This window comes from Pelmatolapia mariae, linkage group LG23 (assembly GCF_036321145.2).
Source record: "Pelmatolapia mariae isolate MD_Pm_ZW linkage group LG23, Pm_UMD_F_2, whole genome shotgun sequence".
In the NCBI taxonomy this organism is placed as follows: domain Eukaryota; kingdom Metazoa; phylum Chordata; class Actinopteri; order Cichliformes; family Cichlidae; genus Pelmatolapia; species Pelmatolapia mariae.
Genome location: NC_086246.1, coordinates 10640127 through 10701074, shown reverse-complemented (window position 1 = coordinate 10701074; position 60948 = coordinate 10640127). Strand labels below are relative to the sequence as shown.

The window sequence follows — 60948 nt, the reverse complement described above, 5'->3', positions numbered from 1 at the left end:
AACTATCTGTTCATCTAAAGCTCTAAGTTATACAACAACTGAATCGGTCTTCTTAACAGAGTCCCCGTTGTCGTGTGAACTAAGCAAGATCTAACAAGACCGTCTCCACCAGGAAACATTTCTTCAGTTCTTCCAAGTTTCCACACTTGTCTGGGGAGGTTGTCATGCCCAATGAGCACGACATCCCCTAGTTTTAGGGGTGTAGGCTTTGAAGCGTCACAGCAATGAGCTGACTTCAGCTCCAACAGATAGTCCCTTCTCCAGGTGTTCCAGAAGTTGGTCATGAGTTTCTGCCGATATCTCCATCTCCGAGTAATGTCCTCTTTGTTAGGTGTTGGATGGTGTGTGTCCTTCGGGATTGACTTGGGTGGTAGAGATGTCAGTCGTTTGCCCACCAGAAAGTGGGCTGGAGTAAGTGGTTGCGGTTCATTTACCTCGTTGTGCACAAAGGTGAGAGGCCTAGAGTTCAGAGTAGCTTCGACTTCCGCCAACACAGTGCACATTTCTTCAAAGTGGAGTGAAGCTCTACCTAACACCTTCTTGAGGCAGATTTTCACTGATCTGACAAGACGTTCCAAGAATCCACCCCACCAGGCTGCTCTTTCTGCAATAAACTTCCAAGTAATTCCTCTTTCCGAGAAAAACTCCAGCAAATGTGGGTCTTTAATCGTCTTCCACAGCTCCTTCAAATCTTGGTCTGCTCTCTTAAATGTTCTGGCATTGTCAGAATAGATAACTCTGCATAGCCCTCTCCTGGCAATGAATCTCTTCAATGCTAGCAAAAATGTCTCAGTTGACTGATCTGACACAAGCTCTAAATGGACCGCTCGTGTCACAGCACAGGTAAATAGGGCAATGTAGGATCTTTTCACAGAATCCTCTGTTTTCACATAGAGCGGCCCAGCAAAATCCACACCTGTAACTTCGAATGGTGGTGACTCGGATATTCGGTCCCTAGGCAAAGGTGCAGTTAGCTGATGCCCAGCCTTTGCCTTAAACCTCTTACACACAGTGCATCTGGTCACAATGCTCTTAACCAGCTGCCGAGCACAGATGATCCAATATCTCTCTCTTATTTATACAAGAGTGTCCCTCACTCCTGAATGCATCACCCTTTTGTGACAGTCCTGTATCAGCAGTTCTGAAAATCTGTGTTTGTTTGGCAGAATCCAAGGATGCTGCTCTCTGAATGTGAAGTCCGACTGCTGCAGCCTGCCTCCAACACTAAGCAGCTCATCTTCATCAAGGAATGGTTTCAGTTCCTGAAATCTTACTGTCATTCATCATAGGTTTTCCTGCCTTCAGTCTCTGGACCTCCTGGTGAAAACTCTGATGTTGCGCAACCTTAATCCAGTACTTCTCAGCATCAAGAACCTCATTTGCTGTCAGCTCACCTTGCATCTTTGGTCGCATCGTTGTTTTTGCATTAGTTATGAATCTCCTAATCCATGCTGTCACTCTGAGCAATCTCTTCAGTTTGCTGTAACTCTCAAGCTTCAGTATTGGTTCACAGATGTCAGTGTCATTAGCAGCAAACTGCATGGCTATTTGATGACTGGATTTAAGTTCTACATTCATTTCGTCTGAAATGTTTTTATCTCCAGACTCATGTATCCGATCTTCTGATACAAGAAAACTGGGGCCATCCCACCATAGCTGGTTTTGTAGTAGGGCCTCCACTGATTGTCCTCTTGTGGGCAGGTCAGCGGGATTAGCCTTCCCTGGGATGTGTGACCATGAAGATGGACTCGTAAGCGTCTGGATCTAAGTTACTCGGTTTGCAACAAACGGTTTCCACCTTTGTGCTGAATTACGAATCCATTACAAAGTGATCATGGAGTCAGTCCACATTTTTATTTGGGCTTGCTCCATCTTCAACGAGATGATCAAGTTGTTCGCCAATCTGGCCCCAATCACGGCTCCCATGAGTTCCAGACGTGGCAACGTCATTTTCTATAGGGGAGCCACCCTGGCTTTAGATGCGACCAAGCTCATTGTCGTTTCTCCTTCTCGTGTTTTGCCTTGCAGATAGGCCACGGCACTGTATGCCATTTCGCTGGCATCACAAAACACATGTGATTCCAAGCCATCTTTGCTTTCTTGTTGCATATTGATTTGATACCACCTTGGTATGGCGAGCTGGTGTAACTGAGTGAATTCTGAACACCATTGTTGCCATTCTTGTGCCAGATCTGGTGGCAATTCTTCATCCCAGGAGAGCCCCCTCTCCCACATTGCTTGGAACATGCACTTGACCCTAATGGTGAAGGGGTTCAGAAACCCAAGCGGGTCATAAATTCGTGCTGAGGACTGCAGTACGCTTCGTTTGGTTCCTTTCTTCTCTGTTAGAAGCCTCACTAGTGAACTAAGATCAAAGGTGAAATCATCAGGCTTTGGCCTCCACACTAATCCAAGCACCTTTAATGCTACTCCATTCGTCTCAGGTGCCATCATGTAGTTTGTGGAGCTCTTCTCCCATTTCTGCCTCAGTTCAGCTGAGTTTGTGATCCATTTGCAGAGCTCCATACCAGCAGCCGCCAGTATTTCTTTGGCATTCGTCGTTATGTGATACGCCTCTTCCACTGAGCGTGTACTTGAAATGAAGTCATCTACGTAAAGCAACTCCCTTATTGTATTCACCACTTGTGGTTGGCTTGTTTCATATTGTTTTAGATGTCTTTGAATTGTCGCTGCAAGCAGAAACGGGCTTGGCGTAACTCCAAACACCACTCTCATCATCCTCAGAATCCACAGGTGATCATTCACTTCTCCTTTTGGTGCACCTGAGAACCACAAGAACCTGACTGCATCTCTGTCCCTTTCTGCAAGACGTATTTGCAGGAATGCTTGTTTTATGTCTGCCAGAAAGGCTCAGTGTTCTCTAAGGAGAACAGTGTTCTCTAAGGAGAACACTGAGCAGATCTGGATTCAAATTTGGCCCCGTAAATAAGCAGTCATTCAGCGACAGACAGCCTTCTTCATGGGATGATGCCTCAAAGACCACTCTTAATTTTGTAGTTGCTTTGTCCTCTCTCAGCACTGCATGGTGAGGCATATAATGCATTACAGAGTCTGTGCCGCTGTTTGGTGTCACTTCCTCGGCAATGTTCTGGTCCAAGTAGTCCTCCACCACTTGATTATACCTGCTGAAGAGTGTGACATCCTTCTTAAATCTTTTATTCAGACCTTCCAGCCGTTTTTTGGCAACTCTGTAGTTGTCTGAAAGCTCTACCTTTTCTGGCTTCCATGGCAACTCCACCTAGTATCGTCCATCTTTAAACATAGTCGTTCTCTCAAACATCTGCAGAGCCTCATCATCTTCTGGGTTCTTCGCTTTCTCGTTTGTAATACCCAGAGACTATTTCCCAGAATGCTTTCAGTTGCTTGGAGAGGAGTTGCTCTTCCTCACACGGAATGAACATGCAGGTTGCCTCTGTAACAGTTGATGCAGAGACTGGCCCCTGAACAGACCATCCAAAGGTGCACTCCAGTGCCACCAATGTTTCTGTCAGTCTCTCCACCCTTCCTGTCACGATCTGCAAATAGTAGTCAGCTCCTATGAGGACAGCAAGCTCTGGTTCATCATTGGATCCTGGGAAGTCAGCCAGTTGTAGTCCTCTTTTCTTAAGCTCATGCTGGATCTGTTCACCAGGAACCTTCATTATTGCCGAGCACACTTGTGGGGTCTCCACAGCTTCTATTACAATACTCTGGCTAGGATCCCAGATATTTTGTAGCATGACCTTCACTATGCCACGCTGTGATCTTGTGGGAAAAGAGGACCCAAATGTGTGTAGGGTCTCTTGCCTTATTACTGGTAAATTTAGGCTCTTCACCAATGTTTCATGTATGAAGCTTCTTTGGCCGCCTCCATCTAAGCAACGAGCTACCCTTCTGCCTGACGGGCCTTCAATCCACACCTTTGCAGTCTGTAGCAACACAGTGTTCTGTTCACCTAGTTTCACTCTTACTGAATGAGGGAGCACGGAGGAGACCACTGCTTCTTCTGGTTGGGATAGGACCTGTACATCCACCTTTTAACCACCGCACACAGCAACGTGATGTCTCCGTCCACATTTCTCACAGGACACATTCTTGATCTTACAGAATCTTGCAATGTGTTTCTGTCCCAGACACACAAAACATCTCCCCATTCTCTTTAACTTGTCCTTTCTTTGAAGAGTGTCATTATTTGGGCAGTCTTCCGATTTGTGATCGTCACACTCACAGAATATACAGGTGTTTTGTTTCTGGCTGGCTGTGTACAGGGCAGCAGTAGATTGTATGCTTGACCTTTTAAACCTCACATCACTGAACGGTGGCTTGTACGGTTTATTTTCAGTTTTCTGTGGGTTGTACGACTTTGTCATTTGCAGCGCTCTTTCCCTGCTCTGAACCTCCTTCTGTAGGAATGTGACCATTTCCGACACTTTCCACTCTTCATCTCCATTTCTCTGACGGCTGTATTCAAGAGCTATATCATCTGGAATCATCTTTAGCAGTATTGGGCATAACAAGCTTCCGTAGCTTTCTGACACTACACCCAATGACTCTAAACTTCTGATCTGAATTTCACATTCATCATACAGCTGCCTCAAAGCATGCACATCAGAGGATTTTTTAACAGGGGTGAGGTTCAACAGTTTTGACATGTGCGCACTGATTACTACATCCTTTCTTCCAAATCGGTTTTGCAGTAACTCAATTGCGTTGTCATAATTTTCATCTGTCAACATCAGTCCTGCAACTGCCTTTGCTGCTTGGCCAGTGAGATAGGTTTTCAAATATGTAAACTTCTCTCTTTTGCATAGTGCATCATTGTGGTGAATAAAAGCTTCATATTGACTCCAAAACTCCTGCCACAAATTGGCATCTCCATCATATTTGTAAATTATCAGCTTAAGAAGCTTTACCGATGCTCTCTGTGCCAATGAATGAGCAGAGCTAGCGTCACTCACCCTTTGATGCGCGGCTCGTTCGCGGCAATCCTCATTTCTCTTAATTATGCGCCGTGCACGGCTCTTGGACAGAATGATGCGCTCCTTATATTCCTCTGCGCTTTCGATCTCAATTTCCAGGTCATCCAGAGCTGTTTTACATTCTATTTCACTATCTAAAGCATACAAACTGAGCTCCTTTGCCGACAGCATTTCCAGTAATGTGCTCAGATGGTCAGTGTCCGGATCTGGTTTAGCCATTTCGGAGTCAATATGATGTACAAGTCGTGTGGTAGCACCTCTTATCGTCCCACGTTTTCGTTATGTTCTTTCCATTTCTCTCTGATGCTCGTCAGCCGCCACTCCCGCAGCTTCGGCGGCGGCTCCGCGTGAATCCTGTGCGCTCATTTCTCCCGGGTTTTGGCACCAAAAAATATTGTGGCGAATCCACAAAAAAAATGGATCGGACATCAATTGTAGAAATGATAGTCTTTATATAAGGCTTCAAAAAGGGGAATGTACAACAAATAAACTGCTCGACATCAGAGCAACATATAATGGCTTCCCGAAACTTTCCTTGCTAGCTAAAACCAGAGTAACTTTCATCTACCACAAAGGATTCTGGGAAACGCAGTTTTCTAATGAAATACCTGTTAAATGCTCCCCTTTAGCAGAAAATTAAATCTATAATTAACAGCTCTCACTAAACATGTGGCTAGCAATTAAATCACTTACAAAATAACCAAAATGCTGTTATCAAACAATAAACTGCAATAAAGTTACAACACATATAGTTAGGGCTGGATCAGGTGACCCTGAATCCTCCCTTAGTTATGCTGCAATGGGTGTAAACTGCTGGGGGATTCCCATGATGCATTGAGTATTTCTTCTTCAGTCACATTTCTCACTCACTATCTGTTAAGAGACCTCTCTGCACCGAATCACACTTGTTATTAATCTCTGTCTCTCTTCCACAGCATGTCTTTATTCTGTCTTCCTTCTCTCACCCCAACCGGTCGCAGCAGATGGCCCCGCCCCTCCCTGAGCCTGGTTCTGCCGGAGGTTTCTTCCTGTTAAAAGGAAGTTTTTCCTTCCCACTGTTGCCGAAATGCTTGCTCATAGGGGGTCATATGATAGTTGGGTTTTTCTCTGTATGTATAATTGTAGGGTCTACCATATAATATAAAGCACCTTGAGGCGACTGTTGTTGTGATTTGGCGCTGTATAAATAAATTGAATTGAAGTATCACTTCTTTTGCAGCAGCAGATGGTCAACCACATGATTTATAGCAGCACCTCTGGAATCTGTTTATCCAGACCTGACCTATGGGACACACGACTGGCTAATGTTTGCCTCCAAAGGTCGTTGTGGAAAAATTCGGCATCACGCAACCCAGACATCAGTGAAAATAAAGCAGGATGTGCAGTGTTCACAGAACATCTCAGTGTTTGTCTCATTATCATATCACAATTCATCTCAGGCTGCTGAGCTTGTAGCATTAAAACAAGTAAGTGACATTATTTAAGATCAGTCACGAATTATAGTAATTTTGGATAAACACATGGGATGATCCATGATTTGGGACATATTATGGATACAATAGTGTTGATTTAGGGAAATCCATTGCACATGACAACCTTGTGACTGTAGTGCTGGATGCCTTATTACTCCTCTGACCTACATCTGTTTATAAATGTGAAGTTTATATTAACTCACAGATTCTGTTTCTGAGGCAACTGTAGTGTGGACGAAGATGGAGGAGCCAGGATTTAAACAGACTTAACCCACATTAAGTCTGTTTAACTTAAGAAACCCACCTTGACTTTACCTCCTAACACAGGTTTACAGGCCTGTAGAGAAGCTACTCCAGAGGAGAAGCCCTGATATTGCCTAAGATATGGTGTATCTAACTTTTCTTTATTCTCTTGGTGATGGTAAATTGAGGCATGGGAGGGACAAGACTTGTGTCAAAAGGAGGGATTCCAGGTTTACTCTAAAACTGTTTTGCGATTAAAAAAAACCCCACTGTTCTATTGATTTGTGTCACTAACAATTCATATACAGGTGGTACATCCATGCTGAGATAAGCCTTTTGATAACCTATAAGTTAAGTTCACTGAGTGAGGTAAGGGGTGAAAAGAGCGCACTCCTCCAACTCAGTGACTGCAGGGAATTCACCAAGTTGGACTCTGTGTCACCTACGAAGGATCAGCGATGGAACACAGATAGCACCTGATTAAAGAGCCGGGCTAGTTTTGCCTGAAAAGGTTCAGTATGTTTTAAGTTATGGTAGTCACTGGTGTGATGTTTCTAATTATTTTACAAATGATAAACATTGACATGACTCTCCAAACATCACAAACACAGTGAAGGTGGATGTAAGTTTCAAACTCTTCCCGACTCCTGATCCTGATTAAAAGTGACTGAGTAATTATAGCATGCAAATTTCAAAGCTACTTGACTTGTGTACATTTTGTAGGGTAGCTAGACTGCTTTTCTAGCATGCCAGTTCCTGACACGTAAGTGCATTCGATCCTCATTATCCTAGTAAACATAGCAACAACAGTTGTAAGTTCCTTTGGCATATTTATTGAATTCTGACACATTATTTGATCCCCTAAAAGTAGGATTTTGGGGTCACCACACGTTGAAGGATTTTACTAAACCTCAAACATGCTTGGAGCACCTAGAAAATTAGGGCCGATTACCCTGCAACAGTAAAGGTTACAGTACACTGCATACATAGAAAACAGAGCTCTATTACTCTATTGGACAATGTAGATTGTATTGTGGCTGTGTGGAGACACGTGGCTACTTCTGGTTTTATCCCAGTCTTTGAGTCTAATCCCTAACAATACTGGGGCTAAGGGTTCTTTTAAGGAAAAATTATTGAATTGAAAGCATTGGCTGAAAGATTTAATGATAAGGGCTGACTCACACCGAATGGTTTCCATATCTTAACAACAGTTTCTCATAGATGTGTACTTAGTTGAAGCTCTCTTTAGCAGGTGAACAACAAATGCTATTTCATATTTCCATGTGTAATCTGATATTTATGAAAGTTTTTTTGTGCCATACGTTATTCTACACATAGTGAGGCATTGTAAGTTAGAGTGACACATGCAGGCGCCTGGGGGAGGACAAGGCCTCTCTCGTCGGAGAACTGGGAATAGGAATATCACGAGTGACAGTTAAATATAGGATAAGTTGTGACTTTGTCTCTGGAGAAAGGGGGCTGGAGGTATAGACACTGTTTTTTAGTTTTTGTGTGTTCATGATTTGTTTTGAGAAATTATTTATGTTATGCTCTTTAGTCTTCTGATAATCGTTTGATGTTTTGTTCCTTTATGCTTTTGTGTTTTGGTATTTCATGCCTAGGAATAGATCTGTTAGTTCTTTTTTGTGCTCCCTCTCTGTTTCCCCATGTCTGTCTGGTTCTCTGTGGTTGTCTGGTCTCCCTGTTCCTCCTCTTCAGCTTAGGATGTTCAGGATCTCTGCTGAGGTGGCAACTGGTCCCAACTAGAGGTGCTACAATTGAATTGATAATCATGATTGGATGTTATCAGTAGGTGCACACATAACCATCTGTTCCACCTGCTTCCCTTTCTTTGACAGATATATAGGATAAGGATCCACTCTGGGATTGCCCAGCAACAGCAGCTATGGAAAAGCATCACTGAGGGGATTTCATTACGGCACTTGAAGCGCTTTCCCCCTGTGGTTTACTGATTGTGAAACACCTGGGTTTAGTCTTCTTGGAATGCTTGCTGTTGGAACACATGCTCATTTTATGATGCCCAGAAGCTGTACCAAAGTCACGTGAGAACAGCACAACAAAGGTGTCTTTCGAGTAACAATATGCCCAGAAACAATGCCAGACTTTTGCATGCACAGATTAGATCTAATCTTTGCTTGGAAATCCTCTGTAATTAAACAGGCCCAAATATATATATATATATATGTGTGTGTGTATGTATGTATATATATATATATATATATATATATATATATATATATGTGTGTGTGTATATATATACACACACATATATATATATGTGTGTGTATATATATATATGCACATACACACATACATATGTGTGTATATATATATACACATACACACACATACATATGTGTGTATATATATACATATATATATATATATATATATAATTTTTTTCATTCCCCCAAAAAATACAAGATTAGGAATATAATTAATATCACCTGGTGTTGTACATAGAATTGATGGTTTAACATGTTATATCCATGCATGCAAATTTTTAACATTCATTTTACTCAGACTCACTCTTTTGATACCCTTTGCCCTTCATCACACTTCTCACTTGGGCCCATCTTCAGCTTATTGTTTATAGTTCAGTGCTGTGGACACTTAGACTCTAATTAGCAAGTTTCTCGACTATATGTCATTGTATCCTACATGAATCAAGTGGATCTTGATTATATTGTGGCAGGGGTGTGATCTGCATTTCTGCACTTCTTCTGCAGAAGAGGGGTGTAGGTTTGGGGCCAGTACCAGGGAGCCTGGGAGGGCAGCTGGGACTGGTTTTCTAATCATGCTCTCCCTGCTTTAGTAGCCCACTGAGAATGGATGAGGGAAAGAACTGAGCTGGAGGCATGGCAACTGAAAAGTCAGAAAGGACAAGAGTGTAAATTGTTGTTGGACTAAAGGAACACTTACACTGACCACAATGGTGAATGTGTGTGCATCAGGTACTTGTTACAGTGGTGTCGAAACCCGGACAGCCCCAGCCCAGCTGCTGATTGAGCTGGGGATGCACCAAGAACACTTGGTGGTGCATTGTGCACAGTTAAAAAAGCTGCAGCATCAGACCAAGCACCAGACACAGGTGCTAGAGTAGCTGGTTGCTTGCTCTGGAACCTCTTTGGCACTGCCGCTACTTTCCTCGGCACTGACGGTGATGCTGTATCAGATCGAAGTGGATGATCCCAGGCATTCCTGGAAATACCCAAGGCCACAGTGGAGGCTGAAATTAAATATAGACATAGACTCAAGGCTGCAGTTAGCTTCCGCCTGATGCATCCCCCAATTCTGGGAAGTGATTGGCTGGGGTTGGGTGATGAAAATCAGTGGTTGAATAGTGTGCCCTGGCGTAGAGGCAACATTGATGTGACCTTCTATACTATACCCTTCCATTCTATAATATACTATTCCATTCTGTATGACATTCCATTCTAAACTATGCTATTCCATTTTACACGATGCCATTCCATTCTAAAATCGTTATATTCTGTACTATGCCATTCTATTCTATACTTTGACTTTCCATTCTATAATATGACTTGTATGACATTCAATTTCATACATTAACATTCCATTCTACGGCATTCCATTCTATACTATGACACTCCATTTTATACTATGGCATTCCATTCTTTAGAATGACATTCCATTGCCTATTATACACTTCTATTCTAAAATATGACATTCCACCTTTTCCATTTTGTGTGTACTGAAAAGAATAATACCAAACAAGGCAAGGTGAATAGTTTTTAAAATGAAATATAAAGGTAAAATCAAAAGTAGGCAAAATTGGCAATCATACCACGCACCCCAGAGGGTTGAACTGCAGGAATGTCTTAAAGACGTAACCTCTAATTTTCTGCGTCTAAATAAATCTTTATTTCTTACTATGCCATACCATTCCATTCGACACTATGGCATTCCATTTAATATGTGTGGGTGTGTCCTGCCATCTCTACTGCCTTAGCTGCCACGCTTTTTGTACAGCTGACTCTACTCAGCGATTAATTAATACCTCTTTGTTTCGAGCTGTAACGCCTGAGAACATGTGAGGGAACTGTGGAGAAGTGAGTGTGTGTACAGATGTTTTGGACATATGAGTCTCCTGTAGAAAGACTGCCTGTAAGTAATTTAACCGATTAGTAATTTAAAATGTGGAAACAACTCCCCATACATTCCATGTGGCAAACCTCAGTGTGCTCATGTTTACTAAAGGTGTATGTGTATCTGTCTATCTTTCACGGTTGTGTATGTGACTGTGCTTTATATTGGTGTGTGTGTGTATTTGGTATGGCTGTGTATGTGACTGTTCTGTATGTTTATGTGGTAAATTGCAACACTGAATGCAGAGCATACATGATGCTGAGTGCAGAAGGAGATGAGAAAAGATGTGAAAGGTGAATATGGGACTACCATTCCATTTTATACTAATACATTCTATTTGATACTGTACCAGTTCATACTATGAACATTCCATTCTACATTATATCATTCCATTTTATAGTATGACATTCCACACTATGTTATACCATTCCATTCTACTATGACATTTCATTCTTTATAATTATATTTCAATTTATACTATACAGTTCCATTGTAAACTGTTACATTCCATTTGATACAATACAATTCAATTTTATATATATATATATATATATATATATATATATATATATTAGGGGTGCAACGATACACAAAATTGACGGTTCGTTCGATACTTTGGTGTCACGGTTCGATATTTTTTCGATACAAAAAAATGTTCATGCCTTTTTAATTTGTCATTTATTAAAATTATAAATATATATTTTAACTCAAAAGTACAGTTTTTAAATTTAATGTTGCTGAAACAACAAAGTAATAAAAAAAATTAATCTATCTCTTCGAGAAATCCCTCATCTTTGGAAAAGAGAGTTTATTACAGAGAAATGGCTCTTTCCAAAATAAAAGCTATACTATACGCTTCTTCTGGGGTATATTCTCAGCAGCATATTAAACATATCAGGTCCCCATAAGGAGAATCATGTGCTAACGGCTGTCTAAATGACTCGGGTAAAGTTTGTAGCATGCGTGCTTGTTGTTTTTGTCTGCTTCCACTTGTCTTTGCACTAGGATGATGTCGGAGTAAATGTGCAGTCATATTCATTGTGTTCCCACTAGTGCTGTCAGCGTTAATCTGAAATGACGTTAATGCCACAACACGGCAAATCTCCGTTAACGAGCTACCGCGGATCGCCCCGTGCGTGGGGCTGGACGGCGTCAACACGTTAACGAGCAAACTGCGCTAACGCACTAGTTCCCACCCATGTAATTGAGCATTGCGTGGCACATCCGACATACTGTTTTACTTTTGTCCATGACGCGCTTACCTTCAGGGTCATACTTCACATGAAGACCAAAATAGTTCCAGATCTGAATGAGGGTGGGGGAGGTTCAGTTTGCCATGTTGCAACGAGCTTAACTTCTGTCTCGCTAGCTTGCGCTGCGCTCAGTGGATCTGCGCTCGACAGTGCAGCCTAGGCGGATAAGTCCACTGAGCTCTCAACACAGACAGCATCGTCTGATTGATAAAATAAATTAAACATTTTGTATTGTTTGATACATATGCATACCGAACCGAAAGCACTGTATGAACGGTTCAATATCGATACGAGTATTGTTGCACCCCTAATATATAGGTACTGACACCCACAGTGCCCTAGGCAATTTTTCTGCAAAGTTTAAAATAGCTTAAAAAAGGGATTGGGAAACTCATTGAGAAAAAGATTGCAAACATATAAATATACATAGAAATTATACAATCACCATAGTTTTGATGTTCACAACCCGATACAAAAATGACTCAATGAATGATTATTATAATTATAAAAAAAAATAAAGAAATTATTGTTTATTTTCCTATCAACATAATTTCACTTCATGTCATCCTCTGTTTGACCATAGCCTTTGTTTAAGCCATTGTTACTTTGTAAATCAAAGTTGCATAGTTTAAGACTAATATGTTACCAGCAAAACATTGAGAGTTTTATTGACAGTTAAATATAAGGGAACATTTAAGTTGTGACAAACATACCCTGCTGTACTTTTCATACATCCATATTTCATTTCACATCATAGACAGTGCAGAGCGAGACCAAGGAAGCATTTCGCTTCAGTTTGAACTATTCTGTTCTGTCCTTACATTTGTCATTGGTATGAAGGTTTAACTGATATCAATAAATGTAATAGGTGTATCATTGCTGGGCAGGAAAAAAAATACAGAGCGAAAACCACCACAGTTTAAACAGACAGCACTAGGGCTCAGTGCCTATTTGTACTGCTGTTCTGTTGTCATCATCAGTGACATTCACACAGATAAAAGAGTCATAATTTGATTAGTTGTCCTGATTAAATAACAAATATTTATCCCAAAAATTACACTAGATTATCAAAACTTTGACCAGAACTTTGAAATACTTGTTAGCATTTCTTAACATTTCCTAAACTTCCTCAGCATAGGTTTTATTCTGCTGTTATAACACTTGAGCCCACAGCAGCCTGTCATTGTCACATGGCAATGGCAATGAGGTAGAGAGAGTGTGCATGTGCATGAGAGAGAGAGAGACCCAGGGTTACTACTATGAATATCAACCCTACAATCTAATATTTTCTGTCAAAGTAGGAACTGTGTTTGTTCTTTCTGCCACTTGATGGTGCTCTAATGCTGCTAAACAGGGATGTCAATCACAGCCCAGGGGGCTATAACCAACATTTCAATGTATCTAATTCTGCCCACTGGGTGGTTTTGAAAATTGTAACTTCCGAAAAAACAGGGCATACATTTAAGACTTTTAACTGTATTTTAATCAATTTTACACTCATTTTACTGACAAAGATATCAACCATGTCCAATCATATTACTATAAAGTAAGTCACTAAAAATAACCTATTGCATGACAGAAAAGGTGTTTCTCATTGTTTGCATTACATTAAGTAATAGAATTCTTAAAAGTTAGAGTTTTTAAACTGTTTTCTGCTTATTTGCAGCATTTCAACAGATTTTTTCCCCTGCCAGTATTTTCTCTGTAATTTTTTGACTTTATTTCTTAAACTCTAAGTCCAAAGAGCTGTGCCAATGGGTTTCTTTGATGTTCTACACCCTTATTTGTTCATGTTGTTGAAAAACTGAGGCATACTGTTGAAGCCACACATCATCATCATCCCTTCTATCTGTGTTCCTCATCTTGCCTTTTCAGATCCTTCCAATTAAAGACTTCCTTCTCCTGGAGATCCTCATGCAACCTCTCTTCATACCGTGTGGAGTGATGACTTGTGTGTCAGTCCCAGCCCCCATACCCTATAAAACTACAGAATGTGGATCGGAGAATGGTGTGTCTTTGAGTGATGCTTGGACAGAGGCTGAGCAGGAGAAGCAGAAACAAAATTCTGCAGAACTGCCAGCACTGACGCACCTGTTCTAGACTGACACTCCCACTTTTTGAGAGACAGAACTCGTACCTGTCCCAATCCAGACCTTTAAGTCAGAGGGAAAATGGGCAACATGGCAACAGAGATCACTGCTTTTCTCCTGAACATCTCTGGGTGGATCTTGGTGTCATCTACTCTACCGACAGACTACTGGAAGGTATCTTCTGTGGACGGTACGGTCATTACCACAGCTACCTTCTGGTCCAACTTGTGGAAAACATGTGTGACAGATTCCACTGGTGTGTCCAACTGCAAGGACTTTCCTTCAATGCTGGCTTTGGATGGTGAGTTCATAGTAATTGTTGTGTTGCAGTCACAGGGGACGAAATTTCTTACATCAGTAAACAGACATAGTTAAATAAATAACCACAAATCTGTGAGCACACATCTGACAGATGTACTTCTTAGATAAATGACCTCATTTGTGAAAAAAGAATGTATTTGGAACTTGATATTTCCTTTTCTACTTCAGCCTTGAGGCCACAAATGGCCACTACATTTAAAGCTACTAGAGAAGCTGAGCTAAACTTATTAAGCCCTCCTTATATGTCCAATCAACGCAATCTGCGAAAGCCATACAGTCACACAGAGGTCACTTGTTACTTTATATTAGCTGTTATTCAAAGTTAAGAAAGCAATACTTCTGGCAGTCTTAGTGTCCTTTAGACTTTTGTTTTAAAGCAGCAGTTCTTTCCTGGGGGTTGGAGAGATCTTTTACCATCTATACATTTAAAAAGCCCAAAGTAACTAAAACACTTTACAGCTTAAACGTACAAAAATATGTTTTTTTTTTCTACAAGAACAAGATGTCAGCACAACACTAAATGATAACATTTAAAGTGCAGTCAACTTGTAAGTGAGAAGTCGATATTTACACATCAATCAAACATCATGATTGCATTTTTCTCTACCTGATGAAACATTAAGCCAGCTATAATTAGTTTTATTTACATTTTATTTTTGATCATTTTCTTTGTTTTTGCCACAATCTGAGACACTTTTCACATACGAGTCATTTGCAACACTCATGCAACATTTATGCCCATTATTAGCATTATTATTTCTACATGTGCTCCAACCTTGATACAAGTCTTAAGTATAGACGTAAACTATTTAAACTAATTAAACCTTTAAACTAATCTATAAGCACAAACAGTCTTCGTTAACAAACTAACCATTCACTCACAGTCCACTCAGGAAAAAGTAAGCAAATGAACCGAGCTGGAAAGCATTTCAAAAGACCTTCCTTTTTATCCGTTAACAACAGGTCAAACTATCTTCAAATAGAGGACATTCAAGACTTATTAATAGTGGACAACTTGCAAACCATGTGTAACCCTGGAAGAGATCTTTTTTAAAAAGGCAAAACAGATGTAATGAAGATTTTTTTTTACATTGTATAAGATGACAAAAGAAAAGATTACACAGGCATTCATAATTTTGGTTCTCGCATTGCAAAGTTATGACATCACATTAATGTGATTGGTCAGTTGCAGTGTTAATCCTAGACCAACTTTATTATGAAAATCAGTGCAGAAATCCAATTTATTCCAAGTGATTTATTTGCAACTATATCTCAAAATACATCAAACTGTTCAATATGAACAAAACAATTCTTTTTTTTTCACATTTGTAAGTCTGTTTATTGTTACGATTCATGGGCATCAAAAAAGTAGGGAACCAACTAATGTATAGCTCTCTTCTCTGTTTCATTTTTTAAGCGTACATCCAGGTGTGTCGGGGTTTGATGATCGCTGCTGTGTGTCTGGGTTTCTTTGGTGCCATTCTTGCCTTGGTAGGAATGAAGTGCACAAAAATAGGAGGCTCAAAGACCACTAAAGCTCGGTTGACTGTCCTGTCAGGCTTCCACTTTATTCTTAGCGGTAAAAACCATCCCATTCTCTATAGTATGTCTGGATTTAATGGAGAATAATGTGTGGAATGAATTCTTCTTGAGCTAAGAACATTACCTTAGTAATGTAACCTTTTAATTTGAAGTAGTAATCTGCTTATTTCTTTCCACAGGCCTCTGCTGCATGACGTCATGCTCCATATATGCTCGCAGGATCACAGCTGACTTCTTTGACCCCCTATTTGTTGCCCAGAAGTAAAAGGATTCCTTTCACATGGATAAAAGACATAATCAGATGAAAGGAAGTCCAGTCAGAAATATCTTGGTTTTTCTTTTTCTTTTCTTTTTTCCCTGCAGGTTTGAGCTGGGAGCAGCTCTCTTCATTGGCTGGGCTGGATCTGTGTTGTGCATCTTAGGAGGACTTATCTTCTGCCTCAGCCTGTCTGAAGGCTTCAGTATCAGGCAAGTGGCTTGGTTTTGTAGATATACAGAATGCTAACAATGTGATTCCACATGAACAGCAAGGTCTTAGTGGATCTGATATGGATGCACTCTAAACTGCATGATTGATTTACTAACTCAATTGGGCAATTTAAGTAATTACTTTAACTGCAATAGACAGACAAATCCAGTCAAAAACATCCAGTAATCTCTCAGCAACTTGCCGCATAATTGCTGAACCTACAAAGTAAGTTGTATGATTGTACGTTATGTTGATTAGCTACTCCAGCTGAATGTTTCCTTTGTTACAGTTGCATAAGAAGGACCTTTTAGAAGTTAAAGTCACCTTGACTGAGGGGAGCTATTGAGAAGTGTTGCATGAGATGGGCAAAGAAAAACAGACTTTTTTCTTTCGTTCCTTTTACTTTTAAACATCCTAGTTCTTTTTTCCCCCTTTTTGGTAACAATCAGGCTGATTAGAATGTTCTCACTGTATGAGTACGGTGAATAGCAGCAATGGCACCTAGTATTGATTGGCAGTCAGTTTGTAATCGTAGTGATTATAAACCAAAAAAATGTGCTACTGGTACCACGTGAAAATTTATCTGCGCATGTTTTAATCAGACAACCTACAGGCCTCTAAGAATGGCAATCTTGGTTTCAAAGATTGGTTTAAAATTTTCCAAATTTCCATTAAATTCATGGTTCCCAGTGGAAGAATCCTACTGACTTCTCTGATCAACCAATTTTTAAAATAATTTATTCCATAATGGAGCTGAATTCGTAGCTTTGAGAAAAAAATATCTTAACCAGTTTGATGAAATCCTATAGATTTTCCCCTGGGCAACACAATTCAATTCAATTCAGTTTTATTTATACAGCGCCAAATCACAACAACAGTCACCTCAAGGGGTTTTATATTGTAAGGTAGACCCTATAATAATACATACAGAGAAAAAACCCAACTATCATATCCTCCTATGAGCAAGCACTTTGGCAACAGTGGGAAGGAAAAACTCCCTTTTAACAGGAAGAAACATCCAGCAGAACCAGGCTCAGGGAGGGGCGGGGCCATCTGCTGCGACCGGTTGGGGTGAGAGAAGGAAAACATCTCTTACAAGTCTAAAGATGTGATGTTCGTGTGGTTTGTAGTTAAAAGTGCTTTGAAGTGAATTTTCTAAGATGAAGTCCCTTTGGTTATCCTTGAACTCTTTTGAAATGCATGAAAAACTCAATATGGTTGTAGAACTTCTTAAATGTAACAAGAAAGTTGAAAGGTGTAAGAAAAAAAAGGTTTTGCTTGAAACAGAGCTTTGTAGCCTTTTTTATTACTATGTAAATTTCCTGTTTTGATTTTTGCAGAGCTGAATACTCCTATAGTGGAGCTGCATCTTTTCCGACAACACGCAAGAAGACCAGTAAGCCAGCCCAGAGGCCAAACAAGGAAACACAGGAACCATTGAGGCAGTTTGGAAGAAATGCATATGTGTGAAACTGGACTCTTGTTACATGAGTTGATTTGAGAATTTAACAACATTTCATCATTTAAAACCAAGGACAGCATCCTCCAAAATGAACTAATCTGCATCTGTAGGAAGATAATAAAGTGAGCTAATCTGGGACACAGTTTACATAATCAATTTAGTGTTCAGATTTAACTATGGCTGCCTCATTTCTGTCATAAACTCATTTATGAAACATAAGCATTGAGACACAACATGACATTCAAAGTCTTTAGTCATCTTCAACAAACTGGCGTTTTTACCATCTTATGCATCATTAAAACATGTCAAAAATTGATAGTGAAACCTTTTGTTTTCTTACATTTTCTTAAATGTTTTAAAACTAACCATTGGCATACTATGATTGATCCATAAATTAAGTAAATGAATTAACTGCTCCAGCTCACATTATATGAATACAAATGTCTTCTTGTTAAAAATTAGCATTTTGGTACTTTTTCCTAAAAGCCTGCATAACTTATAGTAGTTTTATCTTTGTATAATTTGTATAATTTAACATCTCTACAACCAAATACTAGGTTGAATAAGTGCCTTTCTAATTTTCCTAGTCTAGACTAGTTTGACCTCCAAGGCTAACTAGGTCACATCTGACCCCGGAGATGCTTATGTAGATGTGGACGCCCAACCGGAGGTTTCCCCTCTTATCAGCCATCCATCTCCACCTAGGAATATAGGAACCCTGGGCTATGTTACGCAAAACCTCTTGGCCCAGAGGGTAGATACTTGAACCAGCTGACAGAGAGTAGATGTCATGTGCTTTCCACTGCTTTGCATCTGCGAAAAAAGAGTCAGGTGTCCAGGGCTCAGCAGAAGGGTGGCTTTGTGTGGTTGTATGTCTCCTGTGTTAAAATGATAAATACATTTTAGCTTGAACTCTCTTGAAATTCTTTAAAAAAAAAAAGTTCACAAATATCAACAGCTTGCAATAGCTTTTGTCTAAACTAAAATAGTTACAACTACACATTTCAAAAGAAACAATTGTATCCTGAATGTCTGTGACTGAGAATCACTCAGTCATCTAAGTTATGGTAGTCTTCAGAACTTGAAAAGAAGTAACTGAATACCTCATTTAAAAATACATTTCTTCCAATGATAAACTTAATGAATTCTAACATCAACTTTCTTTCAAACATTTCTAGACTAATCTTCTAATGTTGCTCCATTTTCATCCTTCATATAAATTAAATACATATTTAATGCTAAAGCAAACCAACACAAAACCAAAAAGAGTTTGTGAGCATGCCAGTAGCTCTTTGACGCTAAGCTGAGGAACAGTGCTACCTTTCAAAGATTTAGACTTTTCACCCACTTTATTAGGTACACAATATGCTTGTTAAGGCGAATCTCTAGTCAACCAATCATATGGGAGCAACCTAATGCATTCATGGTCAAAATGACTCAAACATCAGAATGGGGAAAAATTGTGTTTTAGGTGGCTCTGAACATGGCATTGTTGTTTGCTGTTGGTGCTAGACATGCCAGTCTGAGTATTTCAAGAATTTCTCATGTACTGGGATTTACCACAAAACCATTTCTAGGATTTACAGTGAATGGTCTGAAAAAGAGAAAAGATACAGTGAGGAGCAGTTCCTTGGGGAAAAAAATGCCTTGTTAATGCTAGATATCAGAAAAAAAACTGATAGGAAGGAATCTAGTATTTGGAAGGTCTCAACAGCACATGGATATAGATTTATATTGGGAGGTTCTACTTGAATTGTTAGTTTTGCACCATTTCAATAAACAGCAGCAACCAGTATAGGGTAGCTGTGATCTCAGCGTTAATGTTAATGTCTGCTTTAGTATACTAACTTTTGTCAGAAACATCTAAAACACACAATGCTAATTTTATGTGGGTTATAAACCAGTGGACTGGCAGAATTAATCTAGTTTGGTATGTTTTTCTTTTTTTAAGTTATTTTTTTTTTCATTTTTTCTGCACAGTCTAAATATCCTGCAGGTTTTAAGAAACAAAGTAACATATATTTCTGTATATGTCTGAAAGCCCATATAAAGAAAAGAGGACATTTGGGAGGGTTTGGCTAATGAATTGTAAAAGTTGAAGGCTCAGGCGTTAGACCTAATAAGTACCTACAAGGGGAGGGGCCTCTTCCCAGCCATCATCTGAAGCTAATTTAAATTAGCTGAAGCTAATTTAAACCATCTTTCATAAAGATATTAAGGCTGCCCAGCCTCCAAAATATTAGTATATTTCTCTACCACACTAACAATAACTTTAATATAAGCTGGGTGAACTTTGGAACAAAAAAAGAGCTCTTTCATCTGAACTAAAAGAACATTCATCACTCCCAGGAACTCTCATTACCTCAGATTTAAGTCTAATTAGAGCAGCACAAAGACGCTATGCTGTAATTATGCAGCCCACCGCACAGTGAGGTCCTGGCAAAATTACTAATAACTAGCAGCTTAAATGCCTGAGGCAAAATTGAGAAGAATGCTTCAAGCAGCTTTATTACATATTTCAAGAAGACTTGTAAAGGTCACTCTTTTAGTTTACATATCAAGCAATGTGATCTCATGCGTTGCTTGTTATAATTTTTATACATAAAGTCTGATTTTATTATTTCAAAAATCAGCGCGCCAAAATAGCATCAGTTTAAGGGACAGTTTATCAATCTTTTGACTTATTTGTAGGGACTACCTGAGATAGACTGGAGATCTGCCTCTCTCCCTATAACAGCTGGCACAGGCTCCAGCAGCCAACCAAACGAGAATTAGGTAAGTGGAAGAAAACAGACGGATGGAAGTGTTGTGGTAGTGGCTTGTGTGACTCAGTGTGTTTTTGAGGTTCATTCTAAGTGATTCTTGGGTTGTTTTTTTTTTTAGTGTTTATATTGTTGTTATATATTTTTCTCCTTTAGTGTATTCAGTCCCTAGTTTCTTTAGCATTTCATTCCTCCCTGACTGTTCCATCCTATTCCATCAACTCTCCTTTATTAATGTCATTTATGTGGGACAGGCCATGTGTCTGTGGTTTCCCCATATATATGAGGAAGAATTTCATGAATCTGAATTTAAGGCAAATTGAATTCAATTCAGTTCCATTTCAATGTTATTTATATAGTTGCATACCACAATAACAGTTGTCTCAAGGCACGTCATCCCATAAACTGTCATGTCCTTTATAGAAATGAGGCTGAATCCAATCTCAATGAGAAACTTTTTTCTTTTAAATGTCTGCAACCGAGAAGCTTTGTAAAAGCACATCAATATTGTACATTTCTATTACCCCTACACATCCACAACTTGGTAAAGAAGCACATCATCATTCTAGAGTTCCCATTATGAGGTAACTGCATGAAGTTAAGAATTGGAAAGTAAAATCTGGAAAATTAAGAGGTCCGGAACTCAGCTTGTGCTGTAACTCATACCATCTCAGTCTAACACACTATAGTTGGAAAGCGGAATTATATGTACCAAACATTGAAATGGTAAATAGTTAAGCACTTATAATAAAATAGAGATGCCAGACATAGGTATGTACTAAATGCACAGAGAGTAAAGGCACACTGTCTCATTATGGCTGGCAATGGAGAAATATTAAAACATTTTGGGAACCTTTGTTACCATTTTGTGAATCTAAATGGGGATCAGTTGAAATAGTTGTTTGCTAAGATTTATTTTTGCTGCATTTCTGCCTGTATCACATAGCACAGTATAGAGTGTGGAAAGAGCGAGGGTGGATGATAGGGCATTTGGTATATTGGTCGCCTACTGTGGTGCCGAATTAAGACATATTGTTGAAAAATATATAAAGCTAGACCTTTACATCCTTAGTTTTGTCAACCCTTCCTTAAATTGTACCTTTTGACCCCAGCAGTTGTGGAAGATGCAGAAGAAGTAAAGAAATATTCTAAAATCTCTCTTTTAATTAGGTAACCATTCCTGTTCATTATTTTAAGGTTTTGTAATGTTTTTAAATTCCATGCTTTTTAGCTATATTATGGAGGGAACTTAGAAGGCCTGATATAAAAAAATCTCAGTATTAATTATGAATTAGAAAAGAAAACTATGCCTCATGCTATAAATAGATCCTTCTTCTTTTAAGCTGTCTGAAAACAGTGGATATGATGTCTCCGGTAATTTGAGATACATGCTAAGGTAAGCAGTCTCAGGCCTGTGAGGACCTGCATTACTGCTTTATCCCACACAGACATACAAAAAGAAATATCTGGAAAACAACACCACACACCCCTTTTTTAAACATGATATTCACTTCTCTCTGAGAAGAGCATTTGTTTGAGTTTGGAGACCGAGGACTGCTTGAATCACCAACTACCATCTTAAAAATTAAAAAAGAAACTCACCAAACTAGTGGTTTGCAGTTGGGTGAAAAAGGATTGAAGCTTAAATAAACAAAAGCTTCTGGTTCAGAAATCTAGAAAGGAAACAACAACAATCCATACGATGAAAATTCGAGTGGTTCAGATCTGGGGGTTCCTGATGACGGTACTGGGTTGGATCTTCGTGGCCTGCACTATGGCAATGGAGGGCTGGAAGATTGCCTCCGTTGGGGGCATGGGAGGTTCGGCTGTCATCAAGGTAGCCTGGCACTGGACTAGTCTGTGGAGATCTTGTTTTACAGACTCAACTGCTGTCACCAACTGTTATGATTTCCCTGTACTCTGGTCTGTGGAAGGTATGTCAACATATTTAGTATTCAAGCTGTATTTATTCTCATTTGCAAATCAAGAATGTTTATATAAACCTTTGTCTGTCCTTTATTGTCACTCTAGACTATGTCCAAATAGTGCGAGCCCTGTTGATGTCGGCTCTTTCTGTAGGCATGCTGGGGTTTGTACTTAGTCTGCTGGGTATGGAGTGCACCTACATTGGAGGAAAAGTACAATCAAAATACAAGAAGATCTACATCGGTGGATGTTGCCACATCATCAGTGGTAAATGTCTAACTTTAATTACTGGAAAATCATTGGGTGTGAATACCATCTTATCACTCTTTTAGAAGGGATGGCTTGTATTTCATTTCTTTGTGTACTTAAGTTCTATTCATTGTCTGCTCTTGGATTTTGCTGGTTAATTTGTGTCAAGACTGGATAAAGGTAACTTACTGTTGACGTTCAGCACAGTAACTTAATATCATTTTTGAAGCGTTTACCACTGAACTATGAAATAATTGCCAGAACATTCAAATTTTTACCTCTGCCAAGGCAGTTATGATTTTGGTAGGATGCATGAGATTCCTTCTGTCTGTAAATATGATAACTTGAAAAATTCTGAATGAATTCTGATGAAACGTTGTAGGGATGTAGAGTGGGGTCATCATCAAACAATCCATTAAAACATGGCCCAAATCGACCAAGGTCTTCAAGGTCAATTAATGAGTTATTGGTTGAAAACTGACAAAATGTCTTATAATTTTGCAGCTATGACTCTTAGATTACATTTCACATCTGCCTTTCTTTCAAGCTGACCCCAAAATGTATTATATATCTTATGCATACAAACACATGTTGCATATGCAATATGCATAGCAGCCAATGTAACTTTTGACTCTGTTTTTTTTTTAACTTGATTTACATTCAGGAGTGCTGTCCACATCTGGGTATGGTGTCTATGCACAGTATGTCTATGCAATACATATTGACCCTGGCCCCACTGGACTCCAGTAAGTAACCATGGTTACACAGAATAAATGTTACCCTACATTGAATAAAACTGAAATTTGTAAATTGTGATCTCCGCATCTCTCTGGTTTGCAACTAACAGGTTTAACCTTGGCACCCCAATATTTCTCGGCTGGGTGGGTTCAGCCTTTCACATCACTGGTGGTGCCTTCTATCTATGGTCAGTGTGTACACCGCTCTGTGGAGGAGAGAAAAAGTAAGTGCATAGACAGTATAGAAGAGGAATGTAGCTTCCAGGTAGGAAAAATGAGGCCAATGCTTTCTATCTGAAAGCCACTAAATGGCTGCAAAAATGGTGGTTGCAAAAAGAAGTCCTATAGAAGTCTATGGGAAAACGGCTTTCTGTGCTAACCTCTGTTAACAATTACCTGCCAAGTTCATGGGCTCAGTCACTAATTTTAAGTCTTAATAATATATGTCTATTTTTCCAACTTTGTCAAAATTGAGGATCATTTGTGTTATGAAACCACACGCTTAATGGCAAACAACTTGTTACACAGTCAGACCTGCCCCTCTTTGTCAAATCCGGTATTTGGTAAGGGTAGTTCAATAAGGAGAGATCATTTGAAATAATGAACATGATTTATTAATGAACAGAAATTAGACACATTTGGCAGTTTGTCTCCAATAGCCCGTCTTGGCGGAACAGAAAGGGAGAATGAGAGTGAGATTTAAACTACGCAGCATGAGTGCTGATTGGCCTGGAGAAAGCTGGGAGAGGGTTACTGGACTAGACCAGTGATGACAAACACCTTGACAACATGGTAAAGTTGGAGTGATAAAGCTTTAATTTAGCCAGCAGAACCTGGGAGCAGACAGATGAGAGACCAAAGATTGTCCTTAATGAACTTATGCATAAGCTTATTTCAATAAAGAGAGATTATTTGAAAGAATGAACGTAATTTATTGATGAACAGAAATTAGATAGGGGTATTACAAGATTAGACTACAATGGTCCGTCTTGGTGGAACAGAACCCCAGCTGTGAAAGGGGTTAGAGCAGGATCCCAAAAGAAAAAAAGATCTTACTGCAGCAGAGTTCTGGCCTGTGGGAAAGGGAACATATGCATGTTAGGAGTAATGCATGGCATGGCAAGGCATAGGAAGCATAAGCACCGAGAAGAACAAGAAACCGAGAAAGGTCTTGAAGGATCCCAACCAGGGCTAGAAGAGAGCCTGGTGGCCGGAGGAACAGACTACCTGAAATACCAGCATGAGTTCTGGGCCTGGCAGCGGCCCTCCAATGGCAGGCCACGTTTGCCATTTGATTGGAAGGGAAAAGGGATATCAAAGCCCAGAGGGAGGTTGAGCTTGGGTTAAGGCCCTGGGCTGCAATTGGCCGACAGAACAGAGAACCTGCAAAGACTGAAAATGCAAGCGGTAAGAGCAGCGTTGGCACAGGGCTTCTGATAGCTGACAGAATAGAGAGGCTGCAAAGACTGAAAGTTGCAGCACAGGAGAGAAGAGCCTACAATAAGGCTCAGGGCCACTGATGGCCCACAGAGAGAAGAAAGGCTACGAAAGGCTGAGAGTTGCAAGGAACAGTGGAGAGAAGACGCTGCATTAAGGCTTGTGCTGCTGTAGGCCAGTAGAGAGCACACAGAACATAATGAGGCTCAGAGTTGGCAGCAGGAGTAAGAGTAAGACTTTTATACCACCACCAGCTATATTACAACTTGACATGAATTTAGACTTGGTGACTTAAAAAAGTAAGGCAAAAGATGTGCAAACGATTTGGAGATGAGTGGAAGGAAAGCCGTTTCGAATTATAAGGACTTACCTTACAACATTAAGCCTCCTAGGCAACTTTGATGTGTTTGGCGCTACACGACTGAGGGTGGAAAGGCTTGTAAGGCTGATAGAGCAGCACCTACCTACCTATTTAGTGAAGATCTTTGAAATGAAACAGTAGAGATAGAGCTATTACCAATTCTAAATGCAGGACTTTTCCAAGATGTTAATGGAAAGAGTTACTGTATAGAGGCCAAGGAGATGCTGCTAAAATGGCAGATAATACAGGGATCCACGTATTGCCAATTTGACCTTATAAGAACCATGCTTGAATCATTCCTGTGGAGGACAGGAAACATCAGAAACTCAGAAGGACTACTCCCGCTAACGATTACCAATGCTGGTACCCCCAAAACCTGAAGAGTTGTGCTAAATGTTTAGAGCACTGAAAACAGAAGAATAATGAAGACAGAAAAAGGACATGCCATTGAAAATAATGAGCAGGTATGCCAAAACCTCCGAGGCAGAAGCCTAAATGACCAAAAGTAGTAGAAGTGCCATGAAGAGCCAGGATGAAAAATCGAAAGTAAATGTGCATGACTTGAAAGAAGGCAAAAACGACTTGACAAAAGAGATTGTGATGGCCTGCAGGGGAGGCAGCTGATATCTAATGGATGAGGAGCACGAAAATTTGAGGAACATTTGATTGTTTAGGACTTAAGCTTCTGGCTAATGACGTCTGCCACAAACTTAATGATTCTTATTTGAGTATTTGTTGAGATATTTTAGATCAGAACAAAATGGTGGAATGAAAAATCAATCAACAAACCAACAGCATATGGCAGGAAATTTGGAGGAGCAGTTATGTTTGGAAAATGGGAAAAACATCAACAGTTTGGTTGACCTATTAACTAATACTACAGCACTGTGTGATTTTTTTTTTTTTTTTTTACTACGTTTTGCTTAGTGGAACATGTAACTGTCATCTTTGACAATAATGTGCATCTCCTTCCTTAGGGTGATTGTCAAGGGATTGCCAGACCCATTGCAAAACAAGTCCACCACATCTCTGTCCACAGTGTCGGAGATCACATCCAAGACCAAACTGTCCTCTATTTCTGAGCTATTATCAAGGTCTGAGGGCTCAGATTTATCTAGCATTGCCTCAAGATCCAGACGCATGGCCAAGTCAGGGCGTTCCACCCAGTCAGAAAGGTCTGAAAGGTTTGAGCTGAAGACAGATTTAGGATCAAGATCAGGATCTGGGTCACAGTCTGGCCTCTCTTCAAGGTCTAGCCTATCAAGTCTGTCAGAAGTGAGGAGTGGCAGGAACAGCCATAGAAGCAGGGCACAAACCTCCATGTCAGGCACTTTAGGGAGTGAGATTGCACCATTTGTCAAAAACTCTTATATTTGAACAAATATGAATTATTAGGTGTAAAAAAACTTCAGAGCATGTGATGACCAAGCAGTCAGATGCTTCAAGATTTTAATATGTGGTATGAACTGCATTCAGTTTTCTGTTTTGTATTAATTAAAGTGTCTGACAAATGTTTTATTGGATTTTTTTTCTCTCAGATTTGTAAGGTTGTTGTTTCCACACATCAATTTCTAAAAAAGATGGAAGACTTTAGGTAACCTTTGAGACAGCAAATAAAACCCCACCAGTCTAATCAGGTCTAGCTGACTGTAAACAAAAAGACTCGAAGAAGACTTGAGCTAAAGCAAAAGACTTGTGTCTTTTAATATCTTATCATTGCTGGTGTATTGCATATATTTACCAAATGAAAGGGATGTGGAGGAGACCGGGTCAGATCCTGGGGCTACTGCTTAGCATACTAGGCTGGATTTTTGTGGGTTGCACACTTGCTATGGACCACTGGAGGTAGGCTGCTTCACATTAGAGGAAATAAATAGAACAATTAATGTGATTTCATCTATAGCTAGAGATTTCTGATGGACAGAAAATAAAAAGTGTAGACTGTTAGTTAATAAATAGTGGATATGTGGTGGGATTAAATAAGCTTATGCTTCTTCCTTCTCCTTTTTGAACATGTAAGTTATAATTATTATTGCTTTGTTTTCCTTTTGTTTTGCTTTGTTTGTCTTTTTCCCTCTTTTGTTGTTGTTATACTATTTTAACATGTTCAAAATAAAGATTCAGTACAATACAATACTTCTATCTCTGTCAATTGAGCATTGCACCTTGTGGAAAATCTTGAAAACAAAGTGTTTAGCGTTAGAATATCCAGACACTGTAACTGCTATATAGAAACCCAAGCAAAGATCTCAGGCAACCAGTCCTTGCAGCATAGCCTTGACACAATTAACATAATACATTTCTTGTTATAAACACAGTTTATTCCTACAAGTCACAATAGAAAGTTAAAAGGGGTCAAATGGATAAAAATAATATCACCATAATCAAGCAGGCAAAAAAAAAAAAAAAATCAGTCAGTGCCTCCCACCTGACCCCTCAAATTAATCTTTAGTACAATAGCAATAAAGCTCTGGAAAATTTTAGCTTCATGTTATAAATATTTTCTGAGTTGAACAACTCAGAGTACATAACAGTTGGTAAACATTTATAAAGACAAACAAAAAAAAAATAGCCTATTTGAGTAATGTTAGAAATAAATGACTCCGTAAATGAAAACGTAAGAGTGGGTTTTATTAAGAAACTATATAAGTGTGTGTGTGTGTGTGTGTGTGTGTATATATACAACATACTAAAGGTAAATTCATTTGAGGGCTATGTAGTGGAGTTCTTTGCAGTTGCTGTTCTTGTCACTTTAGCTACTAATCCAAATTTTCCTTGTTTTTAATCAACTGAGGGCTCCAGAAAAAAAGCTTAAAGTGTTATGCATTTCTTTTTAGTTTGCTTCCAAGGAGCACGACTTTCTTGTTGGTTTTTTTAAAGTGTTTCTGAGAAACTTCTCCAGGCTTTCTGAAGGTCTTTCAAAGTTTTTCTTTGGACCTTTCGCTCTTTGACTTTTTCACTCATTCTCACATCAGTCCAAGGCCTTATGTCTGACCACTTTCACACAAATGTTTATCTGTTTGCTGAACCACTTAATGCTGGCCTGAGAAACATTCAAGCATAAAAAAGGCAGCAAACTCAAGAAATGAAACAGTGAAAGGGACAACTTTGCAAAAAGCCCATTTTAAATGGTATCTTTAGGCACTTTGTTATTAGGCAGTCTATGGCAAAAACACTTAATTTGTTTCCATGTATTTAGCTGAAAACCTGTGAAAGAAAAAACTTCTGATATTTCTGTGTCTGTTGCTTTAAATGTCATAGCCTTTTGTTTAATCTAACACTTATGAGTACCCTGAGTAAACACAATATGCTGGAATGGCCCTTTAAGAAAGAAGAAAATGAGGCGACCAAAGGAGAAAGAACGAAAAGTAAGCCTGCACTCTGACCCTGGTGTGCTATTTTGGGATAATATGTTATAATGAGGTCTTTAAGATATGGTGGGGCCTGACCATTCCGGACTTTGTCTCAGCACACCTTCAGGGAGTCAGGGAGCTTCTGCTGAGCAGTTTCTCCATTGGTTTGGCTGGCATAGTGATTGCATTTTTTGGATTGGAGTGCAGACACATTGGGGGAGACCAGAGAAGTATAAATAGGATCTGATAAACAGCATCTACTTTCCATGTGGTCGGCTGTGAGTATCATTTATTTGCATGTAGAAAGCCTGAGCTGCTATTCAATTCAATTCAATTCAATTTATACAGCACCAAATCACAACAACAGTCGTCTCAAGGTGCTTCATATTGTAAGGTAGACCCATAGGATGACCCCCTATGAGCAAGCAGTTTGGCGACAGTGGGAAGGAAAAACTCCCTTTTAACAAGAAGAAATCTCCAGCAGAACCAGGCTCAGGGAGGGGCGGGGCCATCTGCTGTGACCGTTTGGGGTGAGAGAAGGAAGACAGAATAAAAGACGTAATTTCAGAAGCTTCTTGGAACACCCACTTACTGGTTTGTTGTGTGTGTTTTTCCCCGTGTGTCATCAACTCTCCCTCATGCAGGTGTATCAGACATGGCTGCTTACTGTTTATACATAAACAATGTGGTCGAGTTGTTTTTACATAGACAAGCAGATCCATCGAAACTGAGGTAATGTGGTTTTTTAAATCCCTCTCGTGAATTCTCATTCTAACTGGCTGTATAATTCACTGTGTAACTCCACACATAGTTAACTATCCAAAAAGGTTGGTTTACTTAAATGTAAACCATATAAACTACTGTGCTTTGTTACCACTACCAGAATCAATGCGGGGGAAAAAACATTTAAAGCGTGAGGAAAATTCTTGATCCTCTCCCTCCATCAGACTGAAAGAGGAAGATAGAGAGATGTTTTGAGGAACTCATAACATTATGAGCAAGGAAAAGCTTAGATTCAGAAACATCATGCAAAAGAATCTCAACATTACTGAAGCAATGTAGGATGATCTTGTCAGTAAATGAAACAAATGGCAGCCAACATTCAAAGAGCGTTGAAATGTCCTTGAAGCTTGGAGATCTATTCCAAAAGACTACTTACAGAAATGACAAGACAGCTTGGATAAGACAGTTCTGGCCGAATGCAGAATGCAATGACGGCAAATCGCATAAATGCATGTTTTATTTACAACAGCACAACATGAAACACTCAGACATAAAGTTAGGCAATGGTTCACCAAAATGCAGAAAACTATCTCGATAAATTTTGGAGGATTTTTTTTACTATTTTCCCCAATTTGAAGTTGCAAAAGACTGAATCATCTACATTACAAAATATCTTAAAAACATTGTGAGAATCTGCAGAACTCTGCATAAAGGACAAGGCCAAACATCGATATAGCATGCCTGTGAACTTTGGGCCCTCAAACTGCATCAAAAACATGCCTGACTCTTTTTGGGAATTCTTTTATGTACTCAGAAACAACTTCATCCACAAACACAGGTTAAAAGTCTACCATTGCAAATAAGCCCCATATGAACATGATCCAGAAACCATGCTGTCTTCTGTTATTACACAATAAGAGTTATGAAACAATGAAAAACAAATACGTTTAACAATTCTGAAATCTGGGATCACCGTGAAACTTGAAACTTATGAAAACTTATGAAACCCCCCCCCCCCCCAAAAAAAACCCCCTTCACACAAACAACATTTAATGTTTAGTCATGAAAAACATGACTTTTACACATTTGACATCTGAGCTGGGAACCTAAACACAGTAGAGGCACACCATGATGAAAAGGTTAAAACCAATGGCAGGCGTAATGCTGTTCCTGGTGGCAACATCAAAGGCGCTTACTGGACAAAACTATCTAAAAGATAAGATGAGCTCAAAGCATCCACACTGCTAGTCTGTCACTTACACATCAGCAATGACACAGAGGGGGAGGCCCATTCACATTTCCTGCAGTGAGACCTTACTTTTTCAACTGTTACGAATTTTGGTCAAAGACCAGAATTCACCATGAAGTACAGGACGGTGGTGATGTACGTGGAGATCGGCTGCTTCGTGTCCTGCTTATGTGGCTGGATTCTGGTCTCTTCAACTCTTCCCACAGAGTACTGGACTTTCTCAGAGGTGGGCACCGTAGTGCTGACCACCTCCAACTACTACTCCAACCTGTGGATGGACTGCATCTCAGACACCACGGGGGTGTCTGACTGCAAATACTACCCCTCCATGCTGGCCCTGCCTGGTAGGATACGCTGAGATATTCAAAACTTTACAGTCTCTCTTTTTAATTTCTACTCAGCTGTTCCTTTAGCTCATTGCTATGTTTTTCTATGTTGAAGATACAATTTGAAGCAGAGATCATACAAATTTCTTTAGGTTATCTTAATAAAATGCACAACTGTTATGTTAACATAAACTGTATTTGTTTTCTTTCAGTGTTCTTGCACGCCTGCAGAGCACTGGCGGTCTGTGCTGTCATTACAGGCTTCTTCGGGGGCGTCCTCACACTCATAGGGATGAAATGTACTAAAATAGGCGGGACAGAGATTGTCAATTCAAGGGTGACATTTTCTGGTGCTATCACCTACCTGGTTTCAGGTAAACAATCCTTCAATACATATATGTTGGTTGATCAGTTTTCAAAATAGCCAGAAAGAGGTTTTAAAATACAGCCTCTTTTCTGGTAGGGGGCTGCGGCATGATCACCTACTCGTGGTGGGCTAACAGAGTCATAACTGAATTTAAGGATCCAAATTTCAGGGCACAGAAGTGAGTAATTTTCAAGTGGTATTCATATTATAGTAGCTGATTTTTAAAAATAGATATTAACTTTAAAAATGCATGCAATGAAACACATCTGCATTCACTTCAGGTTTGAACTTGGAGCGGCAATTTTTGTTGGCTGGGGAGGATCCCTTCTTCTTATTTGTGCAGGGGCAGTGCTGGCCTATTTGTCTGGGAAAGAAATCGTACCATCATGGTGAGTAAAATAAATAAGTCCCTAAAGGTTGTAAAGTGATAACCTTTCTCTATTCGTGGCTGCCTGTATAGCAGGCCACAACTAGCAACCAATAACAGCTTGGATTACCTCACCTTGTGTCTCCTGTTTTTCTAGCATCAGTTCCACCCAAAGGCCACAGAGACCAGTTTCCTACACCACTGCCCGTACCAGACGTACATACATGATGCCGCCCCCATCCTCCAGAGTGACATTAGTGCCCCCACTGTATAACAAAGGCATGAATGGCCGAACAACCAGAGCAACAAATAAGACAGATCAAACCTTGGGCAGAGACAGCTTCGTCTGAGCCAGAGGGAACCAAGAGTGAAGAGAACAGAAAACGTATGATTACCCATACAATATGAAGCTGTAGCATAAAGGAGACATTCCTCTTACTGGTTGGTGTTGTAAATTACATTTGAGTCCACAAGGTGGACAAGGTGTATTTTGTATAAAAATTGGCCAACCTCCTCAAAATTCCATGTCTCCAATCATCTTTGTACAAGTTCAGTTGCTAATATAAGTTATAAAATGTTTAACAATTGGCCTTTAATGTATTACTGGTGTATTTCCTTACTTATAATATTCTGCACCAATTTTTCTGTTTGCAAGTTTTTTAATGCTTAAAGTCTCTGCAATAAAGTTGTGTCCCTGAATTGCCTGTGCCACCAGTGACTCTTATGTAAATCCCTCTGAATGGGTCCCCTCATTGGGGACTTAATGAGGGGACCCATTCATCTTCATCTTTTTCTTGATATTTCAGAATGGTTAACTGATGTGTTAAAGCATAACATGTCCAACCTGTTACTCTTATTTACCATACAAACTGATCATTTTTGTAATTTTGATCAAGTGGTTGATAAGCATTTTAAAACTTCTTTTTGAGTTCTTCGTGTTCATGCCTGGTTTGTGTTGTGGAAAAATAATTTGAGCATCGAAACCAAACAGATTTTCTGAGATTTATTGAAGGAAAGTTAAAACCTTCCCAAGGGATCAATAGAGCCTGAACAGGGTTCGTACCAGCATTGAACAACAGGCAAGATAATAACAGCTCCTTTGTATGGATACAATCTTGGTCTGTTCAGCGGTTAGGAGTTAAATTTAGTGATAGTGATGAATGTATTCATCACTATTAAAAGCTGTGTGTAAATTATTGTATTTTCAATGATAAGAAATTGAAATTAAAATTTACTGGCATAGTTTTTTGTGTTTTGTCATTCACCCCCAACCAAAGGGACAGACGCTGCCCCTCCCTGAGCCTGGTTTTGCCGGAGGGTTGTGAGAATCTTCCGGAGGTTTCTTCCTCCAGCAGAAAGGGAGTTTTTCTTTCCACTGTTGCCAAAGTGCTTGGTCATAGGGGATGGCCTTATTGTTGGGATTTCTGTATACTATTGTAGGGTCTTTACCTTACAATATAAGGTAAGGTATATTATAAGAAAGCCCTCTGTAAAGCTAGAACATCTTACTATTCATCACTGATTGAAGAAAATAAGAACAACCCCAGGTTTCTCTTCAGCACTGTAGCCAGGCTGACAAAAAGTCAGAGTACTGTTGAGCCAACCATCCCTTTAACATTAACTAGTAATGACTTCATGAACTTCTTCACAAATAAAATTTTAATCATTAGAGAAAAAAATTACCAATAATCATCTCACAGATGTAATATTATCTACAGCTACTTTTAGTACCACTGATATTCATTTAGACTCTTTTTCTCCAATTGATCTTTCTGAGTTAACTTCAATAATTACTTCCTCCAAATAATCAACGTGTCTTTTAGACCCCATTCCTACAAAACTGCTCAAAGAAGTCCTGCCATTAATTAATGCTTCAATCATAAATATGATCAACCTATCTCTAATAATCGGCTATGTACCACAGGCCTTCAAGCTGGCTGTAGTTAAACCTTTACTTAAAAAGCCATCTCTAGACCCAGCTGTCTTAGCTAATTATAGGCCAATCTCCAACCTTCCTTTCATATCAGAAATCCTTGAAAGAGTAGTTGTCAAACAGCTAACTGATCATCTGCAGAGGAATGGCTTATTTGAAGAGTTTCAGTCAGGTTTCAGAGCTCATCACAGCACAGAAACAGCTTTAGTGAAGGTTACAAATGATCTTCTTATGGCCTCTGACAGTGGACTCATCTCTGTGCTTGTCCTGCTAGACCTCAGTGCAGCGTTCGATACTGTTGACCATAATATCCTATTAGAGCGATTAGAGCACGCTGTAGGTGTTACAGGTACTGCGCTGCAGTGGTTTGTATCATATCTATCTAATAGACTCCAATTTTTGCATGGGTCAAAAATGCAAGGTCAAAGGTCAACTATGGTGTTCCACAGGGTTCGGTGCTAGGACCAATTCCGTTTACACTATACATGCTTCCCTTAGGCCAGGGGTGTCCAAACTTTTTGCAAAGAGGGCCAAATTTTATAAAGTGAAGATGCCTGGGGGCCAATGGTTCCTTTTGACTTTTTTTCCATAACAAAGTTACATGAAAATATAAATAGTCACAATTACCTTTATTTTTAAAATAGAAATGTACCTAAATAAAAGACACTCAGGCAAGCATTTACAACTCTAAAGACACAATTCCGCCTTTCATTTATATCTGGAGAGTCAGACAACATTAAACAAACTGTATAGAATACCCTAAATTTCCATGAGTTTGCAATATCTTTGCCAAATGAACATTTAAACAGGAATTATAAATAATGAAAAGTGTTCTGTTATCAATAAAGTTTTTTTTAAAGTGAATTTTGCCCTTGACTTTTACAAGACCTTTCAGGAAGCCAAAGTTTTTCACATCTACTGGAAGATTGCACAACTGGAAGTTCACTTGCACAAGAAATAAACACATTTGTAAATTTACACAATATGTACACAACACACTCAACTATGAATTAAGAGCATAACATCAACAGTTAAAACCAAATCTTAAGAATTTAACAAAATACGTTTCCTTTTGTGGATTGCATTAGCATTCTTTATGCTTTTTACTGTTCAGGAACACATGAGTAATGCAGGGATGTCACTCCTGGAGGGCTGCTCTTCATTTGATTCAACTGTGCTAAACCAGAAAGAACTAAAACATGCATAGCAGCTCTCCAGTACAGAATTTGGACATCCCTGGACTAATGAGAGGGGTGATACTGAGATCTAGATTTTAGTAAAGCAATCAGGTCTGGTTTGAGGGCAGTGGTTGAGATGCGTAAAATATCAAGCAAGTGGGAGTCACTCATCCTTGATCTCAATCGGTTCTTGTTTAAGTTCATGACAGAGAATGTTTGCTCACACAAATATGTGGAACCAAATAAGCTCAGCATTTTCTTAGCAAGAGATCGCACTTCAGGAAACCTGTCTTTGTCTAGCTGCCGATAAAAGTCAACAAGAGAACACTGCCGGTGTTTTCCGCGGCACTCATCGTCACACTGCAGCTCAATGAGCTCCAGCTGAAGCTGCGGAGGAGCATCATCAGGGTCCACAGAGAAGGGAGATGAGAAAAGCAGCATGTCTTTTTCAATAGCTGCAAAGTCCTGAAAGCGTTTGTTAAATTCTCCAGAAAGAGACGCGATAGCTGTTGCGTACCTCTTCATTTGGACATTAATGTCCACTGGGAAACTGTCAATAACCTCTTTCAAAGCTGGGAAGTGTGCGGTACAGGGCTCTGTTAGGGACAAGTGTCTTTGGAAAAGTTGCAGTTTGGTTCCAAAGGCCTTGATGTGAGCGTATAGTTGGCTCACCACTGCATCTTTTCCTTGAAGATTAACATTCAGCGCATTCAGATGCTTTGTAATGTCAACCAAAAAAGCCAGATTTGCCAGCCATACAGGATCAGACAGTTTTTCCATTGGTTGTCCCTTCTCATCTAAAAACTGTCTGATTCTCTCTCTGAGAGAGAAAAATCGCTGTAGTGCAGACCCCCGACTTAGCCACCTCACATCATTGTAATAAATTACGTCACCATATTCAGCCTGGATGTCATGCAGAAACTGCTGAAACTGTCGGTGGTACAGAGCTTTAGAGCGAATACTGTTGATCGTCTTTGCTACTGGTTTCATAACATCATCAAATTTGAGATGTTTAGCACAGAGAGCCTGCTGATGAATGATACAGTGAAGTTTAACAGCGTTACCTGCTTCTTCGCTGACTTTATTGCAGATCAGTGTGGACAATCCGCTTCGCTCACCAGCCATGGCAGGTGCACCGGTGCCAACTGTGCGAAAGAGGTGGAAAATCAATACCATATCTCAACAGTGTTTCAATGTCAACAGTGTTAGAAAATATAACGTCGAATCAATGTCAGGTTTCAACATTGATTCAACATCAAAACCTGACGTTGTTTCAACGTTAAAAATGGGTGCAAGAGTGATGTTGGGTCAACGTCACACTTCAACGTTGCTTCAATGACGTCGCCTGATATTGACTCAACATTGTTTCAATGTTTCCTTGCTATCTGGGCATCAGTAATGATCCCAGAAACTTTACTCCATGGTAGCTTCATATCATCAACAGCTTCACAAACAGAAATGAATAAATCCATTCCTCTGGTTTGACCCTTAAGGCTTTTGAGATCCAGCAGCTCCTCTGTCACATTCATCTTGTGGTCGACTCCTCGTAAAAAAATCAGCAGTTGCGCGGTGTCAGATGCATCGGTGCTTTCATCACAGGCTAATGAGAAATAATCAAAATCCACTCCTCTGTCCCGCAGCTGTCTGTGAATGTCTGACGATATATCCTCAACTCTTCGTGCCACAGTGTTGCGTGCCAAGCAAGCATTCAGAAATTCTTGCTTCTTCTCGGGGCAAATGTTCTCCACCATTTTCATGACACAGTCTTTGACAAACGTACCTTCAGTGAAAGGTTTACCATGTTTAGCTATTAACATAGCCACTTCGTAGCTGGCTTTCGTGATATTTTCGTGTGTCCCACAGGCCCGCATGAAAAATCGCTGTTGCGAAGCCAGAGCAGCTTGGAGTTGCTTCACTTTTTCAGCGCGCTCACTCCCTGTTAGCTTGTTATATGTTGCAGCATGTTTAGTCTCGTAGTGTCTCCTAATGTTAAAATCCTTAAACAAGGCAACAGTCTCTTTACAAATCAGGCAAACACAATTGCCTCGATTTTCAGTAAAAAAAATACTGCAATTCCCACCGCTCCTGAAAGCGGCGGCCCTCACCATCAACCTTTCTCTTTTTTTGTACAGTCGCCATGGCAGAAATGACCAGAGAAGGGCGGGCTCGCAGCACAGGTGCAAGTAGCAGGAAAAAGATGTGCTGTCACCATGTGGTGAAAAAATGAATTACACCTTTAAAGTCATGATTTATTTATTCGGACTTAGAAAGAGAGCCATAAATTATACATAATTGGACTGAAGCTGCGGGCCACTTGAAATCTGACCCGCGGGCCGGACTTTGGACATGCCTGCCTTAGGCAATATCACCAGAAGACATAGCATACATTTTCACTGCTATGCTGATGACACCCAGCTCTATCTGTCCATGAAGCCAGATAACACACACCAATTAGTTAAACTGCAGGAATGTCTTAAAGACATAAAGACCTGGATGGCCGCTAACTTTCTGCTCCTTAATTCAGATCAAACTGAGGTTATTGTACTGAAAATCTTAGAATTGCCCTGAAAATCTTAGAAATATGGTATCTAAACAGATTCTTACTCTGGATGGCATTACCTTGGCCTCCAGTAACACTGTGAGGAACCTTGGAGTCATTTTTGACCAGGACATGTCCTTCAATGCACATATTAAACAAATATGTAAGACTGCTTTCTTCCATTTGCGCAACATCTCTAAAATTAGAAATATCCTGTCTCAGAGTGACGCTGAAAAACTAGTTCATGCATTTATTACTTCCAGGCTGGACTACTGCAATTCATTATTATCAGGATGTCCTAAAAACTCCCTAAAAAGCCTTCAGCTAATCCAAAATGCTGCAGCAAGAGTACTGACAGGGACTAGAAAGAGAGAGCAGATTTCTCCTGTTTTGGCTTCTCTTCATTGGCTTCCTGTTAAATCCAGAATTGAATTCAAAATCCTGCTCCTCACATACAAGGTCTTAAATAATCAGGCCCCATCTTATCTTAATGACCTTCTAGTACCATATCACCCTATTAGAGCACTTCACTCTCGCACTGCAGGATTACTTGTTGTTCCTAGAGTATTTAAAAGTAGAATGGGAGGCAGAGCCTTCAGTTTTCAGGCCCCTCTTCTGTGGAACCAGCTTCCAGTTTGGATTCAGGAGACAGACACTATCTCTACTTTTAAGATTAGGCTTCAAACTTTACTTTTTGGTAAAGCATATAGGTAGGGCTGGACCAGGTGACCCTGAATCCTCCCTTAGTTATGCTGCAATAGACGTAGGCTGCCGGGGATTCCCATGATGCATTGAGTTTTTCCTTTCCAGTCACCTTTCTCACTCACTATGTGTTAATAGACCTCTCTGCATTGAATCGTACCTGCTATTAACCTCTGTCTCTCTTCCACAGCATGTCTTTATCTTGTCTTCCTTCTCTCACCCCAACCGGTCGCAGCAGATGGCCCCACCCCTCCCTGAACCTCTGCCGGAGGTTTCTTCCTGTTAAAAGGGAGTTTTCCTTCCCACTGTCGCCAAAGTGCATGCTCATAGGGGGTCATTTGATTGTTAATCCTCAGGACCTTCTACCACTGTGCCATTGAGAGCATCCTTACTGGATGCTAATCATCTGCTCCGTCAGGCAGGAGGTACTCCACATTGTACATATTATACATAAAAGCTGTTTTTTGAATAATATTCATCTACTGACTTGTGTACACGCACGCACGCACGCACGCACGCACACACGCACACACACACACACACACACACATATATATATAATATATATACACATATATGCACACATCTGTTGTTTGTGAAGCTTGCACACAAGACTTTGACTCACATGTGCTGTACCAGTGCCATCCACTACCATTCATCTGCCAGAGTTTGCCCACATTACTGAGAAGTTTAGCACAGGGAGTCAGGGTGCTCATTAATAGACACTGAGGAGTGGAGGCCTGATGTAGGAGAACTTTGGCCGGACCCTGCAGAGTCAAACCGAGTCGTGTCATGAGTGCAGCTGGCCCTCCTTGCCGACCCAGATGTACAGACTCTACTAGAGTCAGGAGATGGGTTCAGAGCCATTCAGCAACAATGGTTGACGGGGAATACCTTGCAGGTCACGATAGGTCTTCAGTGCATCAACTGGATGTGAGTGTTTGGAGAGTTCAGTGGCAGTGAATTCTCTGTGGAACCACTGACCCAGAACTGTTTCCCAGGGTCAGTGGTGGAGGCTATTGAGAAGAAAAACTGACCATCCCAACACCATTCTAATGTCTCTGATTTCTTAGCAGGAGGGTCATAGCCCAATAACATGGTGGTAGCCGCTGTTGCTGCTCTCTGCTTGGTATCGGCTTGGCATCCTTCCCTTGATGGACACATTGTTGAGGATGATGGAAATACACATCATGATCTTGAATACAGACTTTGTACTCGAGCCACTCTGCAAAATCTGGTAAGGTCGGCATTGGTGACTGAAGAGGATTGATGAACCACTTAAACTGCGCTCGAAGAAAGGCAGTTTGGACAGCAGTCTGGTGACATGCAACCCACACTCCAGTTCTAGTCTCCCCTCTTTCCCAAGCTGTTCCAACATTCCGACTAGAGCTTTTACTTTTAGAGGAAAAAGATGGAGCCCTCAGCTGTCGCCACTCCAGACAGAGGCTCAGACAGCATGTCAGTGATCTGCTGCAGGGCTAGTTTGTGAATTTGACCATACGGCTCTATCGGGTAGGACATGGTTTGGCTCTACAGGTTCAGGCTGTTGCTGTATGAATCTGCAATCAGGAGAGCATCTTCCAGCTTGAGCTGATCATGATAAAGGTGGGATCAATTTTGCTACTAACTCTCCACAAGACAGTTAATAGCTAACTTTAGTAGCTTTAGTAGTTATTTAAATGTTTATTTTATCCCCAATTTTTGCTTAAATGAGAAAGCTTCTACTTTTTTCTGACACTTTCATTCATGACATTACTTTTTGACTGTATGTGTTGTTAAAGCAGGCACATAATGTATGCTTATGAAAAAAAGAGAGAAAGAGCATCACTATATCCACTACACAATTATTTTGTCACCTCTACACGTCTTCAGGTATCTTGCCTTTAAATATGTTACTTCTGTTTTTCTTTTGCATTGATTGATCACCTGATACACATGAAACATACACAAAAATCTTATTTTAATAAAGAGATTTTAAAAAATTATTTCCAGTCTGTAGAAAACAATGTAGGTACAAAGTATTCTGTACCTACGTCGCACATTGTACATTACATTGTACCATTTGCACTCACCCTCCTGGTCGCTCAGGTAAGCCAATCATCTGCTCTTAGATGTGTCAGGACACAGCGTAAGCTCAGAGAGACAGAGCTTTTGCTGTGACAGCGCCTAAGTTGTGGAATTTGCTGCCATTGTCTATTTTTAAGTCACTTCTTAAAATCCGTTTTGAATTATTTCTTATTATTCATTTATTTATTTTTGTATTTTTCTTCTGTCCTTAATGATAAGCACTTTACTCATCACTCGCTAAATACAAAGCATTTTATAAATAAAAATGACATACTTTAATTGGAAATCAACGAAAGTGCATTTAATCGGTAATGCTCTTCATTGAGAACGAGTGCCACACACAGTGATCAATTTCTCATATTTCTTAAAAAGTCCTTACTGTAGTACTGAGCCTGTACTTCTGCTGAGATGCCAGAAGATGGTGCTCAAGATTAAATAAACGAATAAAAAGACAATGTTTTCTGTATACTTGGTAGAAGTTGCAATCCTACAGATCAGCAGATAACCTCAAAATGTTGTTGAAAAAAGAACAAGATCATTACAAAAAGCTGAAATGTAAACTTTCAGTGTTCATGACAAGAACTCAGTTTATCTCATAAGATCAGTTTAAAGGGAATCTATTGAGTTTGTTTTATGCTCCTTACGTGTTTAATTCTTGGAGTCTTTTAATGCAGTTTTGCATGTTTTAGCACGTTCTCTCTCTAATTTTCACATTTCTTGAAAGTAAATCTTTGATTGAATGTAAGGAAAGGCATATTGAGTCTACTTTAACTTTCATCTGACGCCAGGCTCAGATAGCTTGCCTTGAGGAGACTGTGAACTGGTGCTATATAAAATAAATGAAATAATATTATTATAGCTAAATAATATTGTTTACCCCCAAAATTACAACAAAAATTGACTCAAAATGTTCCACAAATCCTGCCATTTTTAACGATTTCAAGCATTTAAAGTATATTCTAGTTTTTATCTTATTGAATTAAAAATATAGACTGTAACATAATGATGTCAGTTAATTATTAGGGTGTAGCTAGGAAGAGTGTCACTGTTTTAGACAAGACTGCATTGAAACTGGTTTGCAGATATCTCATATTTTGCATGTTCTGTATATTTAGCAGTTGAATTAATGCTGAAATGTTGTCACATGAAGTTTTATGTGCAAAATCCACAGAATAGGTATCTCAAAAAATTGTTTCCTGTGACATGTTAAGACTTCCTATTGTACAGCTCATTGTTTTATTTCATTCATTGGACATATTTCATTGTGTTTATTGACATTAAGAATACTTCCATTAAAGCAAAACTTGGAAGCATGCAAAAAACTACTTGCTTGAAATCATTTCATAAGAAAAATCTATGATTGCTTGTATAAATATTTTATTTACAAAGTCACATCTCATTGTTCCATTGGTCACATGAATACATTATAAAATTGGATATACAAAATCGTACACACTCTACATACAGTACCAAAATCAGTATCTCATTTAAAGTTTGGATTGTATATGAGTAAAAAAAGAAATAAGAAAAACAGAAGACAATCTATTAAACGATAAACCGTAAAAAAGACTAAGGCAAGAAGAGAGTTTCGAGGTCTATGGTATTAATTAGATGGCCACCTTTTCTATGCCAACCTCTGAATTCTAGCTACCTTTGTGAAATATTGCTTTCCTCTATTTACAGCTTTTATAATATGGCTTTTTATGATTGATTGTAGTTGTCAGAGGAGGTGGCTGAGGTTTCTTTGTGTGATCAGCTGATGTCCTCAGAGTCACTGATGTCACTCAGGGAGCACAGGCTGCTCTTTAGCGTGCTTCCTGTTCCAGCTTCAGTTAGACCTGAGAGCCACACGACAACACACAGACAGCATGAGACAGAAGCTTCATACTCCAAATGTCAACATGTCCTCCTATGAAGCCCACGAGAGGCAGTAAAACATTCATCTGCATTAAAGTGGCACTGACCTGATTTAGGACCCTTCTCTGTCGAGGTTCCCCAGACACTGGTGCTTCGTGATTCCAGGCTTTTCCTCATTGGTCCTGAATCCTGGGCTGGCTTTGACACATCCCGTCGGTCCTCTAAGGAGGAGACCATCCACTCGCTGCTCTCCTCTAGATCTGTGTACTGCCAGCAAGTACATTATGGTTTCAGCATTATGGATCATTTTTAATTTTGCGATAAGAGCTTACATTTTTATTTATGCAGTATCAAATCAAAGCTATCCACTGAGATCACATCATCTTACACTGAGTTCCTGAACCTCATCCGCCCTCTCTGGTAAGACGCTAACGCCACCTGGTGGTTTCTTGACTGCTCTCTCAGCAAACTGCTTCTCCATTTTTCTGGCCAGGTCACTGATTTTGTTTTCTGTAAAAAAGACATAAAACACAATTTACACTTTAAGGCATTGTAACAATACCTTGGAATCTTACATAACAGGCAAACTATGATAGCATAAACCACATTCTGTGAATGGTCTTTGATCAACAACCACTGATCAAAATCCAGATAGTACCATTCACAGGGAGTTGAGGAATGGCTATAACCACAGCATTGCAACATGAAAATGGAAAGAGCATCTCTAAATGGAGGAGGGGGCCTAAGGGTGAACATGTATGCTGTATAATGTCATTTTACACAGATCTTTCAAAACATCAAACCTAACTAACCTTTCCCGTGGTTTTTCTTCTCCACATTGCCGTTCTGGTCTTTGTAATTCTGGAGGTCAGTCTCCTGCTGCTCGCTGACTTCTGACCAATCATCTTCCTCTTCATCGCTCTTTAGTTTTGTGACCGCAGTCTTGGTTACACCACCCACTAAGACTTTGGAGTACTGGATGCTGGAGATAGGCGACTGCCTGACAACAGCCTGCCTGTCCTGGACAGGACTGGCTTTGCCAGCTCTAGTTTGGATTTGGGTTGCTTGGTTAAATCTGGGTTGTGGTGATTTCCCCTGCTGGTGTTTTAGGGACTGTTCCTCATCCTCTTCTGTGACATCATCCTCAGATTCCTCCTCTGAACTGAAGGGAGGAGTCCTTAAGAATGACACAAATAACAGTTTTTGCTGCACACAACTAAGTTGATAGTGATCAGAACAGTGTTGCATTTAGTTTCTGTTTCAAATAACTGAGAAGTCAAAGTGTGAACTTTTTTAAGTGTAAGAACTTCATTGATAATAAAGCCAGGGTCCAATGCTGGCACTGTCACTTCATTGGAGGGCCACTTTAGTGTTCAAGTAGTACAACCCCCCCCCCCCAAAAAAAAAAATCAAACAAGAAAACACCTACAAATATTTCCAAAAATGTAGTGTTTTGTTTCAAACATTGTATAACAGGTCAAAACTGCAAACGTGATCGCAATTTATTTCTCTCACTCTGAAGCCTTTCACTGAACTACCAAATAAACACACTTCTGCTACCATTTTGTTTGTATTTAACAAAATAAAAGTGTACTTCAAGGGCCAAACTGCTTTATATTTATTCATGTCAAAATATGGGCCGCAAGTTTGAGACCCCTGAAAAAAGCCGTAGTTCCTAGTTGATGTTCAAAATGATACAACTTAAGCAGTCTATGACAAGTCAGCATGAGGCTGACAATGATGCAGTGTTCTTAACGGTATCAGACTTTGCAATTTCCTGGAAAATGATTACAAAATTGTGGATGTGTCACACTGCACTTGGAAGCACTTTCCTTAGAAAAAATACCCCATCAGAGATGTGTTCCTTGCTAGGGGTGTTGGATGATCAGACCACATCAGCTGTGATATACAAGCCCCACTCCATCTGACAAAAGTGAAAATCCTACACTCTTTCACTGTTTGCATGTGTATGCAGCACTGAGTCTGATACAGGTTTACCTGCCACATCCTGACAGTACAACACCTGTTTTGTGCTCAATCATTTCAAAAATGTTATTACAAAAAAAATCAAGAAAGAAAAAAAAAGAAAAAAGTGGGAATTTCCAGAAACAGCCAAATGGAACTAAAATAGAACATTTGTATTTTCCAAAGTGTTGGTCATGATACTAAACTATTATTATGATTCTACACAGAGAGGAAAAGGAGACAGAAAATACTGAAGTAAGGTTACAAAAGACCTCAGCACCTGTGTGTCACAGCCTGTACTGACCCAGCCCAGCTGCTTCATGTGTGCTAGCATAGCATACTAGCCTTACAGCGAACGGATAGCACTCTATACTAAAGTCCAACCTACCCATTAGCTGGCTGCAGGCACTGGGGCTTAACAGCACACTGTTACCATGAAAACCATGACACACACAAACACACAACTCTGATTATGGCGACCTCTACCTTTTTGTTGCGGATGTCTTGCTGCTATGGTAACCATCTGCTATTTTATCACGTTAACATTCCTACTGGAGGTGCGAATGCAAACAGAAAAGAGAAGCAGAACTCAGCAAAGCTCACTACATATAGTCGTATTCTAAACAAATATTAAAAATATAAAATTCCCTGCAGCCTTGCTTTACCAGGGGTTCATTTATGCCTATAACCATGTTCACAACCAAGCACTGAGACGTACTTAAATATATATCACTTTGATTTTTTTCAGTAAATGGCAAAAGTTTTAAACCTTAACTGTGCTCCACTGAACTGATGATGAACAGACCAGTAATATAAGTAACAGCGTGCTATATTTAAATGGTTCAAACCTGTGTGAGTTTTTTTTCAATGGCTCATCAAAGATGACTTTAGAACATTTACCACAGCTATGATTAAACCATGTAAATACTGAGTGGACATTTATGGACAAACTATTCTTTTACAAAGACTGATATATGAACTTTTTGTCATACTTGGTAGCAAAGCTCTTTAAGGCTGTCTTGGAGTTGGGCGTAGAGGTCTTGAGTTGGGCGGTGGCCTTGGTCCTTGGTGCTGGCTGAGGGGTCTTAGGCTGTCTGATTGCAGAAGCAGACGCCCCCTGGCTGGCTCTGGAGGGCAGGCTGCTGGAGCGAGGGCGGATCTGCAACACTGAATGAAGAGAAAAACGAGTCAAGTAAACACAATTAGCAGCTCAGTCACTGACAGTGTGTCAGAACTTAAATCAGCTTATGTGGCAGCAAACAAGCTATAACAGATTACACCTACCTTGTGGAAAGCACATGCAGTCAGTGTCAAATAAAATAAAATTCAACTTTACCCACATGTGATGAAAAATTCTGATTGTAAAAGGAGCAGCAAATCTAACAGTAGCTCAAACAGCAATATAATTGACAAAAGCACAGTGTATTATTTCTTGTTGGTTAAGAAGATGATCTCATGCACTAAGAGGCTTTTGGATGATTAAGAACTGGAAAGCACCTTGCACAGTGTGTCTGGATCTAGGCTGAGAGTATGCAGCAGGATTGCTGGTGCTTTGAGCACCCAGCTTCTGCTCCACAATGCTCTTTATCTCTTCCCGGTGGTTCCAGTAGCCAGACATCGACTTTCCAAAGCTCTCCCGCTTTGAATCCAGCTTGGACAGAATTGCAGTGAGCTCCTTGTTCTTTAGACCGCTCTGATCCTTTTAGAAGAGGTAGAGGGAATAACATTAGCATTACAGATTAGCATAATGATACATGTTCTTCCTTGTATTGCTGATTAGGAATATGCAACATACAGGCTTGACCCCCAAGTTCTCCAGCTTTTTGATCAGAGCCTGTTCAAGCTCTGCTTGTATCTCTCTCTTTATGTTGGAGTTCCTTTTCAAAGCGCTCGTATTCACCCTTGGCTTCTTCTCTGGAGCCGGCTCAGGCTTCTTCTCCAGCACCTTTCTGTCTGACTGGCTGCTTGAATCTGTAAAGGACATCTCAGTCAGTCAGTCGAGCTGTTCAGGACATTCGTGGTCCAATTACAGACAGCAAAGGGGAAATAAGAGAATACAATGAGCATGCATTTGGCAGTTTTCACAGGAAGCTCCAAACCACAGGTGGAGTTGGGTAGATGTGACTGCAGAGGAGGAGAATGTCTCTAAGTTTATTTGTCAACAACAAGGCAAAAAGATGATGAATGGACATGATGATGACAGCATCACAGAATATACACAGGCCAAGAGGTGGCTTTCCAAAATGCTTTAGTGTACTAAGGTCATCTTAACGTCCTTTGTGTCAGTACAGAATAAGATGATCTCAGTCCGAATGCACTCATGGAAAACGGTCACTCAGAGGAGACTGATTTATCCATGCAGCAGCAGCATGCAATCAGCTGGATCTGCTGGTTTTAATGTCTTTAGTGTATTTTACCTTTCTCCTCTTCTGACACCTCCTGAATAGGATCCAGCTTAAGAACAGAGACTGGCTCCTCTAATTGGACAGCATGAGGTCCAGGTAAGTCAGAAGGTCAGATAAAATGAATACTGAGTATGAGCAGTAGAAAAACAACACAAAACTGCTAAATCTTTTGTGCACAAAAGCACATGCACAGCCTCACTGGGAGTGACAAATGTTGCTTCTGATGGCCTGCTTCTATTAACTTACCGACTACAACTCTTCTTTGTTTAGGCTCCAAAGCCGGAGGACTGACAGTGACTGAAAAACAGAAACAAAGATGAAAAGTTGGCATTAAGATCAGAAATGTTATTTCCTTGTTATAGCATTACAGTATAAACTATATATATACTATATGCTCAGAGTTATACCACTGCTTCCACTATATCAATGTAATTTCATATGCGATACAAACTTTTCCAGATACCATCATGCAGATGAGATGCATAAATAACTACTTTAGCTTTTGGTGTTTCAGAGTAATATATATGAAAGTTTGATTTTAAAAATTAGACTGCTTTATTTCTGCTCATGGTGGTTCTGTGCTGGACAGGTCCTCTGTACAACTGACAAGATGAAGTGATAATCGAGTGTTACTCAAGGCTGATGCGTTTTTACCACAGACAGATTAACTTGTGCCACAAAGTCTGGAAGAATAAGTCCAAATTGAAATTGTCTGACAGAAAATGAATGCAAACAAACCACAGAAAAGTGTCATCATTTCTCTAAGAGCAGCACAGTTGGCATATTAGGACACAATGACTCCTTATAGCCCCTTGTTTGTTTTTTCTAACACAGCATAAGAGTTGATTATTTATTATTTTCGATGTGTAGTTTAATTTATTGCTGGTTTATTTACTTATTTTTTTTGTGATGCCAGTAAAATGATTTATAATCTACATACTGCTGACCAAAAGGTGACTTACTGTAAACCTATATAAAGGCCTAGCACCAATGTTCCCTAATTTTTCATGTGTCTGAGAAAACACACAAACTCCCTGAGCGGTCCTTTGGACCACTGTGAGCAACAGCAGACGTGTGCACTGTGGTCACGCCAGCATCGAATCCATCCAAGTTACACGGTTTATTAAAATAATCAAATTACAGCATTTACATTTATGTTAGACTACTTTTAATTAACTGCTTTAGTCCACTTACAATGAAAATTAAAAAAAAATCTTGTTCATGACCTGTTTAGTATTTTAACACTATTGGAAATAAAAATAACTTGAATTCCAATTTTGAAAACACAACTTTCTTTCTTTCTTTTTTTTTTTATAAAGCTCTGACTTGTATTATGAGTCTGTGGTCTGGGAGAGAGTCCTGTAACTCTCTGTCTGCAAATTACAAACATTCAGCAGTCGCCTCATTGTTCTGACACAGACAACAAAACTATTGACTACACTACACACTAACTACACAAGATTTGCGCTAAACGTCGCAAATCTCTCACATCTCAAAACACCGCCGTCACTCCTAAAACTTCTCCTAAACAACTAAATGCCATGTTGCCATAGGGCTGTTCGATATAACGATATATATCGGATGACGATATAAAAACGTCTGTCGTTTCATTTTACGCTATCGTTTGTTTCGTGGTGTCGCAAAATAAACTGTTTACGGCAATATTTTTTTCATCGTTTTGATGGTCACTGTAGTGGCTATATTAATTTCTTAAAGTTCTCTCTTTCTCTTATATTTAATATAACAACACTACAGATGGACAAGCACTTGTTTTTATGCGTTGTCGTTAGCAACAACGACGGTAAAACCACGGCGTGTCCGCTTGTTTATTTTTCCACATAAACCTTTCACAATAAAGCTCAAGATCCTGTTGAGACTTTTCAAAATAAACTGAATCACGTGAAAGATGCAGAGTATTTACGGATGAGAAGCAAAAGAGAGCCGTCAGGTGCTAAAAAAAATAATCCTTAGACTCAAACGTTAGAACAGACTTTTTCCCCGCAGCACGCTGTGTAATAAATACTCACAAAGAAAACGGGGCCGTTAAAACTTATGTCTAAAAATGTATCGTTTCATGCATCAGTTAAAACACTCAACTCCAGGTACATGACGCCCAGCTGGAAACACTTCACGCAAGTCGAGCTGCCCGAGATTCACAGAATTTACAGAAAATGTTGCATTTTTGTGATTTATGTCGTTATCGAACGATAGATGTCTTAATATCGGGATATGAGATTTTGGTCATATCGCACAGCCCTATGTTGCCATATCATTTTCTTGATTGGTCAACATGGTACTTTTTTCCACCAATAGGAAAGGGTGGGGTTTTTTTGGTTTTGGTTTTGCTCACAGGCGGAGAGTGCTTTCCTTATAAAACGCAGTAAATATAAATAACGATAGTATTCAGGAAAAAAACCAAACATTGAATATATTTTTATCATAGCTCTGGTTTTACGTGGCCTATCAACACAATTTAAAAACTGGTATGAAGTCCAAAATTTTTCCGTCATTTGTTCCGTCTGTCCTGCTCACATCTCCAATGGTTGTACACGTTGTCATTAACGTAGCTTCACTCCACATCAGCCACGCCGCTTTGCTAGCTAAAACACCGGTGTCGGCACATAAGGACGCTGTCATAGCCTGTCAACGACGTTGATTAGCTGCGTAAATACGAATGTGAATCGCATTATTGGCTGGAGCAGCCAGTCACTGACTGACTCACACTGCAAAACAGAATGAATTGTTAACGTATTTATTTTAATTTCAATTCAGGTCAGATTTTTGGGGTTTTTTTGTGCGCAATGCAGATTTTCTGTGCACAGAGACCGTGCCAGCAGTGCGCGATTACGCACGCGCACAGCTTAGAGGGAACATTGCCTAGCACCACTCTAAATACAGGCATCTATTACTGAATAGACAATTCTATGCTTCAAACACAGGTGGCTGTTCCAGCAAAAACAGATGTGATGTAGAAAGGCAGTGGAGTGGTTGCACATTGCTAATGCAAGCACACACAAGCTACAGGAGAATGCCACCTATGGTCTGTGGTATTATTAAAAGGAATCCATACCTGGTACTTCAGCTACTTTTGTAGGTGGATTTGAGGAAATGGTCTTTATCTGGGGGAGAAAACAAATGTCACTTACTAGATCACATGATCCAGTATCTTCAAGGTTTTCCTGGTTTATAATCTAAAAACTGAACTACTCCAGGAAAAGCACAAGTAGCTTCCAGCCAAATGTACACTATCTCATGTCGATACAAGCCCATGTAGCAAATACAGGATATCCTTAACAAGCGCCGGACCCTCGCCTTACTTCCTCTCTCAATATAATTGTGCAGTGAGGTGATTACTGTGCCACTGTGATTGTGTGAGCTAACCTGCTCCCTCTGAGCCTTGATGGTTTGCTCCTTTTCCTGCAGCTTCTTTCTCATCTCCTGCTGCTGCCTCTGGCTTTGCTCCTGGTACTCCGATAAAGACGACTGCATTTTGCTCAGCTCATTCAGCAGCTGGAAGACAACGGGAAGAGGATGAATTTTCTGGCTGGTTCATTTCAAAAGAAGCTTGTTTAATACTGCATATGCTTTAATCAGGATGAACATTAAAGCATACCTGATTCTTTTCAGACTCGTGTTGAACCTTCATTTCTTGCAGTCTGGATTCCCACTTCTTATCCTATAAGAGTCATTTTTAGCAATTTAAGTGGCATTTAAAATAAAATCGCTTTGGGTTTTGCAACAATCTCAACACTGACCTGTTTCTTCAGCTGGTGTTCCATCTTTTGGATGGCTTGGATCTGCATCTCTTTGTACATGTCCACATCTCTCTCTGGCTGTGAGTGCACAGGGCTGATTGACCTTTCATGCTTGGCTGTCTGATTCTGATTTACTTCCTATGAATGGAAACACATAAGAAAGATTATAGGAATGATTAAAAGACACCCTGAAGATCAAATCAGTGGTATACAAATAAATACTGATTTCATACATTGAGAGCCTGAATATTTCGGTTGTAAAGAAATTCCATCTCTCTGCGCATCCCGTCCCTGCTGTCTTCTATCTTTCTGTCCATGCGCGCCATCTCCTCGGCCTTAAAACGGTCCAATTCTCTCAACAGGTCTTTGTGCATCGATTGTTGTTCTTTTTCCTAGAATCACAACAGTTAACATGAGCTTCATTAATGACCACAAAGCTCTCAAAAAAAGCTTTCGCACTGTGATCCATATCTTACAATAAAATAGCAGCATTTTGTGATGACAGTGTTACAAAGTGAGATCAGTGGATAAGCTAGGAATATAGACAGTATGGAAAATTGCCGTTTAAAAAAAAGAGCTATTTCTAAAGTGATTCTGACTTGAATTTATTTTCTGGCAATGCAGTAATACAGTGTAACAGGGGTATTGGGGTCAGCAGTGTCATCATTTCAGTTGTTGTTGTTGATTAGGAAGAAAAGGATGTCATGTGCTTTTCTGGACCACAGGAGGGCCACAGTGCTACAAGCTAATCCAAAAGTCTATTATCTATTATTATAGGATATAGTGTACAATCTAAAGCACCTTGAGGCGACTGGTTGTGATTTGGCGCTATATAAATAAAATTGAATTGAATTGAAGTCAAGCTCCATCATGCTGTAAGATTGTGTCAGTGCCCCAGAAAAGGGTTACCTTCACTTTAGCCAAGACACCATTGATGCTAAAAAGTACACTGAGATCTTAAAACATCATGTAAAGGCTTCAAGACACTTTTTTCCATGAGTATCTCACAAAGCTGAGAACCCTTTTGGCATAAAAACATAGCACATCTTACACCTGTAAAAAAAACCTTTTTCTTCTTTTTATTAAGAGTTTTCCAAATAGTAAATATTGTATTATTTTTATTGTTTTATTGTAAAACAGGCCAAAGATAATTTACAAATCACAGCTTTCAGTTTTATTTGATTAATGTTTTCTGATTAAAGTTCAGATGTTGCTTTGTGATCCTACCTGAGCTATTTTGGCTTCTAACACCTGCTGTTGCTGAACAATCTGTTCCTTCAGACTGCTGATCTCCAATTTGAGACTATTAATCTCAGATTTCTGCTCACTGTGGGAGTTCAGCTCTGAAAAGACAAGTGACAGTGACATACAGTGGCTTGCAAAAGTATTCAGCCCCCTTGAACTTTCCCACATTTTGTCACATTACAGCCACAAACATGAATCAATGTTATTGGAATTCCACGTGAAAGACCAATACAAAGTGGTGTACATGTGAGAAGTGGAACAAAAATCATACATGACTCCAAACATTTTTTACAAATAAATAACTAAAAAGTGGGGTGTGCGTAATTATTCAGCCCCCTTTGGTCTGAACACAGTCAGTTGCCCATAGACATTGCCTGATGAGTGCTGACTAAACAGAGTGCACTTGTGTGCAATCTAATGTCAGTACTAATACAGCTGCTCTGTGACGGCCTCAGAGGTTGTCTAAGAGAATATTGGGAGCAACAACACCATGAAGTCCAAAGAACACACCAGACAGGTCAGGGATAAAGTTATTGAGAAATTTAAAGCAGGCTTAGGCTACAAAAAGATTTCCCAAGCCTTGAACATCCCACGGAGCACTGTTCAAGCCATCATTCAGAAATGGAAGGAGTATGGCACAACTGTAAACCTACCAAGACAAGGCCGTCCACCTAAACTCACAGGCCGAACAAGGAGGGCGCTGATCAGAAATGCAGCCAAGAGGCCCATGGTGACTCTGGACGAGCTGCAGAGATCTACAGCTCAGGTGGGGGAATCTGTCCATAGGACAACTATTCGTCGTGCACTGCACAAAGTTGGCCTTTATGGAAGAGTGGCAAGAAGAAAGCCATTGTTAACAGAAAACCATAAGAAGTCCCGTTTGCATTTTGCCACAAGCCATGTGGGGGACACAGCAAACATGTGGAAGAAGGTGCTCTGGTCAGATGAGACCAAAATGGAACTTTTTGGCCAAAATGCAAAACGCTGTGTGGCGGAAAACTAACACTGCACATCACTCTGAACACACCATCCCCACTGTCAAATATGGTGGTGGCAGCATCATGCTCTGGGGGTGCTTCTCTTCTGCAGGGACAGGGAAGCTGGTCAGAGTTGATGGGAAGATGGATGGAGCCAAATACAGGGCAATCTTGGAAGAAAACCTCTTGGAGTCTGCAAAAGACTTGAGACTGGGGTGGAGGTTCACCTTCCAGCAGGACAACGACCCTAAACATAAAGCCAGGGCAACAATGGAATGGTTTAAAACAAAACATATCCATGTGTTAGAATGGCCCAGTCAAAGTCCAGATCTAAATCCAATCCAGAATCTGTGGCAAGATCTGAAAACTGCTGTTCACAAACGCTGTCCATCTAATCTGACTGAGCTGGAGCTGTTTTGCAAAGAAGAATGAGCAAGGATTTCAGTCTGTAGATGTGCAAAGCTGGTAGAGACATACCCTAAAAGACTGGCAGCTGTAATTGCAGCAAAAGGTGGTTCTACAAAGTATTGACTCAGGGGGCTGAATAATTACGCACACCCCACTTTGCAGTTATTTATTTGTAAAAAATGTTTGGAATTATGTATGATGTGACAAAATGTGGAAAAGTCCAAGGGGGCCGAATATTTTTGAAAACCACTGTAACTGCATGTAAGCATGTTATCAACATGCTTCATAATTTTTCTCCATATCGTTCTTCAGATCAATCCTAACTTCACTTACTGCTCTCATACTCATCAGGGTGCCTCCGCTGCATGTGATTCTGCAGAAAGGAGGCATTGAGGAACGATTTCTCACAATGCAGGCACTAAAAGCAAGAAAGAACACAAAAATGCATTAATTAAATTGGCTGCAGAAATAAATCACTATGTAATAACTCACAATTTATAATAAAAATCTTTAATATCTCATCATAAACACACCAATGTTACTATTATTTTACCACACTGTGGTGGATGGTGCTCTCTTTTATGCTGCAGTGTATTAAGACTGCATAACACACACTTACAGGCACCAACAGCTGGAGACCTGACAGCTTTATAGTCAAGGTGCATATATAGTTGGTGTATTGTAATGTCAATTATCCGCAGACTAATCTGCTCAGTCTAAAAACAAACAAAAAAAAACAGACAGGTGGAATGTCCAATAGGACCCAAGACACTAGCGGACTAAAAGTGTTTTGGTCTGTCAGTGCAGCCTGACAGACAAAAACACCAAGTGGCTGATGTTGGCAGGAGACTGGACTTACTTAGGACTCTGGAGGAGAGGGAGCACATTGAACAGACACCCTCTCCACAGCCTCCTTGCTGGCAGAGGAACAGCAATCACATACACCTTCTCTTACTAAGGAAGAGCTTTATGAATCAGCTTTATTTTATCAAGAAATTGCACAATAAAATAAAGAAATGCTATTTTCTAACTTTTTGGGTTTTTTCTCCTTAAAGAAGTTACAAAAGTAACAAATAAGGTAGCAGTTAAAGAACTGTATCAGTAAGAATATTATCAGTACCCTTAAAATTTTAAAAATATCCATCTTTATGTGAGGCGATTCATTTTGCACAAATTGTAACTGAGGAATCTGTGATAACCGATCTTACAAAATGATACTAATTCCTAAGATTTCACAAATGTAGTGGAGCAAACCACCTGTCTGTGTGTTCATGAATGCAGCATGTGTTTGTTTCAGACACAGCCCAGCAACATAAACATGCTCCAAACGGCAGCATCCTGAGTTTAGGCTCATGTTTCCAAACAGACACATAGCGTGAGTGATGATCATGTCTCCCTGCGGCAGACATCACCACACACCAGCTCACACACACACACACGTTACATTTAACACTGCCTCTGATTGTTCCTGGGACTAAATATTGCTACAGATATGTTGTCAAAACATATGTTAGCAAAAACTCAAATGCAGTCATGTGACTTGGAGGGGCTCATTCAAATTACTGGTTAGGAGTAACTCTGGAAATTAGGAGTCAAATTAAATTAGTCTTCAAAGACAGCAGTGTGGGTTCATGTTGTAGAAATATGGCACAAAAGTAGCAAAGGTCCTCAAAGGACACACGCACATGGCCTCGCTATCAATTATTGAACCAGCTCTGTTAGCTGAGCTTCTAGCGCACACCTAGTAACCACATGCTCTCATGACACACTATATCTGTTGCCTTGGGAACAGCCTAGCCAGGTCAGAGCTAGTTGTTCACCTGAAGAGGGACAGAAAGATTTTTTTTTATTTGTGTAATAAATAACCTACGGGGACAGCATTCACAGACATGCGATGAGATGGCAGATGGGTTTGCTTTCCTTTTAAGATTAAAAAAATACCCCCACTAAATGATACCATCTGCTCAACAGCTTTAAATCTGATTTTTACTGCATGAAAACAAAGATTATTAGAACTTGACTGTGGTTAGGACATAACAACTGCTTTCAGAGCTGCAAATTTCCTTGGGCCATGCTAAAAGCTTTCCTTTTTTCCCTTGAAACCCTGTTGTGAAATGCACAAAGCCAAAGATATGAATAGGTTTCAGGAACAATGACAGACTTGGGCCTGAGGAGAGGAAAAAAGAGGGTGGGGTGGATGTCTGCTGCCACACATATATTAAATTCAAACAGCTCCAATAGACCTCAAAGAGAAAGCGTTTAGCCTGTCAACGGTACCTTGTGGCTGCTGGTGATTCGTGGGGCGAGCAGCGACTGCTGGGTGCGAATAACCTTCTTTCGTTGCTTGAGCTCTGCAGTCAGCGCCTTCACCTTCTCCTCCTGCTTCTTCTGCTGAACCAGCAGCTGCTCACGCTCCCTGGCGGTGGCCGACAGTCTCTCCTCCGCCGCACGCAGATTGAGGGAGAGAAAGTCCTGGCAGTGGAGGAGCCACTCCACCGTGAGCTGAGCAAGGCGCAAGAGCTTCAGCAGAGCTGGGTCCACGGGGGTCTGGCACCGCTGGCATCGCTCCCCCTCCAAGCTGCAGAAGGTCACCATGCTGATGTGCTCCTGAAGGGCATCCACATCCAGCTGGCTCACTACTAAGTCTACATCCACTGCATTGATCCGCCGCCAGTCCACGCTTTCTCTGCGTGGGCGGAACTTGAAAGGGAGAAAGGTGGAGGTGGTGCTGGACGGAGTCATGCCTGGCGCAGATGATGCTGTGTGGCCGTTTACAATGTTCTGGCCGAGAGGAGAATTCAGAAGAGAGGGGATCCCGGCTGACGAGTGGGTCCCCTGGGTGTCACTGGTGTATGGGTAGTAGACTCCCTCGTGAAATGGCTGAAAAAAAGAGGGGAGAAAGGGATGGAGTCACATTAGCATCAAATACAATCACTAGGAGAGAGAAAGAAAGACAGACATCAAGAAGCATCTGCTTCAGCGAGGTAACAGCAGAACACAGATTCCACCACTTCCTGCTCAGCCTCCTTCTACCTATGTTGCTGCTGCTGTCCTCACACAGCCAATCGCCCTTACCATCTTCGACTGGTTTTGCCTTTACTCGAAGAAACAGATCGAAGAGCCGTCACTCCTCTCCGGTTCCGCCCCCGTTGCTAAAGCAGCACAAAGCGACAAGCAAGATTAGGCGTCCGCCCCGTTACCTTGGAGACAGCGGCGAGCGTCCCTGGGGAGAAACGTTATCAAAACAGCGACCAACAAAACGTGTCCACACAGTTCACAGTGCGCTGTAACCTGCAGTACATATCAGCTTATTCTGCACAACAAAGTCTCCTCACTCACCTCCATCTAAACGGTGTGAAACAGAATAAAAGGCGAGCTAACGTACCTGCGGAGGAGCACGAGGGAGGTTCAGGAAAACGTTTTCCATGCTAACAGCAAATACCGTTAATCTGTCGGCATCACGTCTCTAAACAGTCATTTCAAGTTCGGGCAGGTTTTTGTTTTATTCCCCTGCTTGACCTCAAGTCAAACAACAGCAGACATGCTTGAGCTTGTCCTTCTTAATACTTCAAGTTACGTTTTAGAAAAAAGAGAGACCACAATAGCTTTTCCGAAAAGTCAAGCCGCTAGCTAAAAAAAAAAAAAGAACAACTCTTTGAAATCTCTTCATGCCTGCCTGTCTGGGTAACGGACATTTTTCTTAAGTCAATATTAAACCTTATTACACATCACTAACAACTGTGAATGTTTAATCTTAAGTTTGACATTGGACTACCACATGAAAAATAACTTACCTGGAAGATTGTGATTTTAATTCGTGGCCTTTAAAAAAGTTTATTTTCGACGAGATCCCAGGCGATTTGAGGGTGACGTAGCTGCTGGTCTCCACATTCCTAAATGCCTGCTCCGAAAAGACAAAGGTGAAGACAGACGTAATAAATACGACACTTCCTCGTTTGCCTTTAAAATAAAATGCCAATGCAGCAAAGTTTAAACTAAATTTAAATCTTTTTATTTCATTTTACAGAAACGCAGTAGTACAATGTTCCCAAACATTAGCCATATGCTATATGTTTAACCTCAGCTTTTTTTCTGACTGAGCCGTCATTTTCTTTTATTTTTATGAATTACATTTTTAATTTATAGCGATATTCAATTCAGGTTCATGTCTTATTTTACTGCGGAAACTCCAGTTCACTGATCCGAGTAGAAACACATCTGTCACTCTGAAAAGTCTATTTCGAGCTTTGATACCAAAGCTTTCCAAGAATTACTACGAACCTGTACTTTGGCGAAGTAAACACATCATTTCCGGTGTTATCCGGCGTGAGTTTGACGCATCTCGCAGTAAGAAGTGGGGGAAGGGAGCAGCTGTTCAATTTGGGGCTGAATAGGGGTGTAGAATCTTCCCACTCCAGCGGAAGGAAATAACTTTAAACACATTTAAAAACACAAAAAGAGAGCACATTAGAAGAAATTGTGAGGCACCAGCATATCTACAGGGACGCAAAAGCACCATGTATAGATGCATGTGAAGATTTTGAAAACTTTCCGATCCTCTAACCTACAGCATGCCAGGCTTGCAGAAAGACTCCACCTTGTGGTTGTTTCCTTTTGCCGTTTTTGTTTGCTTCTTTATTACATTATTTCGTCCTTTCTTTAAATAAAATAAAAACACACGTTCAAGCGGATTTGAACTTCTCGTGATCGTTGTTTTTTTAACTAGACTTCGTAGATGCGTTAATGTTGTTATTTCTCCATCACATGTGAGGTATTTACAGCTGACAGGTTATACAGCAACATATACCACGGCCCCTGGGTCTTTGACTCAAAGTCTTTTGGTTTTGTGAGTTAATGATTTGTCTTTGTTTTTAAGGGATTTATGTTCTAAACGTTTATAGACTTGTGTTATTGGTTTGATAATCCCCTCCCTCCCCCCCCCCCCCCCCACACACACACACACACCTACCTTTCATGTTTTAGTCCTTTGCACAGCGTTTGTTATGTATAGTTTTGTTAGTTCCCAGTCATCATCTGTCTGGTCTTTCTGTGCCACGTCTCCTCAGTCAATCATGTCTTCATGTTTGTTGACCTTTTTGTCTGTGCCAAGTTTAAATGTCTCTGTGTTAGTCTGAATGTTATGTTGTGTTTGCATTATGTTCAGTTTGACCTTCTCTGACTCGTTATCCCTGATTTGTTTCTACTGTTTCCCACCTGTTTTATTTTACCCTCATTGTCTGCAGTGTATTTATTGTCTGAGTCATCCTCAAAAATGTGTTCCCTGCGGCTCTGTGTTCCTTCCTTGGTTAGTTAATTCCTGCCTCCTCCTTTACCCGTGTTTTTGTGTTATAGGGTTATAGGTATATATAAGGTATAAGGAGACTCTTCGGCATTAAAGCTGCTTCCTAAGTTTAAGTCTCCTGTATTTGGGTCCACACTTTGCCTGCCACACAGCCATTCTTGAAATAGACTCCTATCCAAACAACATGTTTTTTCAGGGAAGACTTTAGTGGTAAACATGTCTGTGTCGTAACTTTTATTTGAGACATGTTGCTTCCATCAAATTCAGTATGGCCTTCTTTCTCTTCTTTTTTTTAAATGCTACATTTTCTCAGTTTAAACACCTGTTTTCTGTGTTGTACTGTGTTTGCAAATCATTGAATCCTGTTTTTATTTAGATTTTTACACAGCAGACCAGCTTCTTGGATTTGGGGTTGTAATATTGATGTGATGTTTGGTACACTCTTAGAAATGCTGGGTTAAAAATGACCCAATCAGTAACCCAACGCTGGGTCAAATATGGACCGAGCCAACGCTGGGTTGTTTCAACTTAACAGGGTTGGGTTACTGGTTTGACCCAGCACACTGGGTTAGGATAACTATCCAAAAAATGGGTTAAATTGACCAATGTTTGAAGTTGAGGTTACCAAAAAATTGGGTTAAATTGACCAATGTTTGAAGTTGACCCAATTTTTGGTAACCTCAAAGTCAGAACCCATCACATGGGTTATATTACCATTATTGTGTGGGTTAAGATTTCTACTTACTATAAAATTCTGCATATAAAACTAGATTCAAAACAGGTTTTCTCAAAAGATCTTTTTATTGCTGCATGATACATAGAACATAGACAGCAAATTCATAAAAAATATATCAATGAAAGAAAAATACAAGTAACAAAAAAGTATATAATTCATTATATTATATCCATTACTTCAAATCAGTCTTTGGTAAATCAGTCTATGTAAAGCCGGCTCTGTTTTTAGAACAAATTAGATGTAAAAACTCTTAACTTTATTTTTTTTAATTTTATTATTTTGTTTTTTTGCCTGTCCCGTTTGGATCTTTAGCCATCAGAATTGTTGTCTGAAGGCCAAGAAAGATGCCAAGCGGCTTTACTTTACCAATTGGATCATCATGGCCTTGCCATATTGGTCCATTTGATTGACCTTTATTATAATTATGTATTTATTTTATTTGATTTTTGGTTGTTACAGACGGGACAGACATGACTGGGGGATAGCACAGGGAGAAAGAATGAAAGAAAGAGAGGGAGAGAAAGAAAAATAGAGGGGAGAAGAGATGGTGAGAAAGGGGGGAAGAAAAGAGAAAAAAAGAAAGAAAGAAAAACAAACAAAACACCTGGATCACCTCTATGGAGATAAGAAAAAACAGAAGAGAAAACGAAGAAGAAAGAGCAACATAATAAATACAACACCATCACAATAAACTAGCTAACAGTAGATAACAGTAGATACTAAATATTACATGTTATTGTGCAGTACGCAAGATCGACAGCGCACAATGTGCTTTGAGGTAGCAGCCAAGAAAGGTGTAGTTTGTGTCTGTGAACACCCGTGTGTACACCTGTGTGCACACCTGTGTGGAAACTCTTAACTTTAAAAAACTGATGAATTGATGATTATCTCAGTACTTAACATACATCAACACTTTGGAAAAGTGGCAAGAGGGAATCTCCCTCTCACATCATTTCATGCACCTTTATGAGCATCATTTTACGCTTCCATCATAGCTAAATGAGCCTTCATTCATTTGATCATATTTGGTTCAAGTCCTGGGATTCATCTATTCCTGGGATAGATGACAGTGTGAAGGAATTCCCAAACCTGGGCGCATGACTTTGGGTACCTTGCATCAAAAACAAAAATTGCTTTGAAGCAGCCATCAACAGACCTTAGATTGCTGCAAAAAGCAGAAACAAATCTATCTTCTAGTACCAGGCAAGATGAACATTTTCTTGGGGTTCCTTTGGTGCTGAATTCTTTTTCCTGATAGAACGAAGCCTTTTCCTGACATTGCGTAGACACTCCTCCAGAAATCCAGTTGCTTGCCTATGAGTTCTGCAAGGGCTAACCATGCATCAATGTCAAGTTGTCTGTAATCCTGGAGCGGTGAGCTCCAACACTATGCTTGACATTTGCTCAGAGAGGACAAAACAACAACGAAGCACACCAGTCTGTGGTTGTGAATGCTTGCAATTAATTGTTAGGAGATGGACTAAGCCAAGATCAAGTATCATGTTTCACACACTTTATACTGTCACAAGGCTGTACAAACTTTTTTGCCAACTTCGCAATAGATTTAAACAAATGTTATTATTTATGCATCTATAATGTGCATATGACTGAAGATGTCACTTGGATGAGTGACATATAAAGTGCATACATCTTTTAAAGATATGGAAATTGAGTACATACAAACTGTATATTTATTTTTATAATCACAATGACACTCAGTATACTGATTGAAAAACTGACTAGTATTCAGATTTTTTAATTGTTGTTGTGTGTATCCATTGAAGTGTAGATATTTACATATCCTGTGCCACGGCAGTCCTGTAAACATGGAAACTGATCTACTATTGATGATGCCAAAATTGACTTTATTCCTGAAGTTGGGCTGCAAGTAAAAATAGTTGCATTTAATAAAATTGGATTAAAAAAAACCTTTACTTTTCTGTAGATTCCTTGTAAAATAAACAAATACAAAGAGCAGAAGCTTTGGAAAAATAAAAGAAATCAAACATTTTTGACTGATCCTCTTTGTTTTCATCACCCAGCGCACACACTTTAGGAGC

General features: G+C 40.0%; 4 protein-coding genes across 6 annotated transcripts; 3 read left to right on the top strand and 1 right to left on the bottom strand.

Annotated features, from left to right (window-relative positions):
* Window positions 1-14249: 14249 nt before the first annotated feature.
* Window positions 14250-17970, top strand: cldn10a (claudin 10a). Its single transcript, XM_063467570.1, has 5 exons — window positions 14250-14469; window positions 15907-16068; window positions 16211-16292; window positions 16395-16499; window positions 17841-17970. The coding sequence occupies exons 1-5, from the start codon at window positions 14250-14252 to the stop codon at window positions 17968-17970; spliced, it is 699 nt and encodes a 232-aa protein (XP_063323640.1).
* A 4456-nt stretch (window positions 17971-22426) lies between these two features.
* cldn10e (claudin 10e) lies at window positions 22427-26811 on the top strand. The gene is made up of 5 exons (XM_063467789.1): window positions 22427-22658; window positions 22756-22917; window positions 23564-23645; window positions 23747-23860; window positions 26412-26811. Exons 1-5 carry the CDS (start codon window positions 22427-22429, stop codon window positions 26809-26811), a joined length of 990 nt encoding a protein of 329 aa, XP_063323859.1.
* Window positions 26812-30871: 4060 nt separating this feature from the next.
* cldn10d (claudin 10d) lies at window positions 30872-32169 on the top strand. Its single transcript, XM_063467134.1, has 5 exons — window positions 30872-31103; window positions 31298-31459; window positions 31549-31630; window positions 31734-31841; window positions 31977-32169. Exons 1-5 carry the CDS (start codon window positions 30872-30874, stop codon window positions 32167-32169), a joined length of 777 nt encoding a protein of 258 aa, XP_063323204.1.
* Window positions 32170-41632: 9463 nt separating this feature from the next.
* dzip1 (DAZ interacting zinc finger protein 1) lies at window positions 41633-56754 on the bottom strand. Of its 3 annotated transcripts, none has more exons than XM_063467461.1 (19): window positions 56645-56754; window positions 55926-56073; window positions 55128-55730; window positions 53184-53268; window positions 51448-51563; window positions 50454-50612; window positions 50221-50358; window positions 50079-50141; window positions 49847-49975; window positions 49536-49584; window positions 46712-46762; window positions 46478-46537; window positions 45856-46031; window positions 45558-45759; window positions 45053-45227; window positions 42908-43272; window positions 42484-42605; window positions 42203-42362; window positions 41633-42076 (listed from the first exon to the last, which is right to left on the bottom strand). In XM_063467461.1, the coding sequence occupies exons 2-19, from the start codon at window positions 55926-55928 to the stop codon at window positions 41991-41993; spliced, it is 2742 nt and encodes a 913-aa protein (XP_063323531.1). In that variant the 5' UTR covers window positions 55929-56073; window positions 56645-56754; the 3' UTR covers window positions 41633-41990. The 3 variants fall into 3 exon arrangements, with proteins under 3 accessions (XP_063323531.1, XP_063323530.1, XP_063323532.1); XM_063467460.1 differs by having other exon boundaries at window positions 55926-56002; XM_063467462.1 differs by lacking the exon at window positions 46478-46537 and having other exon boundaries at window positions 55926-56002.
* Between the last annotated feature and the right edge of the window lie 4194 nt (window positions 56755-60948).

What these genes read in the sequence shown, in the direction of transcription:
- cldn10e (XM_063467789.1), top strand. Translation starts at nt 22,427, where the DNA reads ATGAAAATTCGAGTGGTTCAGATCTGGGGGTTCCTGATGACGGTACTG. An exon ending in ATGTTGCCACATCATCAGTG is followed by an intron (nt 22,918 to 23,563) that starts GTAAATGTCTAA and finishes ATTTACATTCAG; the next exon opens with GAGTGCTGTCCACATCTGGG. An exon ending in CCTGGCCCCACTGGACTCCA is followed by an intron (nt 23,646 to 23,746) that starts GTAAGTAACCAT and finishes TGCAACTAACAG; the next exon opens with GTTTAACCTTGGCACCCCAA.
- cldn10a (XM_063467570.1), top strand. Translation starts at nt 14,250, where the DNA reads ATGGGCAACATGGCAACAGAGATCACTGCTTTTCTCCTGAACATCTCT. An exon ending in CTTCCACTTTATTCTTAGCG is followed by an intron (nt 16,069 to 16,210) that starts GTAAAAACCATC and finishes TTCTTTCCACAG; the next exon opens with GCCTCTGCTGCATGACGTCA. An exon ending in CCCCTATTTGTTGCCCAGAA is followed by an intron (nt 16,293 to 16,394) that starts GTAAAAGGATTC and finishes TTTTCCCTGCAG; the next exon opens with GTTTGAGCTGGGAGCAGCTC.
- dzip1 (XM_063467461.1), bottom strand. An exon ending in TCAAGGCTCAGAGGGAGCAG is followed by an intron (nt 49,585 to 49,846) that starts GTTAGCTCACAC and finishes TTTCTCCCCCAG; the next exon opens with ATAAAGACCATTTCCTCAAA. An exon ending in ACAAAGAAGAGTTGTAGTCG is followed by an intron (nt 46,538 to 46,711) that starts GTAAGTTAATAG and finishes CTGTCCAATTAG; the next exon opens with AGGAGCCAGTCTCTGTTCTT.
- cldn10d (XM_063467134.1), top strand. Translation starts at nt 30,872, where the DNA reads ATGAAGTACAGGACGGTGGTGATGTACGTGGAGATCGGCTGCTTCGTG. An exon ending in CCAAATTTCAGGGCACAGAA is followed by an intron (nt 31,631 to 31,733) that starts GTGAGTAATTTT and finishes CATTCACTTCAG; the next exon opens with GTTTGAACTTGGAGCGGCAA. An exon ending in AAAGAAATCGTACCATCATG is followed by an intron (nt 31,842 to 31,976) that starts GTGAGTAAAATA and finishes CTGTTTTTCTAG; the next exon opens with CATCAGTTCCACCCAAAGGC.